The 68656-nt window shown below is 41.9% G+C and overlaps 3 protein-coding genes across 8 annotated transcripts; all 3 read left to right on the top strand.

The window, feature by feature from the left end:
* The first annotated feature begins 23619 nt into the window (after nucleotides 1-23619).
* Nucleotides 23620-32955, top strand: LOC118364603 (B-cell receptor CD22-like). 5 transcript variants are annotated; one of them, XM_035746285.2, is made up of 11 exons: nucleotides 23622-23807; nucleotides 24070-24140; nucleotides 26623-26895; nucleotides 26980-27210; nucleotides 28023-28292; nucleotides 28456-28716; nucleotides 29093-29374; nucleotides 29478-29562; nucleotides 29649-29694; nucleotides 29929-30293; nucleotides 30408-32954. In XM_035746285.2, the coding sequence occupies exons 2-11, from the start codon at nucleotides 24086-24088 to the stop codon at nucleotides 30472-30474; spliced, it is 1935 nt and encodes a 644-aa protein (XP_035602178.1). In that variant the 5' UTR covers nucleotides 23622-23807; nucleotides 24070-24085; the 3' UTR covers nucleotides 30475-32954. The 5 variants fall into 5 exon arrangements, with proteins under 5 accessions (XP_035602179.1, XP_035602178.1, XP_035602176.1 ...); XM_035746283.2 differs by having other exon boundaries at nucleotides 26563-26895; XM_035746284.2 differs by having other exon boundaries at nucleotides 24046-24140.
* A 6100-nt stretch (nucleotides 32956-39055) lies between these two features.
* On the top strand, nucleotides 39056-59229 carry LOC118364602 (serine protease hepsin-like). Of its 2 annotated transcripts, XM_052489927.1 has the most exons (13): nucleotides 39056-39458; nucleotides 39937-40062; nucleotides 45924-46022; nucleotides 49688-49729; nucleotides 49829-49967; nucleotides 51416-51535; nucleotides 51616-51656; nucleotides 52017-52182; nucleotides 52345-52541; nucleotides 56167-56262; nucleotides 58171-58313; nucleotides 58604-58768; nucleotides 58865-59229. In XM_052489927.1, exons 2-13 carry the CDS (start codon nucleotides 40044-40046, stop codon nucleotides 58916-58918), a joined length of 1281 nt encoding a protein of 426 aa, XP_052345887.1. In that variant the 5' UTR covers nucleotides 39056-39458; nucleotides 39937-40043; the 3' UTR covers nucleotides 58919-59229. The 2 variants fall into 2 exon arrangements, with proteins under 2 accessions (XP_052345887.1, XP_052345888.1); XM_052489928.1 differs by lacking the exons at nucleotides 39056-39458; nucleotides 39937-40062; nucleotides 45924-46022; nucleotides 49688-49729; nucleotides 49829-49967 and adding an exon at nucleotides 50848-50982.
* A 1960-nt stretch (nucleotides 59230-61189) lies between these two features.
* LOC127914322 (uncharacterized) lies at nucleotides 61190-68427 on the top strand. The gene is made up of 5 exons (XM_052489929.1): nucleotides 61190-61520; nucleotides 61935-62107; nucleotides 62382-62526; nucleotides 65275-65397; nucleotides 65488-68427. Exons 1-5 carry the CDS (start codon nucleotides 61442-61444, stop codon nucleotides 65535-65537), a joined length of 570 nt encoding a protein of 189 aa, XP_052345889.1. The 5' UTR covers nucleotides 61190-61441; the 3' UTR covers nucleotides 65538-68427.
* The last annotated feature ends 229 nt before the right edge of the window (nucleotides 68428-68656 follow it).

Below are 68656 nucleotides of genomic sequence, written 5' to 3'. Positions count from 1 at the left end.
AATAATAAATACAAGTTTAAAGCCAGATTTCGATACAAAAAGATTTCCCAAGCTTTAAACATCCCAAGGAGCACTGTGCAAGCGATAATATTGAAATGGAAGGAGTATCAGACCACTGCAAATCTACCAAGACCTGGCCTTCCCTCTAAACTTTCAGCTCATACAAGGAGAAGACTGATCAGAGATGCAGCCAAGAGGCCCATGATCACTCTGGATGAACTGCAGAGATCTACAGCTGAGGTGGGAGACTCTGTCCATAGGACAACAATCAGTCGTATATTGCACAAATCTGGCCTTTATGGAAGAGTGGCAAGAAGAAAGCCATGTCTTAAAGATATCCATAAAAAGTGTTGTTTAAAGTTTGCCACAAGCCACCTGGGAGACACACCAAACATGTGGAAGAAGGTGCTCTGGTCAGATGAAACCAAAATTGAACTTTTCGGCAACAATGCAAAGCGTTATGTTTGGCGTAAAAGCAACACAGCTCATCACCCTGAACACACCATCCCCACTGTCAAACATGGTGGTGGCAGCATCATTTACTGAAAGTAAAGGGGCTGAATCATTTTGCACGCCCAATTTTTCAGTTTTTGATTTGTTAAAAAGGTATGAAATATCCAATAAATGTCGTTCCACTTCATGATTGTGTCCCACTTGTTGTTGATTCTTCACAAAAAAATACAGTTTTACATCTTTATGTTTGAAGCCTGAAATGTGGCAAAAGGTCGCAAAGTTCAAGGGGGCCGAATACTTTCGCAAGGCACTATATAAAGGAAACAGGGGAGGAGTGGGAGGAGCAGAGAAACCTGTTATTATTCAAAAGGGAAAACTCCTAGAAAGCCCTAGTGAAAGGCAGTAACTGATCATCGTAGAAGGTCCTGTAGATAAGTTTACATGGAGGTAAGATCAATGTATTATTTTGTTTATTCTGGTTAACTTTTTTAAAACTGCAATGTTTCCATTGCAATGTTTCCATTGCACTCCACTAAAAGACATAAGTTGAAATGTTTGTCTCAATTGAGATAATGTGATTGATATGTGTTAGATTTAACTCGGTAAATTCAGATTTTTTAATTGAATGTTTATTTTTGTTGTTCAACTACATTATAAAACATAATTTGGCATGTGTAGCATATCCAACTCTTTTTTTAAATATATATATATAACTTTTTATTAGCCAATCCTATCTTCACAATTGCAAATTCACCCACAACCATGTGACTCATTCTTATGTAGGTGAACTTTTCAAAGTACATTTTCTGTGGAAAAAGTTTGGAGTCAAGCTGTTCTACTTCTGTTCCACTGAAATGGCATTCAGATGTGTACAGTGCATTCGGGAAAGTATTCAGACCCCTTGACTTTTTTCACATTTAGTTATGTTACAGACTTATTCAAAAATTGATTCACTAAAAAAAAATCCTCATCTATCTACACACAATACCCCATAACGACAAAGCGAAAACATGCTTTTACGTTTTTTTCAAAATGTATAAAAAACAAACAAAAATACCTTATTTACATAACTAGTCAGACCCTTTGCTATGGGACTCGAATTTGAGCTCAGGTGCATCCTGTTTCCATTGATCATCCTTGAGATGTTTCTACAACTTGATTGGAGTCCACCTGTGGGAAATTCAATTCATTGTACATGATTTGGAAAGGTACACACCTGCCTATATAAGCTCCCACAGTTGACAGTGCATGTCAGAGCAAAAACCAAGCCATGAGGTCATATGAATTGTCCATAGAGCTCCGAGACAGGATTGGGTCGAGGCACAGATTTGGAGAAGGGTACCAAAAAGTGTCTGCAGCATTGAAGGTCCCTAAGAACACAGAAGCTTCCATCATTCTTAAATGGAATAAGTTTGGAGCCACCAAGACTCTTCCTAGAGCTGGCCACCCGGCTAAACTGAGGAATCGGGGGAGAAGGGCCTTGCTCAGGGAGGTGACCAAGACCCCGATGGTCACTCTGTCAGAGCTCCAGAGCTCCTCTGTGAAGAAGAGAGAACCTTACAGAAGGACAACCATCTCTGCAGCACTCCACCAATCAGGCCTTTATGGTAGAGTGGCCAGACGGAAGCCACTCCTCAGTAAAAGGCACATGCCAGCCCGCTTGGAGTTTTCCAAAAGGCACCCAAAGACTCTCAGACCATGAGAAACAAGATTCTCTGGTCGGATAAAACCAAGATTAAAGTCTTTGGCCTGAATGCCAAGTGTCATGTCTTGAGGAAACCTGGCACCATCCCTACAATGAAGCATGGTGGTGGGCAGCATCATGCTGTGGGGATGTTTTCAGTGGCAGGGTCTGGCAGACTAGTCAGGATCGAGGGAAAGATGAACGGAGCAAAGTCCAGAGAGATCCTTGATGAAAACCTACTCCAGAGCTCTCAGGACCTCAGACTGGGGCGTAGGTTCACCTTCTAACAGGAAAACCCTAAGCACACAGCTAAGACAATGCAGGAGTAGCTTCGGGACAAGTGTCTGAATGTCCTTGAGTGGCCCAGCTAGAGTCCGGACTTGAACCTGATCAAACATCTCTGGAGAGACCTGAAAATAGCGACGTTCCCCATCCAACCTGACAGAGCATGAGAGGATCTGCAGAGAAGAAAGGGAGAAACTCACAAAATAGAAACTCACAAATTTCCTATAGGATAGAGGTCAGGACATTGTGAAGGCCAAACAGTTTCGCACCAAAGTACGTTCATCTCTAGGAGACAGAACGCTTCTCCTTCCTGAGCAGTATGATGGCTGCGTGGTCCCGTGGTGTTTATACTTGCGTATTATTGTTTGTACAGATGAACGTGGTACCTTCAGGTGTTTGGAAAATGCTCCCAAGGCTGAACCAATCTTGTGGAGGTCTACAATTTTTTTTCTGAGATCTTGGCTGATTTCTTTTGATTTTCCCATGATGTCAAGCAAAGAGGCATTGAGTTTGAAGGTAGGCCTTGAAATTCATCTGCAGGTACACCTCCAATTGACTCAAATTATGTCAATTAACCCATCAGAATCTTCTAAAGCCATGACATCATTTTCTGGAATTTTCCAAGCTGTTCAAAGGCACAGTCAACTTAGTGAATGTAAACTTCTGACCCTCTAAAAAAATTACTTGTGTCATGCACAAAGTAGATGTCCTAACCGACTTGCCAAAACGATAGTTTGTTAACAAGAAATTTGTGGAGTGGTTGAAAAACGAGTTTTAATGACTCCAACCTAAGTGTATGTAAACTTCCGACTTCAACTGTAGGTAACATTGTTTTTACTGAAGCTATATCTGTACAGCATACACTGAGTGACTCAAACATTAGGATCACCTTCCTAATATTGAGTTACAATGCCCCCTTTTTCCCTCAGAACAGTCTCAAGTGCTTTGGGGCATGGACTCTACAAGTTGTCGAAAGCATTCCACAGGGATGCTGGCCCATGTTGACTCCAATGCTTCCTTCCCTCAGTTGTGGCTGGATGTCCTTTGGGTGGTTGACCATTCTTGACACACCTTGGAAACTGTTGAGTGTGAAAAACCCATTCGCGTTGCAGTTCTTGACACAAACCGGTTTGCCTGACATCTATTATCATACCCATTCAAAGAGACGTATCTCACCATCTGAATGCCACACATACACAATCCATGTCTCAGTTGTCTCAAACCTTAAAAATCCTTCTTTAACCTCTTGCTCCTACCTGACACGCAGGCGTCCCATCTAGACATCTGGAAATGCGCTATGCTAAATGCTAATAGCACTCGTTAAAACTCAAACGTTCATTAAAATACACATGCAGGGTATTGAATTAAAGCTACACTCGTTGTGAATCCAGGCAACACGTCAGAATTTTAAAATGCTTTTCGGCAAAAGCATGAGGAAGCTATTATCTGATAGCATGTAACACCCCAAAAGACCCGCAGGGGACGTAAACAAAATAATTAGCATAGTCAGCGCTACACAAAACGCACAAATAAAATATAAAACATTCATTACCTTTGACCATCTTCTTTGTTGGCACTCCTAGATGTCCCATAAACACTATTGGGTCTTTTTTTCGATTAAATCGGTCCATATATAGCCTAGATATCGATCTATGAAGACTGTGTGATCAACGAAAAAAATAGTGTTTTATAACGTAACGTAATTTTTTAAAATAAAAAAAGTTGACGATAAACTTTCACAAAACACTTCGAAATACTTTTGTAATGCAACTTTAGGTATTAGTAAACGTTAATAAGCGATCAAATTGATCACGAGGCGATGAATATTCTATAGCTGTACGTCTGGAAATAATGTCCGGGTAAATCTCAACCAAAATATCCGGTCGGAGACCAGAAGAACTGCGCTGCCTTGTTTCTGTTTGACCAAGAAACAAATAGTAGGCAAATGACAAGACTGTTGACATCGTGTGGAAGCTGTAGGTATTGCAACCTCGGCCCCATTTAATGTGGTTCACGTTTAACAATTGGTTGAAGTGGCGCATGGATATATTTTCCCATTTTCAGTGATCAGATTTTCCTGCACTTTTCGATGAAACGCACGTTCTGTTATAGTCACAGCCGTGATTTAACCAGTTTTATAAACGTCCGAGTGTTTTCTATCCACACATACTAATCATATGCATATACTATATTCCTGGCATGAGTAGCAGGGTGCTGAAATGTTGCGCGATTTTTAACAGAATGTTCGAAAAAGTAGGGGGAAGGAGTAACAGGTTAAACCATGAGTCTAAGTCCTGTCTATGCCGGTGAAGGTTGAGAGGGGACAAAAGATAGTCCCACCAAAAATCTAAAGGAAGTTTGGTCTGAAATGTCTGTCCTATATCTGAGATATACTTTTGACCATGTAATGTATGTGGACAGCCCTTCAAATGTGTGGATTTGGCTATCTCAGCCACATTTGCTGAAAGGTGTATAATATCTAGCCCACCGCCATGCAATCTCCATAGACAAACATTACTAGTAGAATGGCCAGTACTGAAGAGCTCAGTGACTTTCAACATGGCACCGTCATAGTATGCCACCTTTCTAGCAAGTCAGTTCATTAAATTTCTGCCCTGCTAGAGCTGCCCCAGTCAACTGCAAGTGCAGTTATTGTGAAGTGAAAACATCTAAGAGCAACAACATCTTAGCCGTGAAGTGGTAGGCCACACAAGCTCACAGAACGGGACTGCCGAGTGTTGAAGCGCTTAGTGATAACAAATTGTCTTTTGCAACACTAACTACCGAGTTCAAAACTACCTCTGGAAGCAATGTCAGAACTGTACGTTGGGAGCTTCATGAAATGGGTGTCCATGGCTGAGCAGCCACACACAAGCCTAATATCACCATGGCAATGCCAAGCATCAGCTGTAGTGTTGTAAAGTTTGCCGCCATTTGACTCTGGAGCAGTGGAAGCGCGTTCTCTGGAGTGATGAATCAAGCTTCCCCATCTGGCAGTCCGATGGATGAAACTGGGTTTGGCGAATGCCAGGAGTATGCTACCCGCCCGAATACATAGTGCCAACTGTAAAGATTGGTGGAGGAGGAATAATGGTCTGGGGCTGTTTTTCATGGTTCGGGCTAGGCCCCTTAGTTCCAGTGAAGGTAAATTAACGCTACAGCATGCAATGACATCCTAGACGATTCTGTGCTTCCAACTTTGTGGCAACAGTTTGGGAAGGCACTTTCCTGTTTCAGCATGACAATGCCCCCGTGCACAAAGCGAGGTTCATACAAAAATAGTTGAGATCGGTGTGGAAGAACTTGACTGGCCTGCACAGAGTCCTGTCCTCAACGCTGACCTCAAATCGCCAAACATCAGTGTCCGACCTCACTAATGCTCTTGTTGCTGAATGGAAGAAAGTCCCCTCAACAATGTTCCACATCTAGTGGAAAGCTTTCCCAGAAGAGTGGAGGCTGTTACAGCATCAAAGGGGGGACCAAATCCATATTAATGCCCATGCTTTTTGAATGAGATGTTCAACGAGCAGGTATCCACATACTTTTGGCCATGTAGTGTATAAGAAAGATCAGGATATACTGTATATATCCTTTTATATATATATTTATATGAATATATAAATATTATTATTATTAATACTTTTTTGTACACGTACTTTATAAATACTTACATTCATTTTTTCAACTGGTACATCCTACAAAAAAACTACTGACAAAACAACAAAACAAAAGTGGAGTCGCAATTCAACGGCTCAGACACGTGACTTATGTGGCAGGGTCTACAGGAAATCACAGACTACAAAAAGAAAACCAGCCATGTCACAGACACTGACATCACGCTTCCAGACAAACTAAACACCTTCTTTGCCCGCTTTGAGGATAATACAGTGCCACAATTGCGGCCCGCTAACAAGGACTGCGTCCACCCCTCTCCTTCTCCATTGCCGACGTGAGTAAAACATTTAAACGTGTTAATCCTCGCAAGGCTGCTGCCCCAGATGGCATCCCTAGCGCGTCCACATAGCATGCGCAGACCAGCCAGCTGGTGTGTTTACGGACATATTCAGTCGCTCCCTATCCCAATCTGCTGTCCCCACATGCTTCAAGATGGCCACCATTGTTACTGTACTTAAGAAGGCCAAGATAACTGAACTAAATGACTACCACCCCGTAGCACTCACTTCTGTCATCATGAAGTGCTTTGAGTGACTAGTCAAGGATCATATCACCTCCACCTTACCGGCCAGCCTAGACCCACTTCAGTTTACATACCGCTCCAACAGGTCCACAGACAATGCTATCGCCATCACACTGCCCTATCCCATCTGGACAAGAGGAATACCTATGGTTGAATGCTGTTCATTGACTACAGCTCAGCATTCAACACCATAGTACCCTCCAAGCTCATCATTAAGCTGAAGGCCCTGGGTCCAAACCCCGCCCTGTGCAATTGGGTCCTGGACTTTCTGAAAGGCCGCCCTCAGGTGCTGTAGGAAACAACATCTCCACTTCGCTGACCCTCAACACTGGGGCCCCACAAGGGTGCGTGCTCAGCCCCCTCCTGTACTCCCTGTTCACCCACGACTGCGTGGCCATGCACGCCTCCAACTCAATCATCAAGTTTGCAGACAACACAACAGCAGTGGGTTTGATTACCAACAATGACGAGACAGCCTACAGGGAGGAGGTGAGGGCCCTCGGAGTGTGGTGTCAGGAAAACAACCTCTCACTCAACATCAACAAAACAAAGGAGATGATCGTGGACTTCAGGAAACAGCAGAGGGAGCACCCCCCCTATCCACATCAAAGGGAAAGCAGCTGAGAAGGTGGAAAGTTTTAAGTTCCTCAGTGTACACATCACAGACAAACTGAAATGGTCCACCCACACAGATAGTGTGGTGAAGAAGGCGCAACGCCTCTTCAAACTCAGGAGGCTGAAAGAAATTGGCTTGTCACCCAAAACCATGCCAAATTTTTACAGATGCACAATCGAGAGCATCTTGTCAGGCTGTATCACAGCCTGGTATGGCAACTGCACTGCCCTCAACTGCAAGGCTCTCCAGAGGGTGGTGTGGTCTGCACAACGCATCACCGGGGGCAAACTATCTGCCCTCCATGGCACCTACTGATCCCGATGTCACAGGAAGGCCAAAAAGATCATCAAGGACAACAACCACCCGAGCCACTGCCTGTTCACACCACTACCATCCAGAAGGCGAGGTCAGTAGAGGTGCATGAAAGCAGGGACCGATAGAAGCTTTTTTTCAGTCTATCTCAAGGACATCAGACTGCTATACAGTAATCACTAACTCAGAGAGGCTGCTGCCTACACCAAGACCCAATCACTTGCCACTTTAATAAATGGATAATTATTCACTTTTAACAATGCTACTTTAAATAATGCCACTTTAATCATGTTTACACATTTTACATTACTCATCTCATATGTATATAGTGTATTTTATACCATCTTGGCTATGCCACTCTGCCATCGCTCCTCCACATATTCATATGTACATATTCTCATTTACCCCTTTAGATTTGTGTGTATTAGGTAGTTGTTGGGAAATTAGATTGCATGTTAGATATTACTGCACTGTCAGAACTAGTTGCACAAGCATTTCGCTACACTCGCATTAACATCTGCTAACCATGTTTACGTGACCAATAAAATTTGATTTGGAATTTGACTTGATTTGGACATGAACGTGTTAATGAGAGTCTCACCGTCATATTAATGTGTAGCCCAAACTGTTCGGATGCTACAGACAGAAGTTGGCAGATCAACTGTACCGACCTCAGACGAGTCCGCTTGTGGCGGTCCTCGAGGAAAACAGAGAACAGAGTCTCTTCTTTCAATAGAGGGGTCATAATAGTTTGATTTTGTGAGAAGAACAATGTTTGGATGTCTCAAGGTCTGACAAACACCGCTCCAGCTCTGTCACCTTTCACCGCAGATGCGGAAGTGTGACATAGGCATATGCGATGGATTGAGATGCATCCAATGCAAAACAAACTGATGTCTCCAGCTTAAACTGATGGAACATTATTGATTTTTTTGTATTACCCTAATAGATTTTCTGTGGGGTGCGGATATTGAACTTAGGGTTTCACGTGTCTCCTCCCCTTCATCTACACTGATTAAAATGTATTTAAGAAGAGATCATAGGTTTCCCTGGTCAGTCAGTCATGGGGCGGCAGGGTAGCCTAGTGATTAGAGCATTGGTCTAGTAACCGAAAGGTTGCAAGTTCAAATCCCCGAGCTGACAAGGTACAAATCTGTCGTTCTGCCCCTGAACAGGCAGTTAACCCACTGTTCCTAGGCCGTCATTGAAAATAAGACTTTGTTCTTAAATGACTTGCCTAGTTAAATAAAGGTTTAAAAAATGGAAAGAGCAGGTATTAATATTCTTAATGTTTTGTATACTCAGTGTATAATATAATTACATTGACAATTATCTCTTTTTCATTTTTCTCCTCAAGAAAAGGTTGTGGCTGACCCAGGTACAAGTATGTATCATGATAAACACATATCATGTTAAGCATAACATCAGGACTGAGAGACACAAATTCCATATTTTTCACACACTGGGGATCAGAATAATCATATTTCCTGTCATTTTTCTCCCATCCCACTCTTGTCCTCCGTCCCCTCTATTAGATAACCCATCCTGCTACAGGATCGAACCTGGATCCATGGCTGGCATCATCGCAGCAGATGTGATCCTGACCATTGCCATTGTCATTGTCACGTACCACTGTGCCAGCCGACGCAGACGTCGAAAAGAGAGGGGTAAAAGTGCCATGCAGGGTTTTTTCATGAACATAATATTTCCCTACTGCTTCCATTGGATCAAGGACCCCTGCCCTCCGCCCGCTATGAGCAATATTATATTTATGAAAGTTTAGCTTCCCCCTTTCATTGTCATGGTTCCTGCAAAGATTCTATAGCTTCCCTTTTATCCTCATTCTAGAATTAGAAGGAACTATGAACAGCTCTATACTATTCAAGTTAAACACATAGACTCTGTAACACATGTACTGTTTATTGAGTGCTTGTAAACCATCACCTATTACCATCAGCCAACTGTAAATCACTAAATATCACTAATATTCTGTATGTAAGAAAATGTTTGAGAACTCTAATGGTCTCTCTCTCTCTCTCTCTCTCTCTCTCTCTCTCTCTCTCTCTCTCTCTCTCTCTCTCTCTCTCTCTCTCTCTCTCTCTCTCTCTCTCTCTCTCTCTCATAAAGTCTACATGAATGTCAGGGCAAATGGCAAAACCTGAGAATCCTCAGCAAGCACCATTATACTTATTAGATATATTTGTGTATGCTGTGCAATCTTGTTTTACATCATATTTGTCAATACATTCCAGTGATTTGATTTGAAGTGTCTCATTTAACTGCTATTAACTGCCACCTCCTGGTGAAAACTCAACCCTACACCTTCAGAAGTAAAAAAGAAAAATCACACTGAAAGTTGTAATTATTTAAAGATTTACTCAAATAAAAAGGTGACACACATACACATATATATTGTGTTGACCCAGTTAGTATAGAGATGTACAGATGCCACCATAAGCCTGACTAGAGTATTACAGTGCCGTGCGAAAGTATTCGGCCCCCTTGAACTTTGCGACCTTTTGCCACATTTCAGGTTTCAAACATAAAGATATAAAACTGTATTTTTTTGTGAAGAATCAACAACAAGTGGGCCACAATCATGAAGTGGAACGACATTTATTGGATATTTCAAACTGTTTTAACAAATCAAAAACTGAAAAATTGGGCGTGCAAAATTATTCAGGCCCCTTAAGTTATTACTTTGTAGCGCCACCTTTTGCTGCGATTACAGCTGTAAGTCGCTTGGGGTATGTCTCTATCAGTTTTGCACATCGAGAGACTGAAATGTTTTCCCATTCCTCCTTGCAAAACAGCTCGAGCTCAGTGAGGTTGGATGGAGAGCATTTGTGAACAGCAGTTTTCAGTTCTTTCCACAGATTCGCGATTGGATTCAGGTCTGGACTTTGACTTGGCCATTCTAACACCTGGATATGTTTATTTTTGAACCATTCCATTGTAGATTTTGCTTTATGTTTTGGATCATTGTCTTGTTGGAAGACGAATCTCCGTCCCAGTCTCAGGTCTTTTGCTGACTCCATCAGGTTTTCTTCCAGAATGGTCCTGTATTTGGCTCCATCCATCTTCCCATCAATTTTAACCATCTTCCCTGTCCCTGCTGAAGAAAAGCAGGCCCAAACCATGATGCTGCCACCACCATGTTTGACAGTGGGGATGGTGTGTTCAGGGTGATGCGCTGTGTTGCTTTTACGCCAAACATAACGTTTTGCATTGTTGCCAAAAAGTTCAATTTTGGTTTCATCTGACCAGAGCACCTTCTTCCACATGTTTGGTGTGTCTCCCAGGTGGCTTGTAGCAAACTTTAAACAACACTTTTTATGGATATCTTTAAGAAATGGCTTTCTTCTTGCCACTCTTCCATAAAGGCCAGATTTGTGCAATATACGACTGATTGTTGTCCCATGGACAGAGTCTCCCACCTCAGCTGTAGATCTCTGCAGTTCATCCAGAGTGATCATGGGCCTCTTGGCTGCATCTCTGATCAGTCTTCTCCTTGTATGAGCTGAAAGTTTAGAGGGACGGCCAGGTCTTGGTAGATTTGCAGTGGTCTGATACTCCTTCCATTTCAATATTATCGCTTGCACAGTGCTCCTTGGGATGTTTAAAGCTTGGGAAATCTTTTTGTATCCAAATCCGGCTTTAAACTTCTTCACAACAGTATCTCGGACCTGCCTGGTGTGTTCCTTGTTCTTCATGATGCTCTCTGCGCTTTTAACGGACCTCTGAGACTATCACAGTGCAGGTGCATTTATACGGAGACTTGATTACACACTGGTGGATTGTATGTATTTATCATCATTAGTCATTTAGGTCAACATTGGATCATTCAGAGATCCTCACTGAACTTCTGGAGAGAGTTTGCTGCACTGAAAGTAAAGTGGCTGAATACTTTTGCACGCCCAATTTTTCAGTTTTTGATTTGTTAAAAAAGTTTGAAATATCCTATAAATGTCGTTCCACTTCATGATTGTGTCCCACTTGTTGTTGATTCTTCACAAAAAATACAGTTTTATATCTTTATGTTTGAAGCCTGAAATGTGGCAAAAGGTCGCAAAGTTCAAGGGGGCCGAATACCTTCGCAAGGCACTGTATGTATGTGTGGTTTAGATGGCTATCTGTCCTGTCCATGTCGCCTATGAGGTCAAATGCTGACTAAGTCAAAGAGGCCCAGAAACGACGCTTGGTTCTCAGATACTTTGTATCTCTGAACCATCTGTCTGCTCAGTGTCCTGTCTATTGATGTTTCTCTTTCTCTCTCATGTTTTTTCTCTTTCTCACACACTGCCCTTGTTGTTTCGTCATGGGTTGAAAGAAGCAGAGTAAAGATGATAACCCATCTGAGAAGCACAATGGAAATAAGTCACAGACTTCTTTGCGTTTATCCTGTAGGATTCTTAATCAAGTGTATAATTTTATAAATGTGGCTTGTTTTTAAAATATAAAATAAACAAAGACAAAATGTAATGTCCAGTTCCATGACAATATAGACAAAAACCTTAAGCATGTAGAAAACAGCCAAAGGAACCTGAGATTTTTTATTTTAATCATAAGTGTAGATTTGAGAGGAAGCAGCATGCTATACAGAGCATTCGGGAAGTATTCATACCCCTTGACTTTCTCCACATGTTGTTACATTACAGGCATATTCTAAAATTGATTACATAGTTTTTTCCCCTCATCAATCTATACACAATACCCAGTAATGACAAAGCAAAACCAGGTTTTTAGACATGTTTGCAAATGTATTAAAAATAAAAAACTATTCAGACCCTTTTCTCAGTACTTTGTTGAAGCACGTTTGGCAGCGATTACAGCCTCGAGTCTTATTGGGAATAACGCTACAAGCTTGACACATCTCTATTTGGGGAGTTTCTCCCATTCCTCTCTGCAGATCCTCTCAAGCTCTGTCAGGTTAAATGGGGAAAGTTGTTGCACAGTTATTTTCAGGTCTCTCCAGAGATGTTCGATTGGGTTCAAGTCTGGGCTCTGGCTGGGCCACTCAAGGACATTCAGAGACTTGTGCTTGGGGTCATTGTCCTGTTGGAAGGTGAACATTCGTCCAAATCTGAGGTCCTGAGCGCTCTGGTTTTCATCAAGGATCTCTCTGTACTTTGCTCCGTTCATCTTTGCCTCAATCCTGACAAGTCTCCCAGTTCCTTCCGCTGAAAAACATCCTCACAGCATGATGCTGCCACCACCATGCTTCACCGTAGGGATGGTGCCAGCTTTCCTCCAGATGTGATGTTTGGCATTCAGGCCAAAGAGTTCAATCTTGTTTCTCATGGTCTGAGAGTCTTTAGGTGCCTTTTGGCAAACTCCAAGCGGGCTGTCATGTTCCTTTTACTGAGGAGTGGCTTCCGTCTGGCCACTCTACCATAAAGGCCTGATTGGTGGAGTGCTGCAGAGATGGTTGTTCTTCTGGAAGGTTCTCTCATCTCCACATAGAAACTCTGGAGCTCTGTCAGAGTGACCGTTGGGTTCTTGGTCACCTTACTGACTAAGGCCCTTCTCCCCGATTGCTCAGTTTGGCCGGACGGACAGCTCTAGGAAGAGTCTTGGGGATTCTAAACTTTGTCCATTTAAGAATGAAGGAGACCACTGTGTTATTAGGGATCTTCAATGCTGCAGACATTTTTGGTACCCTTCCCCAGATCTGTGCCTTGACAAAAACAACAACACAGAGTTACACATGGGGTTAACAAATGTACAGTCAATAACACAATAGAAAGTCTATGTACAGTGTGTGCAAATATAGATTAGGTAGGTAGGTAAGGCAATAAATAGGCCATAGAGGCGAAATAATTACAATTTAGCATTAACACCGGAGTGATAGATGTGCAGATGATGATGTGCAAGTAGAGATACTGGGGTGCAAAAGAACAAAAAAGATAAAGAACAATATTGGGATGAGGTAAATGGGTGTGCTATTTACAGATGGGCTCTCTCTGTACAGGTACAATGATCGTGAAGCTGTTCTGACAGCTGATGCTTAAAGTTAGAGAGGGAGATATAAGTCTCCAGCTTCAGTGATTTTAGCCACCCTTAAGCAGTGAGGTAATGGGAGCCGCTACCTGACCAAAGCCCTGGATAAACCTCCAGTAGTAGTTGGCAAACCCTAAGAACCGCTGCACCTCCTTTACCGTGGTTGGAGTCGGCCAATTACGCACGCCTGAAATGCGGTCACTCTCCATCTCCACCCCTGACGTGGAAAGGCTGTACACTAGGAAGGAGACAGACTGTTGAAAGAACAGACATTTCTCAACCTTCACGTACAGGTCATGCTCCAACAGTCGACCAAGCACCCTGCGCACCAGGGACACATGCTCGGCGCGTGTAGCGGAGTATAGAAGAATGTCGTTGATATAATGGCATATATTATTATTATTATTATTATTATTATATACACCACTACACCCTGCCCGTTCAGGTCCCGGAAAATCTTGTACCTGTTCAGGACTCTTATGGCTTGGGGGTAAAAACTGTTGAGAAGCCTTTTTGTCCTAGACTTGGCACTCCGGTACCGCTTGCCATGCGGTAGTAGAGAGAACAGTCTATGACTGGGGTGGCTGGGGTCTTTGACAATTTAGGGCTTTCTTCTGACACTGCCTGGTGTAGAGGTCCTGGGTGGCAGGAAGCTTTGCCCCAGTGATGTACGGGGCTGTACGCACTACTCTCTGAAGTGCCTAGCGGGCGGAGGCCGAGCAATTGCAGTACCAGGCAGTGATGCAACCGGTCAGGATGCTCTCAATGTTGCAGCTGTAGAACCTTTTGAGGATCTCAGGACTCATGTCAAATCTTTTTAATTTCCTGAGAGGGAATAGGCTTTGTAATGCCCTCTTCACGACTGTCTTGGTGTGTCTGGACCAATCTAGTTTGTTGTTGGTGTGGACACCAAGGAATTTGAAGCTCTCAACCTGCTCCACTACAGCCCCGTCGATGAGAATGGGGATGTGCTCAGTGCTCCTTTTTCTGTATTCCACAATCATCTCCTTAGTCTTGGTTACGTTGAGGGATAGGTTGTTATTCTGGCACCACCCGGCCAGGTCTCTGACCTCCTCCCTATAGGCTGTCTCGTCGTTGTCGGTGATCAGGCCTACCACTGTTGTGTCGTCAGTAAACTTAATGATGGTGTTGGAGTCGTGCCTGGCCATGCAGTCGTGGGTGAACAGGGAGTACAGGAGGGGACTGAGCACGCACCCCTGGGGAGCTCCAGTGTTGAGGATCAGCGTGACAGATGTGTTGCTACCTACCCTCACCACCTGGGGGCGGCCTGTCAGGAAGTCCAGGATCCAGTTGCAGTGGGAGGTGTTTAGTCCCAGGATCCTTTGCTTGGTGATGAGCTTTGAGGGTACTATGGTGTTAAACGCTGAGCTGTAGTCAATGCACAGCATTCTCACATAGGTGTTCCTATTGTCCAGGTGGGAAAGGGCAGTGTGGAGTGCAATAGAGATTGCATCATCCGTGGATCTGTTTGGACGGTATGCAAATTGGAATGGGTCTAGGGTTTCTGGGATAATTGTGTTGATGTGAGCCATGACCAGCCTTTCAAAGCACTTCATGGCTACGGACATGAGTGCTACGGATCTGTAGTCATTTAGGCAGGTTGCCTTTGTGTTCTTGGGCACAGGGACTATGGTGGTCTGCTTGAAGCATGTTGGTATTACAGACAGTCAGTGAAGACACCTGCCATTTGGTCAGCACATGTGTATATTGACCTGTTTAAAGGTCTTACTCACGTCGGCTACGGAGAGCGTGATCACACAGTCGTCCAGAACAGCTGATGCTCTCATGCATGCCTCAGTGTTGCTTGCCTCGAAGCGAGCATAGAAGTGATTGAGCTCATCTGGGAGGCTCGTGTCACTGGGCAGCTCGCGGCTGTGCTTCCCTTTGTAGTCTGTAATAGTTTGCAAGCCTTGCCACATCCGACGAGCGTCGGAGCCGGTGTAGTATGATTCAATCTTAGCCCTGTAATGACGCTTTGCTTGTTTGATGGTTTGTCGTAGGGCATAGCTGGATTTCTTGTAAGCTTCCGGGCTAGAGTCCCGCACATTGAAAGCGGCAGCTCTACCCTTTAGATCAGTGCGAATGTTGCCTGTAATCCATGGCTTCTGGTTGGGGTATGTACGTACAGTCACTGTGGGGAGGACGTCCTCAATGCACTTATTGATAAAGCCAGTGACTGATGTGGTGTATTCCTGAATGTCATCAAAAGAATCCCGGGAAACATGTTCCAGTCTTTGATAGCAAAGCAGTCCTGGAGTTTAGCATCTGCTTCCTCTTACCATTTTTTTATAGACCGAGTCACTGGTGCATCCTGCTTTAATTTTTGCTTGTAAGCAGGAATCAGGAGGATAGAGTTGTGGTTGGATTTACCAAATGCAGGGCGAGGGAGGACTTTGTACGCGTCTCTGTGTGTGGAGTACAGGTGACCTAGAATTTTTTTCCCTCTGGTTGCACATTTAACATGTTGATAGATATTTGGTAGAACTGATTTAAGTTTCCCTGCATTAAAGTCTCTGGGCCACTGGGATCGCCGCCTCTGGATGAGTGGTTTCCTGTTTGCTTATTTCCTTATACAGCTGACTGAGTGCGGTCTTAGTGCCAGCATTTGTCTGTGGTGGTAAATAAACAGCCACAAAAAGTATAGCTGAGAACTCTCTTGGCAAGTCGTGCGGCCTGCAGTTTATCACAATATACTCAACTTCAGGCGAGCAAAATCTAGAAACTTCCTTAGATTTTGTGCACCGGCTGTTGAATTTTACAAATATGTGCTGTTCTATCCTACCGGTGCAGCCTGTATCCCGCTAGCTGAATATCCATGTCGTCATTCAACCACAATTCCGTGAAGCATAAGATATTACAGTTTTTGATGTCCCGTTGGTAGGATATTCGTGATCTTACCTCGTCTAGTTTATTGTCCAATGATTGCACGTTGGTGAGTAATATTGACGGTAACGGCAGCTTTCCTAGTTGTCTTCTGCGGGTCCAGACGAGGCATCCGGCTCTTCATCCTCTGTGTTGCTTCCTTTTGCGAATAATTGGGATGTCTGCCCTGTGGGGTGTTTGGAGAATATCGTGTGAGTCCTGCTTGCTGCTGTTGTTGTTGTTGAAGAAATCTTTGTGTAATCCGAGGTAGTGACCACTGTCCTGATATCCAGAAGCTCTTTTCTTCCGTAAGATACGGTTGCAGAAACATTATGTACAAAATAACTGACAAATATCTTTAAAAAAACACATAATTGCACAATTGGTTAGAAGACAGTAAAACGGCGGTCATCTCCTCCTGCGCCATTTAGCTCTATCTCTCTCCCTCACTCTCTCCCCCTCCTCGCATTCTCCTCTCTCCCTCTCCCCTCTCTCTATCTCCCTCTCTTGCCCTCTCTGTTTTGTCATTTCTCAAAAATCTTTCTGTCTCTCTAAATATTTGTTTAAAACTTTCATTGTTTCTCTCCCTCTCTCTCCTCCATCACCTTCACCATGGCTCCCTGTTGCTCTGCTCCCCTCTTCCCCCCCTTCCCTCCTTCTCCCCTCTCTCTCTCTCTCTCTCTCTCTCTCTCTCTCTCTCTCTCTCTCTCTCTCTCTCTCTCTCTCTCTCTCTCTCTCTCTCTCTCTCTCTCTCTCTCTCTCCTCTCTCTGCCCTTGGCTGTCTGTCTGTCTGTCTATCCTATTATCAATTTCTCTCTTTCACTCCCTGTCTGTGTCCCCTCCATGCCACCATATTTTTATCCTCTCCCCTATCCCTCTCTCTCCGCTTGTCCCCCCCCCCACACCTCTCCTCTTCTCTCCTCTCTCCCAGATGCCCCTAAGAACACGTCTGTGTTTGCGCAGCCCTCCAGTGTGATCGACGCGGGCCGTCCTCTGACTCTGACCTGCAGCAGCCAGGCCAACCCGGCGGTGGACAGCTACACGTGGTTCAGGATCAATGTGGCTGATGCCTGGTAACACGATCGGGCCCAAGCTACACCTTCGCTGAGGTCAGCCCTGGGGAGAGCGGCCAGTACTACTGCAAGGCACGCATCTGCGTCCACAGCTCGCCTGTCCTCACTGTCAGGGTCAGAGGTCAGTGGACTGGGCAGGATGGAGGGAGGGTAGAGTAGGAGGTGGGGAGTCTAAACTCAGTGACCCAGATGGCTTCTGTCTGTGTGTTTCTTAATTTATCACTACTGTAAATGTAATGTCTGTCTCACAGACATGTTTGGCAAGATACCCTATCTAAATGTGTCACTGTATGCCCCTCAGTCTGCCCACTCACGATCCCAAAGTTTTTCTGCTTTCGATTGTCTGATCTGTGAGTCATATATGGATAACTTTCAATAACTGTAAAAGGGGAAGAAGAGCTGAACTTTGATATCAGATAACAGAAGTCTAGAGATTTGATAATTGATTCATGGAGCTGACAAAAGCTGGATATTTTACTCTGTCTGTCTTCCTGTCTATGTCTGTCAATCTTTCTGTCCCTCTTTCCTTCGCATCCTTCTTGGCCTTCTCTTTCCTCTCCTTCACCCTCACTGTCATTACCCCAAACATCCTCATTCTCCCCTCTATAATGGTGACTACTGTCAGATTTACTCAGACTGAACCAGTTGTTGCTCTCTGATTGGCAAGCAGGCTAAAAGTTATCGCCCTGGCCTCAGCTGTGGGCGTGTCTGCTGGTCTCATCACTCTCACTGTGGCCATCATGATCAGGTGACGCACTACAACAATTATGTGATAAAATAATATATAGAAAAATAATTAACAAAGAATTGTCGTTGGTTGTATTTATATGGAATAACAGAGGCCATCGGTGACAGCTGACACCCTGTTCTACGAGTCAGTCCAGCAGACCCTTCAGTTGAGGACTGGCAAGATGGCCGACATCCTGGTAGGTTGAACAACAACTCCCACTCTGCACCACTAGAGGGAAACACCATGGTCCACTTGTAATAATCAGGTCATGCAATTAGAATTACTCATGATTAGATTCCCATCTTCTTTTGAAAGATCAAAGGTAACAATATGTACTTACACTTTAATGACACTGCACCTACCATGTAAATACATCAGCACCTACCATCATTCGGCCCCATTTTAAACCCAGGTTTGGGTTCTCTCTATTGAAGTGACATCAACACTTCTTCAGTCCTCTCATAGGAATCCCCCTATTTTCTCTGTGTTTGATAGGAGGAGCCAGAGGAGGTGTGTGAGAGGGCCCATCCCTCCATCGTACCCCTGAAGGATGCTCCACCCTGCACAGAGGCAGACAGCATCCTCAACTACAACACCGTGCATTACTCCAGGATCCCCAGGTAACCAGCCATCCTCCATCTCTCACTTCCTCATCATTCTCTTTCTCCTCCTACCCTCTCCCCTTGATCTTCCTCTCTTCTCTTCTTCTTTCCCCCTCTCTCTCCTTTCTACTCACCTTTCTCCTTCTCTCCTCTCCCTTGTATACTTTCTCCTCCCTCTTCTTCTTTCTCCTCCTACCCTCTCCCTTCCTCCTCATGCTTATCCTCTCTCAGTCCTATCCTTCTCTCTTCCTCTTTCTGACATACAGACCAGTGGCATTACCTGTCCCTCCGTCTTTTCTTTCCCAGTCTGGACCAGATTCAAGTTAAAAATGTACCACTGGATGGTGATAAAGAGCCAAAAGATGCTGCCAATGTTGTTTATACTGTCCTGGCCAGACCACACCAGTAGTGGTGCAGGTAAATTAGGGCATATTTTGATGTCACTAATTTATCTCGGCTAATATATGAACAGAGAATTATATACACCTCACAATCAAATTAAATCATTTGCAATAAGTTTAAGTTTGTCCATAGAGACAATCATATTCTAAATGTGAATTCAGTGACCAACCTCCTATTTTTTTGCGCATACTTCCCAGATGAGAACTGTAGTGTTCTTTGCTCAGTTTATCAGTTGAGTGACATCGCCAGAAAGATCTCTACCATCGACCCCTGAACTGCTTCTGAGCAGGACTGCTCGCTCTAAGCCAATTTACTGTTTTTCTAATTTACTACAAAGTTAATTTACTAGGAATAGTTCAATTAGGTACTTGTAATTCATTTGGCATTATAAGTGGCATTATAACTAATTTATTAGCATTTAACTATCTCCTCCATAAGATATCAGTAAAATGTAACATACTTTACAAATGAAGTTTGGTATGCATCATCAGTCATGCTAGTCTTCTGGAGGATGTGTGTAAATGTGTTGCTGATGATATCTTATGTTTAGGGTATGGTTGGTATGTCCCAAATTGCTTGTTGAAATAGCTTGCTGTCAAATAAAAAAATGAAATGAAGAAAAAATGACTAGATGTATTAAAGAAAAATCTATCAGGTTGACACTTGCCCTGCTTATTCTGCCCTATCATGTTGTGGATGTCAGTACTGAGTTATTGATCAATTATTAACATACGAACTACATTACATTACATTTAAGTCATTTAGCAGACGCTCTTATCCAGAGCGACTTACAAATTGGTGCATACACCTTATGACATCCAGTGGAACAGCCACTTTACAATAGTGCATCTAAATCTTTTTAGGGGGGGTGAGAAGGATTACTTACCCTATCCTAGGTATTCCTTGAAGAGGTGGGGTTTCAGGTGTCTCCGGAAGGTGGTGATTGACTCCGCTGTCCTGGCGTCGTGAGGGAGTTTGTTCCACCATTGGGGGCCAGAGCAGCGAACAGTTTTGACTGGGCTGAGCGGGAACTGTACTTCCTCAGTGGTAGGGAGGCGAGCAGGCCAGAGGTGGATGAACGCAGTGCCCTTGTTTGGGTGTAGGGCCTGATCAGAGCCTGGAGGTACTGAGGTGCCGTTCCCCTCACAGCTCCGTAGGCAAGCACCATGGTCTTGTAGCGGATGCGAGCTTCAACTGGAAGCCAGTGGAGAGAGCGGAGGAGCGGGGTGACGTGAGAGAACTTGGGAAGGTTGAACACCATACGGGCTGCGGCGTTCTGGATGAGTTGTAGGGGTTCCGAACTATGTTCGGAAATAATGCAGCGGTTAGAGGGGATATTTTATATTGTTCTAATGTCATTGCTGTGTTACCTTGATGGTAAAATGATTTCTGAAATGATTAACCTCAAAGGGTAGGACTGTATCTCATCTGAGATTATAGAGTAACTCACTTATCTATTGAATAATATAGAAGAGGTCAACTGTGTCTGCACCAGAACGTGTACAGTATTACCCATGGTACCTCAGAGGGAGATGGGATATGCAAAAAACACATTTTTAATTCACACGTGTATAATACACACTTGTATGTGTGTGAAATAGGACAAAGACAAGCACCCAACGAATGATTATTATTATCTCTTCAACATACTGAATGTCTCTAAATCACTAAATCTATTCCCTGCTTACATAGAAAAGTTACATGACCTTCCCTGTCAACCTTCAGTCTCAACTCCTGCATTCTGCTTGTGAAATGATTATTATCACATCAGTCCACGGTATTTGCATGGTCATTTTCTGACCAGTCTCCTTCTGTGGACATGCTCTGTCGATGAGTGAGTGTTTGTTCAGTGATCCTGTTTCTTTCTATAAACTTTCGTGAGTTTCCTTTCATGCAGTTGATTTGTATGTTTACCAATGTTAATGTAGAATAGGATTTCTATTAAGAAATTGAAGCATAGTTCAGTTTATTTCATGTTTGGTGATGATAAAAAAACAGAATGGCTAGATGATATAAAGGTGTGTCCCAGTTGTGCTGTCTTATTGACAGCAGGGTTGGGCTCAATTCCATTTGAATTCCACTATATTCCAAATGATCCTAATTGAAAAGCCTTGAAGATAATTGGAATTGGAATTTCAGTGTACTTCTTGAATTTAAATGGAATTGACCCCAACCCTGATTGACAGAGACAGTTACATCATATTTAAATTAAAACAATGTTGATGCTGCCACCATCATGCTTCACCGTAGGGATGGTGCAAGGTTTTCTACAGTATGTTTGATGACTGGCTTTGTTACTGTCTAATGCTGTATAATTCCCTCAACCTGTGGTGTTGCAGTTGTTGGTGTTGCAGTTTGATGCGTTGTGGCCCTTTGAAACAACCAGTGTGATTACTCTCAAGTTGCCAGGTGAATAGAATAAATATTTTTTGTTTGATACTCTATCTTTCTGTGGATGCCAGTATTCCGTTATGAATTATATAAAATGTATATTGTATGTGGCTCATTAGAGATGAACAAGGAACTGATCAGAGGGGATATTTGATATTGGTCTAATGTTATTGTGTTACCTTGATGGTGGAATTTATCAAATGATTTACCTCAAAGGAAAGTCATATATTATCTGAGATTACAGAGTAACTCACTCTTTACATCAACAAAAATACAGAAGTGACTGATAGCCTGTTTGTGCACCAGCATGTGTAGAGCATTATCTTTCAAATTAACATATCTGAAGGGAGGGCACACATAGGAATGCTATATTATATTTTCTTACCTTAAAATGGCAAATGGGTACTGTACATATGAGTGTTGTAGATAAGTGTGATAACTGGTTTTTGTTTTGTTGTTTGTGGGTGTAATTGGGTGTAATTGGAAGATGACATTCAACGATACAACACCATAGCTCCATGTGCCTTAAGAGGGTCATCAGTGGTGTTTGAGGGCACTTACGCCTAACCTCAGACCAGACTATTACAAATACCTTCTTGAAGTTCTGGAGTCAAGAGTGGGACAACTATCTTTGTCTGGCCCAGGAATACAGAGGGTCTGTAGAGTAACTTGGAAATAGAAAGTGTTACGGTTTTCTTCCATCGAAAGAGAGGCGGACCAAAACGCAGCGTGGTTATCTTTATACATCTTTAATAAAGATAAAAAATGAACAATGTACAAAAACCGGGGAAAAACCGAAACAGCCCTATCTGATGTAAACAAACACAGAGACAGCAACAATCACCCACGAAACACTCAAAGAATATGGCTGCCTAAATATGGTTCCCAATCAGAGACAACGATAAACACCTGTCTCTGATTGAGAACCACTCTAGGCAACCATAGACTTACCTAGACTACTTCACTAAACCACAATCCCATAACCTACAAAAAAACCTAGACAAAACACACCACATAAATACCCATGTCACACCCTGGCCTGACCAAAATAATAAAGAAAACACAAAATACTAAGGCCAGGGCGTGACAGAAAGCACAACTGCACCTTGAGAATGAATAACCTAATTAGTAGTGATGCAACACAATGCTACTTCTGACTTGAGATGGTTAATGAAAAAAAAGACAACTGCATGGAACAGTACAACATCAGCTTTACTCTGACAGGTCATTTTCATACCAGAAGTAAAGCCCACTCTCATAACACTACTTTATTTTATTTTTTATTTTTATAAAATTCTTTCTCCTCTCTACAAGGGCTGACAGCTGAAGTTAACCCTGCCACTGTGAGAGAGGGAGAGAAGGTGACACTAACATGTGACACAACCTGTACACTGAGTGGCCATCCCACTATTGTCTGGTTCAGGGATGGACACTCAGTACACAACACAGAGTTTCTGGCCAACATTGAGGATTCTGGTAGATACCGACCGATGTGCTGTTCAAGGTCAAGATCTTCCCTCCTCTGCTCCAGTGTCTCTTGAGATAATACCTGATCTAATTAACATGAGCGCATCATATTATTTGACTCATATTGGAGCAGCTATCTAGGTTCAAAACTCAGCACAAAGGATGTGCTGCTTCTGAAATGTGTTAAGTTAATTGCATTATATTCCAAAGAAAGGTCAATAAAAGGTATGTTATTATTTTCTGTAAAGATAGTAGGATTTTGAAAGAAGTATGTTGATAACATAGTGTTCTCACATATAACAGACCTTGTCTGTTTGTTGTGAATGTCAATGTGCCTGAAAGCAAATTTGAATTTGCCATGACACACTGCAGTGTCTATTTGCTGAGGGTGACTGTGTGTTTGCATTGTGGTTACCTTTAGGGGAAGTTAAGCAGTTTGGGTTAGAATGTTGTTAACTGACTTGCCTAGTTACAGAAAGGTTCAATGAAATAAATGAAACATGTTACTGTAACCCCCTTAATTAATTGCAATATATTATATCAATTGTATGGTAACAGGAATGGAACTAGCACCAAAAGGCTCAACAGACAAGACATTCTCAGCCCAACTTCTGCATTTTGGTTGTGACATGGTTATTATCACACCTCTCCATTGTATTTATTTGCATGGTCATTTGCTGATCAGTCTCTCTGGACGCATTCTGCAGGAGGGTGAGTAGTGTTGTTTGTCTCTGTAGAGTTTCATGTTTTCTTTCCTTTAATTGGTGCACAGTGATGTTCAATCTATCTGTTTAGTGAGAATTTAAAGACAGAATGACTACATGATCTAGAGTTGTGAGAAAACTCTTCCGAGACAGATAAATATTACACCTGTTTTAAGTGAAAACGCTGTTGGAGCTTGTTTCATGATTGACTTTGCTATTGAGTTAAGCAATTCCCTCCCCAATAGAACCCTGTGGTGTTTTTATTGAAGTGTTGCAGTTGCTGCAATGTGGCTCTTTGAAACAACCAGTGTGATAATGGTGATTACTCTCACGTCGCCAGGTAACCATATTTTTGCTTTGATGCTCTATCATAATGTGGATGTCAACACTGACTTATGATTAATAATTGAGATATGAAAGATGTACTACTACTATGTATTGCTCATAGGAGATAAACAGGGAAATACTGCAGAGGGAAGAGGGGATTTGTTATATTGTCATTATTGTGTTACCTTGATAGTGAAATGTACAGTACCAGTCAAATGTTAGGACACACCTACTCATTCAAGGGTTTTTCTTTATTTTTACTATAACACATATGGATTCATGTAGTAACCAAAAAGTGTTAAACAAATCAAAATATATTTTATATTTGAGATTCTTCAAAGTAGCCACCCTTTCTTTGCCTTGATGACAGCTTTGCAAACTCTTGGCATTCTCTCAACCAGCTTCATGAAGTAGTCACCTGGAATGCATTTTAAGGAACTGGTGTGCCTTGTTAATTTGTAGAATTTCTTTCCTTCATGCGTTTGATTCAATCAGTTGTGTTGTGACAATGTAGGGTGTATCCAGACAATATCCCTATTTGGTAAAATATCAAGTCCATATTATGGCGAGAACAAATCAAATAAGCAAAGAGAAACGACAGTCCATCATTATGGACAAAAATGAAATAGTCAATATGGACAATTTCAAGAACTTTGAAAGTTTCTTCAAGTGCAGTTGCAAAAATCATCAAGCACTATGACGAAACTGGCTCTCATGAGGACTGCCACAGGAAAGGAAGACCCAGAGTTACCTCTGCTGCATAAGCTAAGTTCATTAGAGTTAACTGCACCTCAGATTGAAGTCCGAATAAATGCTTCACAGAGGTCAAGTAACAGACATCTCAACATCAACTGTTCAGAGGAGACTACGTGAATCAGTCCTTCATGGTCAAATTGCTGAAAAGAAACCACTACTTAAGGACACCAATAAGAAAATGAGACTTGCTTGGGCCAAGAAACACAAGCAATGGACATCAGACTGGTGGAAATCTGTCCTTTAGTCTGATGAGTCCAAATTTGAAAATGTTGGTTCCAACCGCCATGTCTTTGTGAGACGCAGAGTAGGTGAACGGATAATCTCTGCATGTGTGGTTCCCATTGTAAAGCATGGATGAGGAGGTGTGGGGGTGCTTTGCTGGTGACACTGTCAGTGATTTATTTAGAATTCAAGGCACACTTAACTAGCAAGTCTAACACAGCATTCTGCAGCGATACGCCATCCCATCTGGTTCGCGCATAGTTGGTCTATCATTTGTTTTTCACCTGGACAATGACCAAAACAAGCTGTGTAAGGGCTATTTGACGAAGGAGAGTGACAGAGTGCTGCATCAGATGACCTGGCTGCCACAATCACCCGACCTCAAACCAATTGAGATGGTTTGGGATGAGTTGGACCGCAGAGTGAAGGAAAAGCAGCCAACAAGTGCTCAGCATGTGGGAACTCCTTCAGGACTGCATTCCTCATAAAGCTTGTTGATGGAATGCCAAGAGTGTGCAAAGCAGTCATCAAGGCAAAGGGTGGCTACTTTGAAGAATATAAAATATATTTGTTTAAAAAAAATTTGGGTTACTACAGGATTCCATATGTGTTTTTTAATCGTTTTGATGTCTTCACTATTATTCTACATTGTAGAAAATAGTACAAATAAAGAGAAACCTTTGAATGAGTAGGTGTGTCCAAACTTTTGACTGGGTTAGGGTTAGGGTTAGGGTTAGGGTTAACCCTAACCCTACTGTATATTTCTCAAATGACAGGGTTGGGGGGTAACTGATTACATTAACAGAACAATGATCACATTTAATCAGTTACATGTAATCTGACACATGTTTTTATGTTATCAGTTACGTTACCAGCTAAAATATTGTAATAATATTACAGATAGTTTAAAAAAAATTATGGATTACTTTTAAATTCAGAAAGGATTTTTGCGGAAAAAACAACATTGTGACATCTTTCTGTTTTCTAATGACATTCAATTCAGCATTGAAATAATGCAGAACTTTAAGTTTGTTCCACCTGAACGAGTCTGACCACAAGTCAGGGACCACTATGGTGACAAGGGGAAAACAAGGGGAAAGTAATTCAAAAGTAGTCAGATTATGTTACTGAGTTTTGGTAATCCAAAGGTTATGTAACTGATAACATTTTGGCACAGGTAACAAATAACTGTACCAGATTCTATTTAGAAAGTAACCTACCCAACCGTGTCAAATTATAAGACTCAAAGGGAAGGAAAATCTGATCTGAGATTACAGAGCAACTCACTCTTCTAATGAACAAAATACAGAAGTGACTGATTAACATATCTGAAGGAAGGCCACACATAGGAATGCTATATTTTCCTATACCTTTAAATGGCAAATTGTCAGTGTATCTATCAGTGTTGTAGATACATGTGATAACATCTTCTTTTGTTTTGTTGTTGTTTTGTAAAGGTGATTGTGAGAGAAATTGGATGGTGACTTTCAATAATGCAGATCCATGTGCCTTAAAAGGGTCATCAGTGGTGTTTGGATGCAGTTATGACTACCCCGCAGACCAGACTGTAACAAATACCTTCTGGAAGTTCAGGACTCCAAAGGATGACACAAATGTCTTTGAGGCCCAGGAATACAGAGACCGTGTAGAATACCTTGGAAATGAAAACCACAACTGCACCTTGAGAATGAATAACCTAATTAGTAGTGATGCAAATTCCTATTTCTTCAGATTTAAGACAACTAATAATGCATGGAGCAGTAAGACATCAGTTTCACTAACTCTGACAGGTAATTTTGATACCAGAAGTAAAGCCCACTCTCATGACTCTACAAAACATTTTCAGTATTTATTGTTTTTCTCCTCTCTACAAGGGCTGACAGCTGAAGTAAACCCTGCCACTGTGAGAGAGGGAGAGAAGGTGACACTAAAATGTAGCACAACCTGTACACTGAGTGACCCTCCCACTATTGTCTGGTTCAGGGATGGACAATCAGTATCAAAAACAGAGTTTCAGACAAATAGTGAGGATTCTGGTAGATACCGATGTGCTGTTCATGGTCAATATAATCTTTCCTCTGCTCCAGTGTCTCTTGATGTCCAATGTGAGTTAATACCTGATCTATTTAACATGCGCACATTATATCATTATGCATTATGCATTTTAGCTTAAGGCTGTAACATAACAACGTGGAAAAAGTCAAGGGGTCTGAGTACTTTCCGAATGCACTGTACATTCAAAGCTCTGCATCAAGGATGTGCTGCCTCTGAATGGTGTTCATTTCATTTCATTATATTCATAGGAAAGCTAAAAGATAAGGTTTATTTCCGATAAAATAATAGGATGAATTTTGAAAGACGGATGTACAGTTGAAGTAGGAGGTTTACATACACCTTAACAAGAAATTTGTTGAGTGGTTGAAAACGAGTTTTAATAATGACTCCAACCTAAGTGCATGTCAACTTCTGGCTTCAACTGTAGATAGCATAGTGTTTTCACATACAACATCCCTTGATCGTTTGATGTGAATGTCAATGTGCTTGATAACAAATTTGCCGTGACACAAGGCAATGTCTATTTCCTGACCGTGGCTGTGTGTTTGCATTGTGATTACTTGAAGAGGAAGTTGAGCAGTTTGAGGATGATGTTCATGCTGGTAGGGTATGGTGAGAGCAAATAACACAATGATGGCTACTAACAAAATGCAAAACTGTTCTGAGAACGTTAAAAAATATATTCTGACCCATTATATTTACTGGAACCACCAATTGGGATGAAAGTTCAGTCTTTTGGTTTTGTGAAGTGCACATACCTCCAAATGTGTGGTGAGAGGTACTGTAGTAGTGTTGTGGTTCTATACAGAGAAATATGTTCCGCATCATATAAACACTTGTGACCTTAATCCCTCTCCTTCAGATGCTCCAAAGAATGTCACATTGTCGGTCCGTCCATCTGGAGATGTTACTAAGGGTAACTCAGTCACTCTCAACTGCAGCTGCAGTGCAAACCCCCCCGTGTTGGACTACCTCCTGTATAAGGAGGGTGGACAGGGCTTCACCACGGTGGCTGGGAGGCAGACTCACACCTTTTCTAACATCCAGCCAGGGGACAGTGGATGGTACTACTGTAATGCCAGCAACAGTATCAACACAGTCAGATCTAATCTAACTACCCTCAATGTTCAATGTGAGTATTGGCAGTTTAATTCGGTGCTAACAAACAGAAGGCCAACGAGTCACTTTGTGATGCCAGCACCTTTTGGATGCAATGTATGCCTTGCTGAGGCTGTGTGAAAGAAAAAAGTATGTTTTCCACTGATGTACTCGCAGCTATTTGTTTCCACTTGCAGACCCTCCTGAGGACACCTCTGTGTCAGTCAGTCCCTCTGGTCCAGTGGTAGAGGGAAGCTTTGTGAATCTGACCTGTAGCAGCCATGCTAACCCAGCAGTGAGCTACACCTGGTACAGAGTCAATGGGAAAAGCCCTATCCAGTCAGGGACTCAGTTGATACTTGAGAAGGTCTCTCCTGATAACTCAGGGAGGTATTACTGTAAGGCACAGAACAAACATGGAGCCCTCAACTCATCACTCCTGTTTCTTGATGTTCTGTGTAAGTTAACTGTACATGCTATGTGAGGATGTCAGTTTTATGTGCAAAGTTGTGTTTGCTTTCTTTATAGGGAAGCAGGTTGTTAAAACTGTGTGGTTGCAGTATCTTGGAGTGTAATATCCAATATATTGCAACAGTTTCTCACTACAATGTAAGCATACAAGATCTGCAGAGTTGGGGTAAATCACAATTAAATTCCTTTCAGTTGAATTGGACATGGAATGTACCGTAGGAAAGCAATGCAATCTGTCTCACCTGGCATGAATGTAGATGAACAACCCTGTTGGCCAGGACTGTTTGTGTTTTGATTAATCGTTACTAAATATGGAGCAGATATCAAAAGCTACATTTTTCAATTTTTTTCTGCTTACTTTAGATCCCCCACGGAACACCTTGGTATCAATCAGTCTCTCTGTCCCACTGTTAGAGGGAAGTTCTGTGAACCTGACCTGCAGCAGCCACGCCAACCCAGCAGTGGAGAACTACACCTGGTTTAAGAAGGATGGAACAGACGCCTCACAGACAGGGTCAGGAGATGTGTTGGCATTGACCTCTCTAACCTCCTCTGACAGTGGACAGTACTTCTGTGAGGCCAGGAACAGAGAAGGGGCTCACAAGTCTACCGTGGTGTCTCTGACCATACAGAGTACCAATCATGGTGAGTGTAGAGGGAAATGTCCTGTTCTCCTGAATCAATATGTTCTAAATGGGAATTCCCTTGAATGTATTTTTTCATGTACTGTACCCTGCGTCATTTTCAGCTACAAATACTTTAATAGCAGTTTACATTGGTTCCGCGGCCACAGTTTTCACGGTGATCGTACTTCTTGTGTTCTTATGGATGTGGTAAGTCTAGAAACATCATAATGGATAAGTATGATGGCCTTGTGGTACCTATTTGTCCCACCAAAGAAATGTGGTTTCTTTGACAGGAAGATCCCGTTCAAATTATGTCAAAGGACCGCTGTGGACATAGAGGTGAGTGGAACACAGCATATACACTCTAATTCACAATACCAATAGCATTTCAGTGCAATAGTGTTATATGAAGGTTTGAACACAGTAAGAGTTCATGTTATTTGAACAACATTCAAGCACCAGCTTCCATTCTTCCCCAGTAACATAATACTTAGTTTAACCAAAAGATGAAGGTATGTTGAGGAGTCAATATTTCAAACGTTTGGTATTTTTTTGACTGATTGCATCTTTCAGGACGATCAAAACTCAGTCTTATCCAGAAAAAGGACCAGTAATGACCCAGCCACACAGGAAACTAGAACAGAGGAACAGGAAAATGCCCTCTATGCCAACGTTCAACTGCCTCCCTCTCACACCCACCACCAAGACAGTTCTCTGTACTCTGTGGTCGAGCCACCAGCTCTGCAGAGCCCTCCTGAACCTCATTACGCTACCTTTGACTTCCAGCAGTTCCGCAGCTCCATCAACGAGGCCCAATTCTCCCGATGCCATAAAGAGGATGATGTTGTATACTCCACAGTGAAAGCCATAAAGGCCAACATGACAGACAACCTCCAGTACGCCAGCATCCATTTCCCCCTCCCCAGTCCTACTGCCAGGTAAGTGTGAACTCACTATCAGTTCAGTCCTTTTCCATATAACCTATTTCTGGATGTCTGTTTATTTGAAATGTTTGAATATACTCATACAAAAACTCTATTTGCTTTTTGCAGGCTGGAAGAAAGTTTAGAGGTGGACCATTCTGTTATCTACTCCACTGTTGCCAAACCAGAAGCCTGAACATATCCTTTCATAATGTTGAATAAACTAAGCTGCATTGGAACGCAAGTTAAGATATGTAAAGTGTGCAATTAATAAGTTGTTATGGTAATAGAGTTACAGTGCCTTCGGAAAGAATTCAGACCCTAAAATGGACTAAATACATACAAATTCTCATCAATCTACACACAATACCCCATAATGACAAAGCAAAAACAGGTTTATAGAAATGTCTGCAAATGTATTAAAAAAACAAAAAGAGAAATACCTTATTTACATAAGTATTCAAACCCTTTGCTATGAGACTCGAATTTGAGCTCAGGTGCATCCTGTTTCCATTGATCATCCTTGATAGGTTTCTACAAATTGATTTCTACAACTTCACCTATGGTAAATTCAATTGATTGGACATGATTTGGAAAAGCACACGCCTGTCTATATGAAATCCCACAGTTGACAGTGCATGTCAGAGCAAAAACCAAGCCATGAGATCGAATGAATTGTTTGTAGGGCTCCAAGACAGGATTGTGTCGAGGCACAGATCTGGGGAATGGTACCAAAACCTTTCTACAGCATTGAAGGTCGCCAAGAGCACAGCGGCCTCCATTATTTTTAAATGGAAGAAGTTTGGAACCACCAAGACTCTTCCAAGAGCTGGCCTCCCAGGCCAAACTAAGAAATCGGGGGAGAAGGGCCTTGGTCAGGGAGGTGACCAACAACCCGATGGTCACTCTGACAGAGCTCCAGAGTTCCTCTGTGGCGTATGGAGAACCTTCCAGAAGGACAACCATCTCTGTAGCACTCCACCAATCAGGTCTTTATGGTAGAGGCCAGACGGAAGCCACTCCTCAGTAAAAGGTGCATGACAACCCTCCTGGAGCTTGCCAAAAGCCACCTAAAGTGCTCTCAGACCATGAGAAACAAGATTCTCCGGTCTGATGAAACCAAGATTGAACTCTTTGGCCTGAATGCCAAGAGTAAAATCTGGAGGGAACCTTGCACCATCCATACGGTGAAGCATGGTAGTGGCAGCATCATGCTATTGTAACGAGATTCGCCTTCCTCTGACGCGGAGTATGACAGATCGGACCAATGTGGTAAGTGTTCGTCATTTTTTATGAAAAGTCACTGAACACGAAAATACCAAATAACAAAGTGAAAGACAGAAACGAAAAACAAAACAGTTCTGTATGGTGAAAACACAGACAGAAAACAATCCCCCACAACTCAAGTGGGAAAAACAGGCTGCCTAAGTATCGTTCTCAATCAGAGACAACGATTGACAGCTGCCTCTGATTGAGAATCATACCAGGCCAAACACATAGAAAACCAAAACTAGAACAACACATAGAATAGAACACACAGCCAAGACAATGCAGGAGTGGCTTTGGGACAAGTCTCTGAATGTCCTTGAGTGGCCCAGCCAGAGCCCGGACTTGAACCCAATCGAACATCTCTGGAGAGACCTCAAAATAGCTGTGCAGTGATGCTCCCCATCCAGAGAGAAGAGCAGAGCAGAGAAGAATGGGATAAACTCCCCAAATACATGTGTGTCTAGCTTGTAGCATCATACCCAAGAAGACTCAAGGCTGTAATCACTGCCAATGGTGCTTCAACAAAGTACTGAGTAAAGGGTCTGAATACTTATGTAAATGTAATATTCCAGTTCTTTATTTTTTATACATTTGCTAAAAAATATTTAATAAACAGTTTATGCTTTGTCATTATGGTATATTGTTTGGAGATTGGAGAGGGAAAAATGATTTAATCAATTTTAGAATAAGGCTGTAACGTAACAAAATGTGGAAAATATTTTCCGAAGGCATTGTATATGTCTTGTACTGTACTTGTAATATACAGTATGTGTCTCAGGTGTGTCCATGAGCGTCCATTGCTTGTGCATGCTTCTATCTTGTTAAGACCTCTTAATTAAGGATCGGACCCTTTTTTTAAATTTTCATCTGAAATGACATACACAAATCTAACTGCCTGTAGCTTAGGACCTGAAGCAAGGATATGCATAGTCTTGATACCATTTGAAAGGAAACACTTTGCAGTTTGTGGAAATGTGAAATTAATGTAGGAGAATATAACACTTTAGAAAGACCATTATCGGACTTAGGACTCTAGGTGCAATTAAGATTTTGGCCACTAGATGGCAGAAGTGTATGTGCAAAGTTTTAGACTGATCCAATGAATCATTGCATTCCTGTTCAAAATGTTAAAATGTCTGCCCAAATATGCCTAATTGGTCAATAAATACATGTTAAGGTAGATAGCTGTGTACTCTTTAAACAATAGCATGGCATGTTTTCACTGTAATAGCTACTGTAAATTGGACAGTGCAATTAGATTAACGCCAATTTAAGCTTTCTGCCCATATAAAATATGTCTATGTCTGGGAAATGTTCTTGTTTCGTACAAAGTCATGCTAATCACATTAGCGCACATCAGCTCAACCATCCCGAGGGTGGGACACCGACCTGTAGAGTACTTTATTAACCCACTTAAGACACTCCTCCTTCTTTCAAATCCTTACATTTTATGGCTCTACAAGAAGCTAATAAAGAGGGCAACAGGATACCAAACATGTATTACTCTCTTAAGAGAATCTGTCCTCACCTCCTGGCCTCAACCCCTCTTTCATCTAATACACAGATGTCCATCTGTCTTTCCTGTATCAACACGTCACTCTCCTCTCCTCCATCAAACACATTCCAATGCTTTCTTGCTTTCCACAGAGAACCCTTAACGTTCTCCTTTGATTCTATGCTTCTTCTCTATCATTTATTTAATATCTCAATGTTCAAATTGTCAAACCCAAGAACATCAATGCCCAGACAACCACCACTACAAACACAACAACAACATATGGATAGACATTCCAGTGTATTTCCATTTAAAACAGGAATAGAGAAATAATATGATGTGCCCCGTCCTGTTATCTGTCTGGTATGTCTTATTGGGCTTTCTTCTACAGCAGTATAACATCACTGAGCTGCCCTCAACAACATCACCAGTTGGACTGAGGGACACTGCAATTAGACAAGAGATGTGTACGCATTTTTTTTAACCAGGCAAGTCAGTTAAGAGCAAATAATTTTTTTAAATGATGGCCTACGCCAACTGTGCCCCACCCTGTGGGACTTAGACCGCTGCGCCACTCAGAAGCCTATCACTAATTATACACAGGTTCTTCAAGTTTGGGTTGAGTGGCAAAATAAAGAAGTCAACAACAGGTTGCAAGTTCAAAAAATGATATTCCCCTTCATTAGTGAATACAAACTGGATTACTGAGGCCCTCTCAGCCTGGTCAAAAAGGAGGTCATAACAGTACATAATTAATAAAACCCAACAAACCAAACAACCAAAAATACAGGTTCTGGTGCAGTCGAGGGGAGATCAAACAAAATATTAATTCAACTTCAATTCAAGATAAATAAACAAGATTCTCTCAAACTTAATCAGATAGTTACAAACTAAACCAGTCACATGGCCACGTCCCTTTTACAATGTGAATCAGAGGCGGTGGGTGGTCACCCAAAGGATGATTCCACACTGACAGTCAAGACCATGTGACTTCCTGCTACAATTCCGCAACTTTTGCATACAGTCGTTGTTGTCGTGGGACATGCCACCATACCATCAGGATTTAAAGTACAATAACTTCTTAATTACAAGAGAGCTCTCAATGTTGTTGCCAACAGCTGGTACTGTACATACAGATATCAATATCACTGTCACTATTACTCAGAGAGTCTTTCAGGAAGTTAATGAGAAAATTGGTAAATATTGACAAACTTTATGAGGAAGTGTAAGGAGAGTCTCTCTGAATCATGTGATAATACTGAAACGAGGAAGCAATGGCTCCTCTCAGAGTGACTCAGAAATGATGATGACATTAACATTCACAGAGATCAGGCTTGTGGTCAGACCTGATCTCTGTTAAGACAAGCTGGAAGCTGACCACAACTTCAACAGCTCTCCTATTCTCATAGGTCAAATAGTTACACACTAAATGTACAGTACCAGTCAAAAGTTTGGGCACACCTATTCATTCAAGGGTTTTTCTTTATGTTTACTATTTTCTACATTGTAGAATAATAGTGAAAACATCAACACTATGAAATAACACATATGGAATCATGTTAAACATAAACATATATTTTATATTTGAGATTCTTCAATTTAGCCAGCCTTGATGACAGCTTTGCACACTTGGCATTTTCTCAACCAGCTTCATGAGGTAGTCACCCGGAATGCATTTCAATTAACAGGTGTGCATTGTTAATTTGGGAATTTATTTCCTTCTTAATGCGTTTGAGCCAATCAGTTGTGTTGTGACAAGGTAGGGGTGGTACAGAAGATAGCCCCATTTGGTAAAAGACCAAGTCCATATTATGGCAAGAACAGCTGAAATAAGCAAAGAGAAATGACAGTCCATCATTACTTTAAGACATGAAGGTCAGTCAATCTGGAAAATTTCAAGAACTTTGAAAGTTTCTTCAAGTGCAGTCGCAAAAACCATCGAGCACTATGATGAAACTGGCTCTCATGAGGACCGCCGCAAGGAAGGAAGACCCAGAGTTACCTCTTCTGCAGAGGATAAGTTAATTAGAGTTACCAGCCTCCGAAATTGCAACCCAAATAAATGCTTCACAGAGTTCAAGTAACAGACACATCTCAACATCAACTGTTAATGAGCGAGCTCGGACGGACGACAGAATTCAGAACATTGGCAGTATACATATCTCCCTGGCATATTACATCATTTATGCAGCATCATACAATACATTTTTGGACATACCTTGTTGTGCTGTGCTCACTTGAACAGGAACATGGCACGGCGGTCCTTCGTGGGCAAATTTTGCCTTCAAACTTTGTCATCAAAGTCAGACATTCTCTGGATTTATGGTGCTTTCAAGACAACTGCGTATGTAGTTCTGTCCTTGAGCTGTTCTTGTCTATTAATGTTAATGTATTATGTCATGTTTCAGGTTTTTTGTGGACCCCAGGAAGAGTAGCTGCTGCTTTTGCAACAGGTAATGGAAATCCTAATAACAAAAACAAAATTCCAACTGGGAACTCAACAACAACAAAAAAGTTGAATCATGATGATGTCAGTGATCTTCGGGTCGTAGCTCTAAAAAGAGGCCTGAGTTCCGGATTTACAATTCCGAGTTCAAAACGTATTTTCCCAATTGTAGCTCGTTTTCCCCCGAGTTCCGAGTTGTCTTGAACTCACTAAAGTCAGATTTTGTAGTTCCGAGTTAACAGTTGTTTTGACCGTGGAAAAAAATCATGCTTCATTGACAGCATGGCCAATGTTGAAAGTTTATCTTTTAAACTAGGAAAAGAGACCCTTAATCTTAGACTTGGGACCACACAGCCACTTCACTCTATAGCAGACTAATGATTGATTTACAATGCTTGCAGTTAGCCACTGATTGCTTCCAAACCACTCATTGTTGAATTGGTCAATGAGCACTGATACGTTTTATCTATAATTGACCTTCATATGACAAGGATGGAAAAGGATTTGCCAGTAGATTGTCGACTTGATTCATGATGATGACTGCTTATCTAGCTTGCTAGCTACGATTTTGAAAGTATAATGTTGACATGATCAGTCCAATCAAAGCTACGGTAGATATAATGTGATTTAAAGTAATTTCGTCTGTGGCCAATGTGTTTTTTAACTTAAATTTTACCGTTATTTTACCAGGTAAGTTGACTGAGAACACATTCTCATTTACAGCAACGACCTGGGAGGAAGATTGAGCCAATTGTTAGCTGGGGATGATTCAGTGACCGTGATGGAATGAGGGACAGCTTGGGAATTTAGCCAGGACACCGGGGTTAACACCTCTACTCTTACAATAAGTGCCATGGGATCTTTAGTGACCACAGAGTCAGGACACCCGTTTAACATCCCATCCGAAAGACGACACACTGCACAATGACCTTGAGCCTTCTTGGATGGGCACTTCAAATGTAAATCTATGGCAGCACCCAAGGGGAATGAATTTTAGAGCTCTCCCCTGTAGATTTTGTGGTGACATAGTGTCCCCATGAGTGACAGAACACTTAGCCAATCACGGCGCAACTAGAGAACAGTACCAACCCCTATGCTCTGTATTTTCTGCTGCCTGTCCCACCACCACAGAAAGCACAGAGCGAGGCCGAAAAACACCTGCATTTTGGAGCTGCCTTACTTAGAAAGCAAAAAGAGACTATGTTTGTATGAGGCTTTATTAACTCAATACGGCTTTATTAACTCGCCACTGGTCAGTTGCTATCTACATATAATCATTGACCAAAATGATCATTGACCATATTTACACAAAATACTTGTAAAAAAACCAAACATATAATAAGCGCTGTGGTCTTACCTGCCACTAGCAGGGTTACTCCAGGCTATCCAGGAGACTCCTCCACTGGGTGGTTGGTGATAAAATAGAAGACATATGTCCCACTATCAGACCTCCTCAGATCAGAGATCCTCAAGGAGCAGTTCCTGGTACTCCACTCTGCCCTGGGAGGCTGGCTCAGGGAAGATGCCTTGGCTATGGTACACGTATCTGGGGGTGATGCAGCGGCTCTGGTCCCGGCACCACATCTCAGACAGCACCCTGTAGGGCTGAGGGTAGCCGTAGGAGCAGAGGAGAACCACAGACAAGACAGCCACGGCACACAATTAGAGCGGAGGGAACACACACAGCAGGCTGGGATACAATACTTTGTATGTCTATTCACATACCATACTAAAAGTGTGCTCCGTATAATAATGATGAATATGATGTCAGTCTTACCTTGCAGGATAAGTGAGAGCAGCCTCCTCCAGCCAGTCTAGAAGACTCCCAAAGCCATCTCTGACGCTCCCCCACAACATTATAAGCCTGCAACAAAAAGCCAAGGCACTGTTGCTGGCTTATAATGTCACTGTCACTAAACAAGCCAGAGCCTGTTTTTGGTTCTGTCTATTGAGACCTTGTTTACAATGAGCATCCATTATATGCAGATCTATGCCTTTACCTCTGACCGTTCTGCCTACAGACCTGTCTAGTTCTAATCATATCCCAACCCCCTGTTTGTGTAACAGTTGTTAAAGTACTATGTGAATTTCACCAGGTTAATTTATCAATATGTTGTGTTGATTTGTTATGCATGCCTGCATCCTGGGAGAAGGGGAGTGTGTACTTACGTTTTGCCCGGTGTGCTCGTGCTCAAATAATTTTGATGCACCGAGAGAGGTAGGCACTTTTCTGTCTTCAGAAAAGTTTGATTATTTTAAGTACAAAGTCATACACAGTGTTTTGTTCATGAATAATGATGTATATTTATAGGTTACTCATAAGTGGATGGTATTGTTAAGATGCACTTGTAATTGTACTTTTTAGGATGATGTCAATATTCTGAATTCAACATGTGGTTAATGGGTATTAGCAGGCTATTGTATGTGTGAACGATGGCTTGCTCCTCGAATGATCCATTACATTTACATTTACATTTAAGTCATTTAGCAGACGCTCTTATCCAGAGCGACTTACAAATTGGTGCATTCACCTTATGACATCCAGTGGAACAGCCACTTTACAATAGTGCATCTAAATATTTTAAGGGGGGTGAGAAGGATTACTTTATCCTATCCTAGGTATTCCTTAAAGAGGTGGGGTTTCAGGTGTCTCCGGAAGGTGGTGATTGACTCCGCTGTCCTGGCGTCGTGAGGGAGTTTGTTCCACCATTGGGGGGCCAGAGCAGCGAACAGTTTTGACTGGGCTGAGCGGGAACTGTACTTCCTCAGTGGTAGGGAGGCGAGCAGGCTAGAGGTGGATGAACGCAGTGCCCTTGTTTGGGTGTAGGGCCTGATCAGAGCCTGGAGGTACTGAGGTGCCGTTCCCCTCACAGCTCCGTAGGCAAGCACCATGGTCTTGTAGCGGATGCGAGCTTCAACTGGAAGCCAGTGGAGAGAGCGGAGGAGCGGGGTGACGTGAGAGAACTTGGGAAGGTTGAACACCAGTCCCTCCTATTGTGCATCTGTTGTAGAAAGAGGCGACGATTCTCAGAACATATGTGCTCTACAAATGTTTTATTTCCTTTTGGATGCAGGTATGTGGTTTTATCTATGTAAAATATGTTATGTATAATAAGGAGAGAGTGTATTAATTGTTGTATTCGAAAATCATTATGATGCACTGAGAGAGAAAGAGGCGACGATTCTCAGAACATATGTGCTCTACAAATGTTTTATTTTCTTTTGGATGCAGATGCAGGATGCAGAGAGTCAGTTCTGCTTGATTAAAACGACCTGATCTCCAAAGTCCACGTTTATAGTCTCAATCAACCACACACAACGCAGAGTTACAGCACCGGCTACATTTTCACCCTATTGTTTAGACGATAATGTTGCAAGGTCCATTTAAGCTCCTGTGGCACGGTTTAAGCCTGGGACTGGCCTACTCATGCCTCTACTTCAATGCACTTTGGTCTATTGCACCTGGAACATTACCTGAACTTAACACATAAATGTAAAACTAGGAAACGGTATATCAATTGAAGGGGTCTGCAGGTGCCATTTGACCGATATCTCATGACGTCACCTGTACACTACCTTGACTGTTTCTAAAGGGCTATGAGCGCAGATCCGGGAGTTGAACAAGTTGAACTGCTGAGCAGTCATGTTTTTACAGAAAAAACAACCGTGTAAATACGTTGATAGCTACACGTTTTATCTATAGGAAATTCTATTTTATTTTCAGTTTTGAACGGAAAACTGTTTTCTTTCGCAGAAGGGGAGAAAGTGAGGAACGTTTTCTTTTCGTACTCTTTTGTAGGCATACAACCACTTGTCGAACTATTGGGAATATCTATGGTGGAGTTTACAGCCTATTCATTCTGCTACCCCGGAGGGAACAGCGAGCCTCGAGAGTAATCACCGAGATTGCAACTTTATTTTTTCTCACGCTTGACTTGACAAGCAGTCGTACACCTGTTGCAAAAGAGAGGTGAGTGCTCTGAGAATGGTGTGGATTTTGAGTAATCTACTACTCTGTAATTTTAAAGCACATTGAGTTGTTTTTGATCATGAACATAGCTATGGAAAAGTAACAGTTACATTATGTCCAGTGTTCACGTCTAATGGTGATTGTTATGAGTTTCTCCGATATGAAAGGTATGTATAGGCCTATTCATTCTATGCTGGATGGTCGCCCTGTTGGTAGCTAGCTAGTATGCATACTCGGGAGAAACAGAATATCCTAATTCTGTGGTAAATTACAATATAGCTACCACTCATCAGTAGAGACATGTTTATTACACATTTATTCCATAGAAAAAGAACAAGTTCCCCTTCAGCCTGGACTATTAGTCAAATCTGCTAAAAACAACTCACTTTGCCCTTTGGTTTATTTAACTTGTTTAACCCACCTCTCTCCAGTCAAAAAGTTTATTAACGTTTATGTTCTGTGCTATCTATTTATACAGGCTGGGGATAAGCCTGGGTGGCAAGTTGACCATCACAGGAGCTGTGAAGCAGGGCCACTCTGAACTTCAGCTACCTCTTTTCATTTTCTACTTTTGAGCGAGAAAACATGACTGAGAAAAAGAATGGTGAGTGTTCAGCACACATCCAGACATTCTGCTTGCCACATTTTTTCCCTCTATATTTGACATCAGAAGAACTCAGTGTTAAAGATTAATAGAACTGGCCACTGCTTGATGTTTGATGGGGTAAACTACCTTTTGTGGTGTCGAGTTTGATCTAGATTAGGAACCTTTTAAAAATGTTTTTTTTTCTTTGTACAGTCTGTTTTTGACGAAGATCTTGCAAATAATTTAGCTTTTATTAAAGTACACACACTCTTAGAAAAAAAGGTGCTGTCCCCATAGGAGAACCCTTTGAAGAACACTTTTTGTTTCCAGGCAGAACCCTATGGGTTTTATGTAGAAACCTTTACCAGAGGATTCTACATGGAACCCAAAAGTGTTCTACCTGGAACCAAAAAGAGTTCTACATGGAACCTACATTAATCCTATGGGGACAGCTAAACAACCCTTAAGAGTTCAGTGATACTTTATCCATGCGTCTTTAATTCTGTTTAGGAATGTTTTGAGTATTGACAGTTGAAGTCGGAAGTTTACATACACTTAGGTTGGAGTCATTAAAAAATAGTACCGTTTGTAACTGCACATGGGGACAAAGATGGTACTTTTTGGAGAAATGTCCTCTGGTTATTCTGACATTTCACATTCTTCAAATAAAGTGGTGATCTTAACTGACTTAAGACAGGGAATTTTTACTAGGATTAATTGTCAGGAATTGTGAATAACTGAGTTTAAATGTATTTAGCTAAGGTGTCTGTAAACTTCCGACTTCAACTGTATTATTATCTATTACACAAGGAACCTCTTTTATTATCTAATTGGGGCGTCTAGAGTTCTTTCTGAACGGAGAAAATTATCTTTCACCATTATCACTCATTTAACAATGTTTACTAAATCCATTGGGTTCTTGCATTCACTTCTCAGCTGTCTCTTCAGTTGTAGTGGCAGACCATAGACCTTATTTAACTACTCTCATTCTAACTACTTTATGACTTTAACTACTTTATGACACGGTAATGTCTTGTGTGATTATGTTTATGGAATGACAGATAAGATAAAGGCCCAAGTGTACCTGGCTTGGAACCATATCAGTATTTCTTTGTTATCTAGTTATCACTAGTAGTAGGTGATCCTAATCATGATCTTTACTCAGTATTTCTTTGTTATCTAGTTATCACTAGTAGTAGGTGATCCTAATCATGATCTTTACTCAGTATTTCTTTGTCATCTAGTTATCACTAGTAGTAGGTGATCCTAATCATGATCTTTACTCAGTATTTCTTTGTTATCTAGTTATCACTAGTAGTAGGTGATCCTAATCATGATCTTTACTCAGTATTTCTTTGTTATCTAGTTATCACTAGTAGTAGGTGATCCTAATCATGATCTTTACTCAGTATTTCTTTGTTATCTAGTTATCACTAGTAGTAGGTGATCCTAATCATGATCTTTACTCAGTATTTCTTGTTATCTAGTTATCACTAGTAGTAGGTGATCCTAATCATGATCTTTACTCTGTATTTCTTTGTTATCTAGTTATCACTAGTAGTAGGTGATCCTAATCATGATCTTTACTCAGTATTTCTTTGTTATCTAGTTATCACTAGTAGTAGGTGATCCTAATCATGATCTTTACTCAGTATTTCTTTGTTATCTAGTTATCACTAGTAGTAGGTGATCCTAATCATGATCTTTACTCGGTATTTCTTTGTTATCTAGTTATCACTAGTAGTAGGTGATCCTAATCATGATCTTTACTCAGTATTTCTTTGTTATCTAGTTATCACTAGTAGTAGGTGATCCTAATCATGATCTTTACTCAGTATTTCTTTGTTATCTAGTTATCACTAGTAGTAGGTGATCCTAATCATGATCTTTACTCAGTATTTCTTGTTATCTAGTTATCACTAGTAGTAGGTGATCCTAATCATGATCTTTACTCAGTATTTCTTTGTTATCTAGTTATCACTAGTAGTAGGTGATCCTAAAAATGATCTTTACTCAGTATTTCTTTGTTATCTAGTTATCACTAGTAGTAGGTGATCCTAATCATGATCTTTACTCAGTATTTCGAAAGCTATACCTGTATGTACTGGCAAATAATCAAAACAGTGGTAATAACAACGGTAATCTTGAGTTTAAAATATTTTTTAGACCACAGTTATACTGTTTGCTTTTTACCAGACATAGACATCAGACACAGACATAATTTATTGTGTGACGTTTCATTTGGAGAATTAAAAATGCTCCTAAGTTCTCAAGCATGGACACTTCCGTGTGTCTTGAGATGGAGATGCTCACCAGGACTCTCTGACAGATTCTATGTTTCAATGTAAAGCCATTGGCAAACCTGAGTCACAATCCAATGAACAACATCTCAGTCTCCTTCTGAGTTGATCCTGTACAGTATAGCTGAAACAGTTATAGCATGACTGGTGATTGTTGTGTTGTCTGGTTTCGTTTTGATCTGGGTTGAGGTGTGGGCTGAGGTGTACAACACTGTGGTCTATCTGTGGTTTAGTTGCTGGAACTGCTGATCTGTGGCATTCCACGACTCATTGATTGTTGTGTGAGACATTTTTGTCACAGTTCTGAAACAGATGTAGCTTTATGAAACGATATTTCTATTGTGAAATTAGGCAGAATACAATCTTCCTGAGAGAGACACAAGGTAACTAGGCCTTTCACCTTATAGAAGTATGTATCTCTCTTCAGCAAAGGAGATGTGTATTTCCCACACACCGGTTGTACTCAGGTAGAGGCTAAAACAATAGCAGGGCTTGTTCTCCAGCTCCAGGCCTATGACTCCAGGATCCACTGGAGTGGGTTTAGGAAATGTGGGGCTTTCTTGGAACTAGCAGCTGGAATACTGGAAGGGAGACTGGCCTGAGATAAAGTCAGCCCTTAGACAAGATCTGGTTATGTCAATAGGATCTGTGGTCCCTTCCTCACCCCTGTCATTACACAGAGTCCTGGGCAGGAACAATAACACATTAATCTACTGATACGGCCTCACAGGACATAGGTGGATGGGTTAGGGATGGGTTTTGTGGTTGTAGAACGTTTTTGTTCGAAGTAGAACGTCTCCTGAAAGTCAACAGGGTTGAGAATCGCTTTTGTACAGAGAAGGACTGTTCTAATTTAAATATGTAGTGCAGGGTTCTGCAATGTGACTGGGTATGAAGGGTTCTGCTCTCTAGACCATACCTGTTTCAAACAATCAACTAATCATGGTCTTCATGCGTGTTAGTGCTGGGTTGGAACAAAAGCCAGCACACCCACGAGCCAGTGTATCAGGGCTCCAGACTGATATCTGGAAAAGCCCTTGAATCAGCAGCCTATAACATGTGCTCAGTCAGGGTTCTCTGCGGTTGCCATAGGTGACTGCACCAAAACATCTGTTATTGTTTGGAAAAAGTCAATTTTATTATATAATGTACAGTCATCACACTACAGAGCTTCACTGTATATTATGCAGGTCAATTGTGTGTTTTAAAAACCGTACAGTATATAAAAGCCTTCAAATACATTTGTACATCTTAATTTTCACTGTGTTAAAGAGCAACAGTACTTGATGTTATTTTGTTAATGCCCTCTCAGTAGAAACCAATGTATCTTATTGTTGATGCATGGTCCACACTGATTGACAGCGGTGAGTAAGGGGGAAAAAAGTGGAGGATTTCCCCATCACTCTCTGAAAAGCCATCAGCTGCCTGTAAACTGTGCCCATATCCTGAGGTAGGGAGTACAGACGGCAAACCCTATGGCCTTACAGGACCCCCAGTGTTTTCTCACTGAATTCCAGTCTCCCTCCTTTGTGTGCAATGTTGATTTTCCTCTCTTTTGATTGGCAGAGTATCAGGTTGATGCTTGTTTCCCTGCATAAGGCACAATGGGAAACAGTGTTATGTTGTTGATAAGAGACATGCTCATCCGGCAGACTCTGCTTGTACAGGCAGCTAGGGTGATCCAGGTAGTGGGTGGCAGGTAGCCCAGCGGTTAAGAGCGTTGGTAACCAAAAGGTCGCCAGCTCGAATCCCCGAGCCAACGAAGTAAAACATCTGTCTGTGCCTTTGAGCAAGGCATTTAACCCTAATTGCTCCTGTAAGTCGCTCTGGATAAGAGCGTCTGCTAAATGACTCAAATGTGAAATATAGTGCAATATAGTGTTTGTGTTGTTGGTTTCGAATGGTTGAATGATGTCCTCACTATTGGGCATGTATTGATGCCCAATAGGAGATTAAGAGATTGTTCCTAAGTGTCTGTCAGACTGGTGTATTGCCCACATAGCAAAGGCCACATGACCAGATCAGTAAAATGTGTGTGTGTGTGTGTGTGTGTGTGTGTGTGTGTGTGTGTGTGTGTGTGTGTGTGTGTGTGTGTGTGTGTGTGTGTGTGTGTGTGTGTGTGTGTGTGTGTGTGTGTGTGGTTTGGTTTTACTATCCTTGTGGGGACCAGAAGTCCTCACAAGGACAGTAAAACAAGTGTGTTTGTGTGTGTGTGCGGCGCATAAGTGTCACTTAAGTTGGAAACAGTGCTTGAATAATCAAGTTTGGCTTTGTTTTGGTTCAACCAAACTTTAACAGTTAGTGACTGGTCAGTTCATGGACCTTTTATCATCATCAGCAATTTAATGCAATGAAATGACCTCTCATTCTGCCCAACCTTATGTTCTAGCTGGGGACACAGTGACAATTTGTTGGGGCTTGAGATGGCACTGAAATCAAGCTTGCAGTTTGTTTTAGCTCTATGGAAATGGAGCAGACTTTGGACTATTGATCCCATTCATTTGTACTTTTTCAATGTGCCAATTTGCCAGTGTGTTATTATGACACTCTCTCTTCCTTTTTACCTATCTGATTAAAACACTTTCACTTCTTCAAGATGTTCAAATGTTCATAGATGACCAGCAGGGTCAAATAATAATCACAGTGGTTATAGAGGGTGCAACAGGTCAGCACATCAGGAGTAAATGTCAATCAATCAATCACATTTATTTATAAAGCCCTTTTTACATCAGCAGTCACAAATTGCTTATACAGAAACCGAGTCTAAAACCCCAGAGAGCAAGCAATGCAGATGTAAAAGCATGGTGGCTAGGAAAAACTCCCTTCGAAAGGAAGGAACCTAGGAAGAAACCTAGAAAGGAACTAGGCTGTGAGGGGTGGCCTGTCCTCTTCTTGCTGTGCCTAGTGGAGATTATAAGAGTACATGGCCATTAAGGCCAGATCGTTCTTCAAGATGTTCAAACGTTCAGAGATGACCAGCATGGTCAGTTGTCTTTTCATAGCCGAGCATTGTCGAGACAGCAGGTGTGGTAGAGAGGGGAGAGAGAGCAAGAAGGGGGGAGAGAGAGAGAGAGAGAGGGAGAGTGAGGGTCGAAACAGCAGGTCTGGGACAAGGTAGCATAACCGCAGGCAGAACAGCAGAAACTGGATCAGCAGCACAACCAGGTGGACTGGGGACAGGGAATGCCAGGAGTCATCAGGCCCGGTAGTCCTGAGGCATGGGGCTCAGGTCCTCCGGATGGGGAGAGAGAGAGATTGAAGAATTAGAGGAAGCCTACTTAAGATCACACAGGGCACTAGATAAGACAGGATAATTACACCAGATAGGACAGACAGACCACCGAAAAAAGCCTGGCACAACGTGATGCACCCCTCCTAGAGACAGAATGGGAGAGCGCGTGTAAGCCATTGACCTAATAGAGTCAGAGGTAGAGAATCCCAGTGAAGAGAGGGGAGCCCGCAAGGGTGGTTTGTCATTCCAGTGCCTTGCCGTTCACCTTCACACTCCTGGGCCAGACTACTTTCAGTGTGACATTGAACGTAATGGTATGTTTTTGTTGTGTGTATTGTCTTTTACAGGAGGCGCGGGGGTGACCTTCCTGACCCCATGTCGTGTGGCGGGCGTGTGTCTGACCGTGGTGCTACTTGGGGGGATTGGAGCTGCTGTCTGGGCTGTAGGTGAGAGACCTCTGCATCTGCTCTCACATAGTAGTGATGTGTACCTTTTGGCAATGAGCAGTGCTTTTGTGGGCAATGTAGTTTTAGTTTTTTCATAGTACAGACAGAGACGAAAGAGGAAGCGAGACATCCCACTCCCTCATTGTTTTCTGTTTGAATGGAAGTCAATTAACTAAGTACACCAGAACCGGTTTCTATCACATTGGTGTCTATGGGAGAGCCACCCCCTTAAGTAGACAGGAACGGACCAATTATTTCAATGGTAAACGACCTGACTGAACTATCTTAATTCATCCTCCCATCTTTGGTACAGATTAGAGGTCGACCGATTAATCGGAATGTCCGATTAATTAGGGCCGATTTCACGTTTTCATAGCAATCGGAAATCAGTATTTTTGGGCGGCGATTTCCGGATTATATAAAAATAAATATATATTTTAATATTTTTATTTTTTTATACCTTTTATTTAACTGGGCAAGTCAGTTAAGAACACATTCTTATGTTCAATGACTGCCTAGGAACTGTGGGTTAACTGCCTTGTTCATACGCAGAACGACAGATTTTCACCTTGTCAGCACAGGGGTTCCAATTTTGCAACCGCACAGTTAACTAGTCCAACGCTCTAACCATTGCACTCAACGAGTAGCCTGCCTGTTACGCGAACGCAGTAGAAGCCAAGGTAAATTGCTAGCTAGCATTAAACGTATCTTATAAAAAACAATCAATCATAATCACTAGTTATAACTACTAATCCAGTTTAGCAGGCAATATTAACCAGGTGAAATTGTGTCATTTCTCTTGCGTTCATTGCACGCAGAGTCAGGGTATATGCAACTGTTTGGGCTGCCTGGCTCATTGCGAACTAATTTGCCAGAATTTTACGTAATTATGACATACATTGAAGGTTGTGCAATGTAACAAGAATATTTAGATTTAGGGATGCCACCCGTTATATAAAAAAAATACCGAACGGTTCCGTATTTCACTGAAATAATAAATGTTTTGTTTTCAAATTGATAGTTTCCGGATTCGGTCATATTAATGACCAAAGGCTCGTATTTCTGTGTGTTATTATGTTATAATTGTAACGGTTTTCTAGGTGTGGTGAAGGAGAGTCGGACCAAAACGCAACGTGTAGATTACGATTCATGTTTAATGAAAAAAACACACTAAACACAAACACTACAAAACAATAAACGTAACGAAAACCGAAACAGCCTAAACTGGTGCAAACTAACACTAGACAGTTACAAGGACACTAAGGACAATCACCCACGACAAACTCAAAGAATATGGCTGCCTAAATATGGTTCCCAATCAGAGACATTTACATTACATTTACATTTACATTTAAGTCATTTAGCAGACGCTCTTATCCAGAGCGACTTACAAATTGGTGCATTCACCATTGGGTCAGGCCAGGGTGTGGGACAACGATAAACACCTGCCTCTGATTGAGAACCACTCCAGACAGCCATAGACTTTGCTAGATCACCCCACTAGCTATAATCCCAATATATACACACCAAAACCCCAAGACAAAACACACCACAATACAAAAACCCCATGCCACACCCTGGCCTGACCCAATACATAAAGATAAACACAAAATACTTCGACCAGGGCGTGACAATAATTAAGTCTGATTTGATAGAGCAGTCTGACTGAGCAGCAGCAGGCCCGTAATCATTCATTCAAACAGCACTTTCGTGTGTTTTGCCAGCAGCTCTTCGCAAGCACAACGCTGTTTTTGACTTCAAGCCTATCAGCCGAATGGCTGGTGTAACCAATGTGAAATGGCTAGCTAGTTAGCTGGGTGTGCGCTAATACTGTTTCAAACGTCACTCGCTTTTAGATTTGGAGTAGTTATTCCCCTTGCGCCGCGGCTTTTGTGGAGCTATGGGTAACGATGCTTCGAGTGTGGCTGTTGTCGATGTGTTCCTGGTTTGAGCCCAGGTAGGGGCGAGGAGGGGGACGGAAGCTATACTGTTACACTGGCAATACTATAGTGCCTATAAGAACATCCAATAGTCAAAGGTATATGAAATACAAATGGTATAGAGAGAAATAGTCCTATAAATACTATATTAATTCTTGGAACTCCCTCTCCCGGATCCGGGAGAATTGACACTAATTAGCATAACGCAACGGACAAAAAATATTACTCGAAAATATTCATATTCATGAAATCACAAGTGAAATATATTGAAACATAGCTTAGCCTTTTGTTAATCACCCTGTAATCTCAGATTTTGAAATTATGCTTTACAGCCAAAGCAAGACAAGCATTTGTGTAAGTTTATCGATAGCCTAGCATAGCATTATGCCTAGCTAGCAGCAGGCAGCTTGGTCACGAAAAATCAGAAAAGCAATCAAATTAAATCGTTTACCTTTGATGAGCTTTGGATGTTTTCACTCACGAGACTCCCAGTTAGACAGCAAATGTTAATTTTGTTCCATAAAGATTATTTTTATAGCCGAAATACCTCCGTTTGTACTTCACGTTTGGTTGAGAAATCCACCGGAAACTGCGTTCTCGACAGCGCTGGAAAATATTCCAATATAGATCCATAATATCAACAGAAACATGGCAAACATTTTTTATAATCAATCCTCAAGGTGTTTTTCAAATATCTATTCGATAATATATCAACCGGGACAGGTGGCTTCTTAGTAGGAAAGAGAGAAACAATGGTCGCATTTGTCTATTACGCACAAATCACTCTGAGAGCCTCCAGCTGACCACTGACGCAATGTTGTCGTTCAGGCTCATTTTTCAAAATAAAAGCCTGAAACTATGTATTGTGACACTAGACACATTAGGGAAGTCATAGAAAAAGGAATCTGGTTGATATCCCATTCACCGCTCAATAGGGACGCATAGGAACGCAGAGCTTTCTAAATAAGAGTCCCTTCCTGATTGGATTTTTCTCAGGCTTTCGCCTGCAATATCAGTTCTGTTATACTCACAGACAATATTTTTACAGTTTTGGAAACTTTAGAGTGTTTTCTATCCTATGCTGTCAATTATATGCATATGCTAGCATCTTGTCCTGACAAAATAGCCTGTTTACTTTGGGAACGTTATTTTTCAAAAAATGAAAATAGTGCCCCCTAGTTTCAAGAGGTATTAACTACAACCTAAAACCTCTTACCTTGGAATATTGAAGTCTCATGTTAAAAAGAACCACCAACTGTCATATGTTCTCATGTTCTGAGCAAGGAACTTAAACGTTAGCTTTTTTACATGGCACATAGTACTTTCTTCTCCAACACTTTGTTTTTTGCATTATTTAAACCAAATTGAACATGTTTCATTATTTATTTGAGGCTAGATGGATTTTATTGATGTTTTATATTAAGTTGAAATAAGTGTCAATTCAGTATTGTTGTAATTGTCATTATTACAAAAAAAAAAAAAACATCGGCTGATTAATCGGTATCGGATTTTTGGTCCTCCAATAATCGGTATCGGTATCGGCGTTGAAAAATCATCATCGGTCGAACTCTAGTACAGATATTACCAACATTGTTTGATTGCAGTCAGTGGATTTGTTTGCAGGCTCTGAGGTTTGCTGTTTCATCAACAGAGTGTGTATGCACTTTACAGTTTTATATTACAAGTTCTTGACTTTTGTTTGTTTGTTTGTTTTTCAAATCCTAGTAACATTTTGTATCAGAGAAGAAGACACAGGATTATATGATGGTAAGTGAGAGGGAAACCACTCCACCAAAGCCAACCTCATATCATATCTGAATCGATAGAATGGTTTGTTTGATCCAGTATTTCATTTCTCCAACCCAGTCCAGGTGAACTCCAATCCAAGCTCGGACCTACGTCTCCGGGTGTTTGACTCGGCCGAGCGACGGTGGAGACACCTCTGTTCCTCAGAGGCCAACCAGCTCCTGGCCAACATCAGCTGTGAGGAGATGGGCTTTGTAAGGTGAGGAGATTGATGGATTGTGATATGAAAGACTTTAGATTAAATCCCAAAGTGGGAGTCACTATCTACAGCATGATAAAAGGAAAAGGGGGATACCTAGTCAGTTGTACAACTGAATGCACTCAACTGAAATGTGTCTTCCGCATTTAACCCAACCCATCTGAATCAGAGAGGTGTGGGGGGCTGATACCCCTATGCCATGCAAGAAGGCTGCACAGAAATTGCTCCACCCTTGCCTGGTTGCTAAAATTCTAATGGTTTGCCTAATTTCAATTTATGGCCACAAAGCAAGCAATGTATAGTTTAGAGAATCTAAACAGCTGTGAAATATATTTTCAAAAACAAAAAAGACTGTATTTTCAGCTGATGTACAAAGCTGAAAATAAAAGGAGGCGAAAACTAAACTTAAGGACAGGAAGTATAAAAAATAGTGCATATAGAATGGATCTACCGCTTCTCAGACTTCCTTTCAAATGAGATATCTTTATTTATTTATTTATTTATTTCACCTTTATTTAACCAGGTAGGCAAGTTGAGAACAAGTTCTCATTTCAACTGCGACCTGGCCAAGATAAAGCAAAGCAGTTCGACACATATAACAACACAGAGTTACACATGGAGTAAAACAAAGTAAAGGCAATAAATAGGCCATGGTGGCGAAGTAAATACAATATAGCAATTAAAACACTGGAATGGTAGATTTGACCAGAGATGAGTGTGCAAAGTAGAAATACTGGGGTGCAAAGGAGCAAAATAAATAAATAAATGCAGAAGGGGAAGCGGTAGTTGTTTGGGCTATTTATAGATGGGCTATGTATAGGTCCAGTGATCTGTGAGCTGCTCTGACAGCTGGTGCTTAAAGCTAGTGAGGGAGATAAGTGTTTCCAGTTTGAGATGTTTGTAGTTCGTTCCAGTCAATGGCAGCAGAGAACTGGAAGGAGAGACGGCCAAAGGAGGAATTGGCTTTGGGGGTGACAAGTGAGATATACAGTACCTGCTGGAACGCATGCTACGGGTGGGTGCTGCTATGGTGACCAGCGAGCAGAGATAAGGGGGGACTTTACCTAGCAGGGTCTTGTAGATGACCTGGAGCCAGTTGGTTTGGCGACGAGTATGAAGCGAGGGCCAGCCAACGAGAGCGTACAGGTCGCAGTGGTGGGTAGTATATGGGGCTTTGATGACAAAACAGATGGCACTGTGATAGACTGCATCCAATTTGTTGAGTAGGGTGTTGGAGGCTATTTTGTAAATGACATCGCCAAAGTCGAGGATCGGTAAGATGGTCAGTTTTACGAGGGTATGTTTTACCTTACATTGCTATGTGGATTTGGTAGGGTCGCCCAAAAAGTTATACAACTTCATCTGGTTTAGGCCAGGGATCTTTCAACTGATCTGTCAGTGATAGAAGTCTCTGTAATAAAGAGATGCATGCCTTGTGTCCCCTCCAGCGTGGTGAATTACTCTGTGTCCAGTATCCCTGAAGGCAGTAACGACCGTGAGGAGTTCTTCTGTGTCAAAGAGAAGGAGCTGACTTATGGAAAGAAGATCAAAGAGTCTCTATATCCCTGGTCAGACATTCCTATAACACTCATATCTCATAGATGGGTTCCAGGCTGCTGTGTCTGACTGTTGTTGTTTTGTTTTTCAGTGACTGTGAAACTGGCCAGGTCCTAAGTCTGCTTTGTCAAGGTAGGTTCTGATGAGAGCTTTGGTTTGGTCCTGACACCGTGATACAGTTTTTACACAAAGTGATGAAAAACAACCTGAGAGTTGTACAAGATGGCTTAACTCTCTCTCTCCTGCATCCCCCCATTACCTCTCTCTTTACTCCTCCCGATCTCTCTTTCTCTCCTCCCTCCCTACCTCCTGTACCTCTCCCTCCTCCCTCCCTTCTGTCCTCCCTCCCTCCCTTTATTCCTCCCTCCCTCCCTCTCCCTCCCTGTCTCCCTCCCTCCCTCCCTCCCTCCCTCCCTCCCTCCCTCCCTCCCTCCCCATCCATATCTCTTTCTCCTCCCTATCCCTCCCTCCCCTCTCTTTCTGTCTGTCTAGACTGTGGCAGGCGTAGTCTGACAGAGGACCGTATAGTAGGTGGTGTAGATGCTAGGCAGGGTAGCTGGCCGTGGCAGGTCAGTCTGCAGTATGACGGGGTGCACCAGTGTGGAGGCTCCATCATCTCAGACCGCTGGATCGTCAGCGCAGCCCACTGCTTCCCAGAGTAAGCCCTGAATATTTCTCTCCATCTGTCTCTCTCTCTCTTTCTCTCTCTCTCTCTCTCTCTCTCTCACACACACACACACACTGTCTCACTTGCTCTCTCTCTCTCTATCTCTTCTCTCGCATACACACACTTCTTCTCATGGATTCTGTTTGTCCTCAGGAGGAACCGTCAAGTGTCTCGATGGAGGGTGCTACTGGGCTCCATCTACAACAAGCTCACACATAAGAATGTTAGAGTTCTTGAGGTAAAGACTGTGGTGTACCACAGCAGCTACCTGCCCTTTGTAGACCCCAACATAGACGACAACAGCAGAGACATCGCTGTCCTTGCTCTGGCCCAGCCTCTGCACTTCACAGGTAAACACATCCGGGCCCATATTGTTATATTCTTATTATACTGTGATGATTCGTTGTTCTTTTTCAAGGCACATCAGACGAAGCCACAGTGTGCTTAGAGGTAGAATAGGGAGAGAGAGGGGAGAGAGAGAGAGAGAGAGAGAGAGAGAGAGAGAGAGAGAGAGAAGTGATAAAGCCAGATAGAGATGAGGGACGAGTCACTATGATAATTCCCTTCTTCAGTGTTCAGGTTTCCAGTCAGACTACCAAACAAAGGCCCTCTTTACTGCCTGCCTGCTGTCCCCTGGACAAAAGACAATGATATCAGAACCGGACAGAATAGTTTGCCCTCTGTTTTACTGTCATTTTTCCTGGAATCGCTGGACGTACATAGAAAAACATTACATTGTTATAATGTGAGAGAGAAAACTCTCTAGGACAGCGTTTCCCAAACCCCAAGGGGTGCACGTTTTGTCTTTTGTCTTAACACTATACAGCTGTTTCAAATTATGAAAGCTTTATGATTAGTTGATTATTTGAATCAGCTGTGTAGTGCTAGGGCATTAAACAAAACGTGCATCCCCGATTTTTGGAAACTGATCGAGGATGTAGTTGTTATGCAGCGAACTTCCTGTTGTTTATCAAGGACATATATATTGGGCCTTGTCTGACATCTAGTGGTTGGACTGAGAATTGCAGCTATTCTCATGATAAAATAACTCACTGGTGGGTAAATTGAGAACATGCAACATCAGCTGCCAAGATGAACATTATCCACAGTGAATACAACACACATGCCCGCAAGTAAACTATCTCAATTTTTGTACTAAGTATATATTTAACCTCTCTGGTACAAGCGTCCCACCTCGACAACAGCCAGTGAATTTGCAGGGTGCCAAATTCAAAACAACAGAAATCCCATAATTAAAATTCCTCAAACATACAAGTATTTTACACCATTTTAAAGATAAACTTCTTGTAAACTCTTGTAAATCCAATTTCGGTGAAAGCACACCAAACGATTATGTTAGGTCAGCAGCTAGTCACAGAAAACCATTCAGCCATTTTACAGCCAAGGAGAGGGCTCACAAAAGTTAGAAATAGCGATTAAATGAATCACTAACCTTTGATGATCTTCATCAGATGGCACTCACAGGACTTCATGTTACACAATTAATGTGTGTTTTGTTCGATAAAGTTAATCTTTATGTCCAAAAACCTCAGTTGAAATTGGCGCGTTATGTACAGTAATCATTGTCTCAAACATACATCCGGTGAAAATGCAGAGAGCCACATCAAATTACAGAAATACTCATCATAAGCATTGATTAAAGATACAAGTGTTTAGCATACATTTAAAGATAAAATTCTACTTAATGCAACCGCTGTGTCAGATTTCAAAAAGGCTTTACGGCAAAAGCACACGACGCGATTATGTTAGGTCAGCGCCTAGCCACAAAAACCATACAGCCATTATCCAACCAAGGTCAGAAATAGCATTAAAATTAATTACTTACCTTTGATAATCTTCATCTGGTGGCACTCCCAGGTCTCCATGTTAGATAATAAATGTTTGTTTTGTTCGATAATGTACCTCTTTATGTCCAAAAATCTTGCCATAAATAATCAATAATATTTCAACCGGACAAAAGCTACGTCAATAGAAAAGCAGAAACATGAAATGCGCGCTCATGGCTGGAAATTTCCACTGGCATCTCATTGAAAGTGCTGTATCTCCCTCATTTTTCAGAGTAAACGCCTGACTGGCCACATGTAGGGGAAGCCATAGAGATCGTGGAAAAACAGCCTTTCAAAATAATAGTACTTCCTGGTTGGATTTTCCTCAAGTTTTAGCCTTCCATATCAGTTCTGTTATACTCACAGACATTATTGTAACATTTTTGGAAACTGTAGAGTGTTTTCTATCCAAATCAACTAATTATATGCATACCCTAGCTTCTGGGCCTAAGTAGCAGGCAGTTTAATTTGGGCACGCTTTTCATCCAAAATACCGAATGCTGCCCCCTACCCTAGTGAAGTTAAGTATAATTCAATCTCATCTCTCGCTCCCTTCTCTTCACCTTATCATAACCGCCATCGATAACAGACAATAATGTGCAGCTGTATTCATCGACCTGGCCAATGCTTTTGACTCTGTCAATCACCACATTATTATCGGCAGACTCAACAGCCTTGGTTTCTCAAATGACTGCCTCGTCTGGTTCACCAACTACTTCTCAGACAGAGTTCAGTGTGTCAAATCGGAGGGCCTGTTGTCCGGACCTTTGGCAGTCTCTATGGGGGTGCCACAGGGTTCAATCCTCAGGCCGACTCTCTTCTCTGTATACATCAATGATGTCGCGCTTGCTGCTGGTGACTCTCTGATCCACCTCTACGCAGACGACACCATTCTGTATACTTTTGGCCCTTCTTTGGACACTGTGTTAACTAACCTCCAGACGAGCTTCAATGTCATACAACTCTGCCTGCCCGCCCAGCACCACTACTCTGGACAAACTAGAATGGTCCAAACACACCAAGATAGTCGTGAAGAGGGAACGACAAAGCCTATTCCCCCTCAGGAAACTAAAACGATTTGGCATGGGTCCTGAGATCCTCAAAAGGTTCTACAGCTGCAACATCGAGAGCATCCTGACTGGTTGCATCACTGTCTGGTACGGTATTGCTCGGCCTCTGACCGCAAGGCACTACAAAGGGTAGTGTGTATGGCCCAGTACATCACTGGGGCTAAGCTGCCTACCATCCAGGAAGGCCCTACAAATTGTCAAAGACCCCAGCCACCCCAGCCATAGATTGTTCTCTCTACTACCGCATGGCAAGCGGTACCGGAGTGCCAAGTCTAGGACAAAACAGTTTTTACCCCCAAGCAATAAGACTCCTGAACAGGTAATCAAATGGCTACCCGGACTATTTGCATTGTGTGCCCCCCCCAACCCTCCCCAAATCCCCTTTTTACGCTGCTGCTACTCTCTGTTTATCATATATGCATAGTCACTTTAACTATACATTCATGTACATACTACCTTAATTGGGCCGACCAACCAGTGCTCCCGCCCGTTGGCTAACCGGACTATCTGCATTGTGTCCCGCCACCCACCACCCCCTCTTTTACGCTACTGCTACTCTCTGTTCATCATATATGCATAGTCATTTTAACCATATCTACATGTACATACTACCTCAATCAGCCTGACTAACCGGTGTCTGTATGTAGCCTCACTACTTTTATAGCCTCGCTACTGTATATAGCCTGTCTTTTTACTGTTGTTTTAGTTCTTTACTTGCCTATTGTTCACCTAACACCTTTTTGCACTATTGGTTAGAGCCTGTAAGTAAGCATTTCAATGTAAGGTCTACCTACACCTGTTGTATTCGGCGTACGTGACAAATAAACTTTGATTTCATTTGCGTGTTTAATTACTATATTGTAATTATTTCGCCACTATGGCTATTTATTACCTATTGACCGTATGTTTGTTTATTCCATGTATTGTTGTTTGTGCTGCACTGCTTTGCTTTATCTTGGCCAGGTCGCAGTTGTCAATGAGAACTTGTTCTCAACTAGCCTACCTGGTTAAATAAAGGTGAAATTAAAAAAATATAACAAACCTTCTGTTTTCTGCAGACTACATCCAGCCGGTGTGTTTACCCCACTACGGCCAGCGCCTGATTGACGGCCAGATAGGGACAGTGACAGGCTGGGGAAATGTAGGTTACTATGGTGAGTGACTGTGTTGGCTTCTACATCCTTAAACTTACATCTGGTCCCATAGACAGATACTGTAGGAGCTGGGTTTAAAACATAAGATGGTCCCATAGTCAGCTACTGTAGGAGCTGGATTTAAAACGTAATCTGGTCCCAGAGACAGATACTGTAGGAGCTGGGTTTAAAACATAATCTGGTCCCAGAGGCAGATACTGTAGGAGCTGGATTTAAAACATAATCTGGACCCCGAGACTAATACTGTAGGAGCTGGGTTTAAAACATAATCTGGTCCCAGAGACAGATACTGTAGGAGCTGGGTTTAAAACATAATCTGGGCTCATAGACAGATACTGTAGGAGCTGGCCTTAAAACATAATCTTTTCCCAGAGACAGATACTGTAGGAGCTGGGTTTAAAACATAATCTGGTCCCAGAGACAGATGGGTTTAAAACTAATCTGGTCCCAGAGACAGCTGGGTTTTAAAACATAATCTGGTCCCAGAGACAGATACTGTAGGAGCTGGGTTTAAAGATACTGTAGGAGCTGGCCTAAAAAAAAAAAAAACATAATCTGGTCCCAGAGACCGATACTGTAGGAGCTGGGTTTAAAACCTTTTCCCAGAGACAGATACTGTAGGAGCTGGCCTTAAAACATAATCTTGTTTAAAAGGAGCATAATCTGGTCCCAGAGACAGATACTGTAGGAGCTGGGTTTAAAACATAATCTGAGACAGATCCCATAATCTTTTCCCAGAGACAGATACTGTAGGAGCTGGGTTTAAAACATAATCTGGTCCCAGAGACAGATACTGTAGGAGCTGGGTTTAAAACATAATCTGGTCCCAGAGACAGATACTGTAGGAGCTGGGTTTAAAACATAATCTGGTCCCAGAGACAGATACTGTAGGAGCTGGGTTTAAAACATAATCTGGTCCCAGAGACAGATACTGTAGGAGCTGGGTTTAAAACATAATCTGGTCCCAGAGACAGATACTGTAGGAGCTGGGTTTAAAACATAATCTGGTCCCAGAGACAGATACTGTAGGAGCTGGGTTTAAAACATAATCTGGTCCCAGAGACAGATACTGTAGGAGCTGGGCTTAAAACATCATCTGGGCTCATAGACAGATACTGTAGGAGCTGGCCTTAAAACATAATCTGGTCCCAGAGACCGATACTGTAGGAGCTGGGTTTAAAACATAATCTTTTCCCAGAGACAGATACTGTAGGAGCTGGGTTTAAAACATAATCTGGTCCCAGAGACAGATACTGTAGGAGCTGGGTTTAAAACATAATCTGGTCCCAGAGACAGATACTGTAGGAGCTGGATTTAAAACATAATCTGGTCCCAGAGACAGATACTGTAGGAGCTGGGCTTAAAACATCATCTGGGCTCATAGACAGATACTGTAGGAGCTGGCCTTAAAACATAATCTGGTCCCAGAGACCGATACTGTAGGAGCTGGGTTTAAAACATAATCTTTTCCCAGAGACAGATACTGTAGGAGCTGGCCTTAAAACATAATCTTGTCCCAGAGACAGATACTGTAGGAGCTGGCCTTAAAACATAATCTGGTCCCAGAGACAGATACTGTAGGAGCTGGGTTTAAAACATAATCTTTTCCCAGAGACAGATACTGTAGGAGCTGGGTTTAAAACATAATCTTTTCCCAGAGACAGATACTGTAGGAGCTGGCCTTAAAACATAATCTTTTCCCAGAGACAGATACTGTAGGAGTTGGGTTTAAACCATTATCTGGAACCATGGAAAGACAAAGTAGGTGTATCATTGTTATCATTGGACAAGACAGCCTCTCCCTATCTCTTTTCTTTCTCTTCCTCCTCTCTCTCACTGTATGACCTCACTTTCTCTCTTTCTATCCCTCTCTCTCGTTCTCTCTATATCACTCTCTTTCTCTCTTAGGTACTCTTGCTGACGTTCTTCAGGAGGCTAACGTGCCGATCATCAACGACGCTGTCTGTAACGCCCCTGATTACTATGACAACCAGATTACCACCAGCATGTTCTGTGCTGGCTTTGAGAAGGGTGGTACCGATGCCTGTCAGGTAACCAGCTATAGTAACATCTAATTTCCCTGCCCTGACAGTCAATTAATAAACTTGAACAAAAAATGTCACCTTCCATCCGTATTCTGTCTTCCACTTACAAACATGTCAATTATTGACGTCATCTATTGACATCTGAATGTGTCGGATATGAGCAAGTCTGTACCGTTTCTCTCTATCCAGATTCTAGCTTTTACATGAGAAATTGTTCATATTTATATAATCCATTCACCCAAGGGAGACCTATATTACAATGTACTGTATGTGAGTGGTTGACTTTCTTATCTCAGGGGGACAGCGGGGGCCCATTTGTGGCTGAGGACTCCCTGTCCAAGGCCAGCCGCTACCGCCTGCTGGGGGTGGTGAGCTGGGGAACAGGCTGTGCCATGGCCAAGAAGCCTGGCGTCTACACCAGAGTGTCCCGCTTCCTACCCTGGATCTCCTCAGCCATGAGGGTGAGTACAGTACACAGACATACCCGCATGTACGCATGCACACACACACACACACAGATGCAAGTATAATCTTCTTTTCCTGTCTTATCTTCACAGACGTATCACAATTCACCAGGAGTGCACAAAATGGCGCGTACATGGGAGCACTGACCTTTAAGTATTATCCATTCAGACTTACTGCACTTCACCTGTCCAAAAACCCATCCTATTAGGGGAACCTTGTGCAGAAATTGGATGTATAGGTAAATTCAGCTAGATTACCTGAGGAAACCCTTGAAATGATAGCTTGACCAAAGAATAATCAATAGGTGTATGGTCTTGTGAAATGAGAAAGCATCAAATGAAAAGGCTTATGGGACTTGCAATGACAAAGTCATAGAAAATCACCACTCTGCCAGCCAATGTACAGGTTGTACTGTCATGGGGATCAGTTGTATGTCATTAAAGGGTTCATTTTTGTATTCAGAGTTTTCTTACAGTTTGACTCTTTTCAGGTGCAACAACGTATGATACACATCAAGCCTGTGTATCAAAATGTATTGCTCAAACAGATGTTAAATAACATTCTGGCTGGTTTTGCCTTGAAGTTTCTCCTTTATATGATTCCCTTGAACAAATATTGCCAAAGTTACTGAAGAGATTTTAACATAGACAACATGTAGCTGAAATTCCCTAAGACCTCAAATGTTCGTAACAAATAAAAACATTAGTGTCAGATATTCAGCTCTTGAGTTGTCTCTCTATCCTTTGTTTGTATCACAGATTGCAGTTCAGAGTGACTGTTACCTTCTATAATGATACATGATGTTTCTTCGTTTTGTTTTTGGTGGGGACATGAATTTAGGGACAGGTAAACAGGTGAAATGTAAAGGATATTTCTATAACATGTGTAGATTAGAAATTGAGCTGTTGAACGTATGAGATATGCGTAGTTAAATCAGTGTTGTATTTGTTTGGCTTTATTGTAAATATTAGTAACAGATTTTTTGAAAATGAATGTTTATTTGTAAGCGATCCATGGATTTCAATCTCAAATGTGCAATAACAACCAGAATGAAGTTCTTATTTTCCATTTCAGCTTCACAAGTTACTAGGGATTAACGGTGAACAACAACACCAAGTCATATAACATATTCATCACAAGATGATGCACTACACTACAGAGACCATACTCAGCTGGGTGTTGTCAGTTAAGGGCCTATTACCTGCTGAGAACCACAACTACCTTATTGGTAGAGAATTAGCTACACAGCAACACGAGAAAAACTCTGTATTGTCTGTTGATCATCATGGCTCAATTTGCTGTAGTTTATTGTGATGTAGTTTATCAAGCTTATTTGACGGTCTTTATGCTCGTTTTATATTGTTTGAAGTCTAGTCTCTATGCAGATGACTTCAACAGATGTGAATGTATATATATTTTCTGTGAAGAAATTATGAAATTCTTAGTAAGAATGTTATTGTTACTGATTTAAACTCTGCTCCTTCTGTAAATGTAAATTGTCTATTGAATATTGTATTGAAATAAAGATTTAATTTAACAAACTGGATGATATATGTCAAATGTCATCTACAGATATGTGATCTTAATTCGAGCCAGTTTGCTACAGAAGGAAACTAATCCTGAAGCAACAGGAAATATGAATTATGTGGATTATAATTCATGGATATTTTTGTAGTAGTAGATACATTTTCTGTAAGGGAAAATCAAGTCTGAAATTTCAACGTGGAAATGACAAACTCCAGAAGCCTTTTTCAAGTTGTACATTTCCTTCGAAAGGGTGATCAAATTAAGATCCTACATCTGTACCAGTATTATATTTTGCGGCTAAAGCCTCAGTAAAAAGCCTGTCATTTCCGCAACACATAACACTTTGTATCTGGACACAGTTGTGGAACTGGTTTTATGGAATCTAAACATTCCTCGTTTACAGGAACTGAAAGATTCAGACATCCTGAAAGGTGATGCTATAAATGGCTCACTATATGATCCGTTCTACAGTCAATGTAATCGTATCATTACATCATTGGGTAACTCTGCATGACTGCCCTGCATGACCCCTGCCAGGCAACCCCATTAGCCTGTGTATTTTCCCAGACCCAAATGTGCTAGACTTATGTCCACTGGCCATGCAAATACATCTATTGTTAGTAAACCTAAAGGGTTTTTAAAGTACATAACAACCTTTCACCTTAAAGTCTTTAGCATTACTTGTGAACTGTATACTGTGTGGTATAGTGAGACACTGTCTCTTTTTCCCTTGGTAAAAAGAGGACAATTTTGGGTGTCTGCTTTGGAAGTGAAATGTCTTTACTCAAATCACAGGTGTGCTCTGAGAAGCAATGAGAGAGAGAGAGAAAGGAAAGGAAATAACCTCGTCACTTTCTATGCTAAATGCGGCCCAGCCCTGCTCAACCTGTTCTCATTATCTTAATTCCCAGGAATCTTTCTTGCAAATCAGTCCAGGGAGTTCATTTGTTTTTCACCATAGATAAAGTTGTTTGTTAATTTGTTTAGGTCGTAGCTCAAGGAGAGTTGTATGTCCTCTCTCTCTCTGTGTTTTCAGGCTGGAATCATTGGCAGCAGCTAGAGTCTCAGGACATGAATGTCCACTGAAGCGAATGTCTTGGAGGGGTTGGTAGAACGTTGTTTTGTTGATAAAGAGAAGAATAATGTCTGTATGTGGGATGACGGGACCAGGGCTTGGTCTGTCTGTGTTCCTGTTGGCTCTGCTTCATCTTCAATGCTCAGGTAGGACTGACTTGGTTGACCGTTGGGTCTGTCTTGCCAATCATACATGTAAAGGTAGCTACTGTAACGCTACCATATTGTGTTTATTTTAGCCAAGATTGGTTGGGCTCAAGAGCAGCCATCCAGACCTAGAATGTAGACAGAGAGCAATATTTGCAGTGGTGCCTTAGTTTCACTGATGTCCCTTGTATCAGGAAAATACAATCTCAGACCAATTCACATTGGAATAGTCAAACAAACAACCCTTTCCATGAGAACTAGTGCGCTTTGCCTCCTAGGCAAATGAGGACTAGGCTGTGTCACAAGCTATGACTGATTATGTTGCATTTCTCTCCTTGCTGTCTCTTCTCCCCTCCCATTTCTCTCATTCACTACCCATCTCTTCCTAATACCCCATCATCATCCATCCTCCAGCCCTGAACAACTACACTACGCTCCCAAATAACGTATCAGTGGCTGTTGGCAAGCCTGCTGCCTTCCAGTGTGGTGTGTCCCCTCCTAGACAACTCAACTTCACTCTCTATGGTAGCCATGGAAACAGAACCCTTATCTGCCCAGGAGACCACACTGAGTATCTGGCTGCCCAGGTGAGTGGCACAGCCTTAGCTTATATTATACCAACCATCTAGGTTGCATGTATTTGCTCTTTACAGGCCTGGATGACGCAGGTGACCTAATTAGCATGACCATTGGTACAGCTGAAATCACTGAGAAATCCATACAGTAGCTCAATTCAGCAGGCCTGTTGGAGTGCAAAACTATGACTTTCATTGCCTCTTTATTACTTGCTAATTGGAGTCTTTATGCATCACCAGATGAGATAAGATATAATCTCTCCCCCCTCCTCTCCCTCTCCCTCAGTCAATAAAAGGGTACTGTGATAACACAGGTAAGGAGCTCTTTGCAATATGGCTTATCAGTGGGACATCCCGCTCTGACAACCACACACGTGTGGTATGTGAGAGCTCAGGACGACCACTAGTGGATGGATACCTCTGGGTGTACGGTAAATACATCTCTCTAATACACCTTCCCTGAGCATATGGTATTTGACGTTGTCATCATTAGCTAACCATAATCTCTTTGTCTGTCTGTCTGTCTTTCCTGTCTATCCTGTCTGTCTATCCCTTCTGTCTCTCTATCCTGTTTGTCTGTCTGTCTTTCCTGTCTATCCTGTCTGTCTATCCCGTCTGTCTCTCTATCCTGTTTGTCTGTCTGTCTGTCTTTCATGTCTATCCTGTCTGTCTATCCCGTCTGTCTCTCTATCCTGTTTGTCTGTCTGTCCTGTCTGTCTATCCCGTCTGTCTCTCTATCCTGTTTGTCTGTCTGTCTGTCTGTCTTTCCTGTCTATCCTGTCTGTCTTTCCTGTCTATCCTGTCTGTCTGTCCCGTCTGTCTCTCTATCCTGTTTGTCTGTCTGTCTTTCCTGTCTATCCTGTCTGGCTATCCCGTCTGTCTCTCTATCCTGTTTGTCTGTCTGTCTATCCTGTCTGTCTATCCCGTCTGTCTCTCTATCCTGTTTGTCTGTCTTTCCTGTCTATCCTGTCTGTCTCTCTATCCTGTTTGTCTGTCCTGTCTATCCTGTCTGTCTCTCTATCCTGTCTGTCTGTCTGTCCTGTCTATCCCGTCTGTCTCTCTATCCTGTTTGTCTGTCTGTCCTGTCTATCCTGTCTGTCTCTCTATTCTGTCTGTCTGTCTGTCTTTCCTGTCTATCCTGTCTGTCTATCCCGTCTGTCTCTCTATCCTGTTTGTCTGTCTGTCTGTCTTTCCTGTCTATCCTGTCTGTCTTTCCTGTCTATCCTGTCTGTCTATCCCGTCTGTCTCTCTATCCTGTTTGTCTGTCTGTCTTTCCTGTCTATCCTGTCTGTCTATCCCGTCTGTCTCTCTATCCTGTTTGTCTGTCTGTCCTGTCTATCCTGTCTGTCTATCCCGTCTGTCTCTCTATCCTGTTTGTCTGTCTTTCCTGTCTATCCTGTCTGTCTCTCTATCCTGTTTGTCTGTCCTGTCTATCCTGTCTGTCTCTCTATACTGTCTGTCTGTCTGTCCTGTCTATCCCGTCTGTCTCTCTATCCTGTTTGTCTGTCTGTCCTGTCTATCCTGTCTGTCTCTCTATCCTGTCTGTCTGTCTGTCTGTCTTTCCTGTCTATCCTGTCTGTCTATCCCGTCTGTCTCTCTATCCTGTTTGTCTGTCTGTCTGTCTTTCCTGTCTATCCTGTCTGTCTATCCCGTCTGTCTCTCTATCCTGTTTGTCTGTCTGTCTGTCTTTCCTGTCTATCCTGTCTGTCTATCCCGTCTGTCTCTCTATCCTGTTTGTCTGTCTGTCTGTCTTTCCTGTCTATCCTGTCTGTCTCTCTATCCTGTCTGTCTGTCTGTCTTTCCTGTCTATCCTGTCTGTCTATCCCGTCTGTCTCTCTATTCTGTTTGTCTGTCTGTCTGTCTTTCCTGTCTATCCTGTCTGTCTATCCCGTCTGTCTCTCTATCCTGTTTGTCTGTCTCTCTGTCTTTCCTGTCTATCCTGTCTGTCTATCCTGTCTGTCTCTCTATCCTGTCTGTCTGTCTGTCTGTCTTTCCTGTCTATCCTGTCTGTCTATCCCGTCTGTCTCTCTATTCTGTTTGTCTGTCTGTCTGTCTTTCCTGTCTATCCTGTCTGTCTATCCCGTCTGTCTCTCTATCCTGTTTGTCTGTCTCTCTGTCTTTCCTGTCTATCCTGTCTGTCTATCCCGTCTGTCTCTATCCTGTTTGTCTGTCTGTCTGTCTTTCCTATCTATCCTGTCTGTCTATCCCGTCTGTCTCTCTATTCTGTTTGTCTGTCTGTCTGTCTTTCCTATCTATCCTGTCTGTCTGTCTGTCTGTCTGTCTTTCCTGTCTATCCTGTCTGTCTATCCCGTCTGTCTCTCTATCCTGTTTGTCTGTCTGTCTGTCTTTCCTGTCTATCCTGTCTGTCTCTCTATCCTGTCTGTCTGTCTGTCTTTCCTGTCTATCCTGTCTGTCTATCCCGTCTGTCTCTCTATTCTGTTTGTCTGTCTGTCTGTCTTTCCTGTCTATCCTGTCTGTCTATCCCGTCTGTCTCTCTATCCTGTTTGTCTGTCTCTCTGTCTTTCCTGTCTATCCTGTCTGTCTATCCTGTCTGTCTCTCTATCCTGTTTGTCTGTCTGTCTGTCTTTCCTGTCTATCCTGTCTGTCTATCCCGTCTGTCTCTCTATTCTGTTTGTCTGTCTGTCTGTCTTTCCTGTCTATCCTGTCTGTCTATCCCGTCTGTCTCTCTATCCTGTTTGTCTGTCTCTCTGTCTTTCCTGTCTATCCTGTCTGTCTATCCCGTCTGTCTCTATCCTGTTTGTCTGTCTGTCTGTCTTTCCTATCTATCCTGTCTGTCTATCCCGTCTGTCTCTCTATTCTGTTTGTCTGTCTGTCTGTCTTTCCTATCTATCCTGTCTGTCTGTCTGTCTGTCTGTCTTTCCTATCTATCCTGTCTGTCTATCCCGTCTGTCTCTCTATTCTGTTTGTCTGTCTGTCTGTCTTTCCTATCTATCCTGTCTGTCTATCCCGTCTGTCTCTCTATCCTGTTTGTCTGTCTGTCTGTCTTTCCTATCTATCCTGTCTGTCTGTCTGTCTTTCCTATCTATCCTGTCTGTCTATCCCGTCTGTCTCTCTATTCTGTTTGTCTGTCTGTCTGTCTTTCCTATCTATCCTGTCTGTCTATCCCGTCTGTCTCTCTATCCTGTTTGTCTGTCTGTCCTCTTCGGATACATTTTCAGAGGACGGCAGTTACTTTGCCACCCTCATTGGCTGCGTCATTGGTGGTTTCTTTGGTATCCTCATCGTCTTTGGTCTGTCATACACTGTGCTCAGGAGATCTGAGAGGTTCCAGCTCTGTTTCAGTAAGTACCTCTCTCCTTCAGCCCTAACAGAGAATGATGCAGCGTGACGTTCATATGGTTCTCTTCTCTTTTCTGTGTTTGTGTGAACAGGGGGGAAAGATCGTGAGGATGACGTCACCACAATGGTGACAAAGGATTAAACACACACCTTTCAATACTGTTGTATTTACTTATTCAACTTCTTAAAGGTGGCACTTTGTTTTTTTTTTGCATAGGCAGAATTTTGATTGTAATTTCTATTTTGTTTTACTGTTCTATTATTTGCTTATCTAGCAGTATGCAGTATCTGATACTGGCATCAGTTTCCTGTGTTTTTTATCTTATTAAATGTAGCTAAACATAGCAAATTAAACAAAATGTTGCATTTTGAAAACTTCTTACAAAAGTCCCATATATCATATTCTCTCCCATAAGCTTTTAGATTTGTTTTGCCTTGGTTTGTTCAGTCGCAGTTCTACTATTTGTCCAACAGAGAGCAGCCATGACAGTACAGAAACTGAAGTTCAATGATGCTGGGATACTACTAAAGCGTTTGATCATGTACTATAATTGTGCGTCTCTGACTTTTCCAGAATACTGAATTGTATGTTCATTTTTTATACTGTGTTTTATAGCTCCATTAATTGTTTTACAGTTATGCTGGCAGCCAGCTAACACCTGTTTTCACTGCATAAACAATAGAGAGAAGGATGTCTGAGTAGCTGTCTAAAGTGTTCCAGTGGAGGATCAGTAGAGGTGGTGCGATGTTGACTCAGCTGGCCTGCTATGCTGTGGTATGACTCTGACACAGACACAACTCACATCCCTCCAGATCCCACAATATGCATTGCTTATTTGTTTAGAATTACATACATTCTTTGAGATGTATTTATATTTTTTATGCATGCTCCCCATCTTCAGAGTGGCTTGTCAGCGGATATGGTCAAATGCTCAAAGACCCTTAGATGGTTTGTAACAAGTAAGAGTAGTGTACGTTTTGAGTGTTCCAGCATGAGCGTGCTTGTGTCAGTGCATGCAGGCATACTTACATACCACACTTTTGTTTAAGTCTAAGCTATGCACCGGAGTTGTGTCAGTGATGATGCATTCATATTATAGTAATACAGTGTGTTCCATTTGTATAGGGGCAGTGGAATGTGTTGTTTTGGCTCTGTACACTTTGGATTTGAAATGATTCAATGACTATGGTTTTAAAGTGCTGACTGTCAGCTTTATTATTGTGGTCCTTCTGTAGCTCAGTTGGTAGAGCATGGCGCTTGTAACGCCAGGGCAGTGGGTTCAATCCCCGGGACCACCCATACGTAGAATGTATGCACACATGACTGTAAGTCGCTTTGGATAAAAGCGTCTGCTAAATGGCATATATTATTATTATTATTATTATTATTTTGAGGTTATTTTTCATCCATATCGGGTGAACCGTTTAGAAATGACAGCACTTTTTGTAAATAGTCCCCCCATTTGGACAAATGCACTTATATGTGTATTCATCGCACACAATGACTACATCAAGCTTGTGACTCTACAATGTTTTTTAATGCATTTGTTGTTTGTTTTGGTTGTGTTTCAGATTATTTTGTGCCCAATATAAATGAATGGTCAATAATGTATCGTGTCATTTTGGAGTCACTTTAATTGTAAAATAAGAATAAAATGTGTTTCTAAACATTTCTGCATTAATGTGGATGCTACCATGATTACGGATAATCCTGAATGAATCGTGAATAATGATGAATGAGAAAGTTACAGACACAATCCATGATTTACCATTCCTATGTATTGGGCGCAAAATCATCTGAAACACAACCAAAACAAACAGCAAATGCATCCAATAAATGTGTAGAGTCACAAGCTTGATGTTGTCATTGTGTGCTATGAATATGGGACCAAATACTTAACGTCTTACTACTTTAATACACATACAAGTACATTTGTCGTAATACTTTTGGTGCCTTATAATGGGGGAACTATGTTGAAAAAGTGCTGTAATTTCTAAATGGTTCACCCGATATGGATAAAAATATCCTCAAATTAAATATGACACTCTGCACGTCAACCTCACAGTCATGATATCATTTCAAATCCAAAGTGCTGGGGTACAGAGCCAAAACAAACCAAAAATGTGTCACTGTCTCAATACTATTTTAAAGAGATGTTGTGCAAAGAAGAGAGCAGGGTTTTTGTGGAGGGAATGTCTTATGTGTGTGTTGTACCTGTGTGTCAGCTTTACCCTTTGGATAGCCCACCCTGACTGTCTCTTGTGTGAGTCTACGACAACCCTTTCCCTGTGGCCACTGGTTCTGTAGACTATGTAGCTGAGATATGTGGAAGGTACCCAATTGTCATACTTGAGTAAAAGTAAAGATACCTTAATATGAAAGGACTCAAGTAAAAGTGAGTCACCCAGTAAAATCCTACTTGAGTAAAAGTCTTAAAGTATTTGGTTTTAAATATACTTAAGTATCAAAAGTCAATGTAATCTCAAAAATATACTTAAGTATCAAAAGTAAAAGTATAAATCATTTCAAATTCCTTTTATATAGCAAACCAGACGGCACTCATATTTTTATTACATATTTGTTTTACACATAGCCAGGAGTGCCCTCTTACACTCAGACGTAATTTACAAACAAAGTACTTTTGTTTAGTTGGTCTGCCAGATCAGAGGCAGTACATATGACCAGGAACGTTGTCTTGATAAATGCGTGACTTGGACCATTTTCCTGTACTGCTAAGCATTCCAAATGTAATGAGTACTTTTGAGTGTCGGGGAAAATGTATGGAGTAAAAAGTACATGATTTTCTTTAGGAATGTAGTGAAGTAAAAGTATACATTGTCAAAAATATACATAAATAGTAAAGTAAAGTACAGATACCAAAGAAAAAACTATGTAGGTAGTACTTTAAAGTATTTTACATCACTGGGTATGCAGGTATGCAGTCTTCCAATCAATTAGATTGCACTATATGGTCAGTTTTGAACATTGTGGAAAAGTTGTGTTATCATCAGTAATAAATGTGTTAAAACTATTCTGGTTGCATGGAATGCTATTGTGCTTGAACGTACAACAATGGAACACACATATGTTGGACACAATACACACATAGACATGGACAGCACAGAATGGACTTTATCTCACAGTTTTATCAGTCCTTCATGGTGGTAACCACCTCAGTCTCATGTCAGGTCTTCAATATGTCACTGATGGTCCCTCTAACTAGTATATAACCACTCACATTATTGTATTATGACTTGTGA

This window comes from Oncorhynchus keta, chromosome 31, assembly GCF_023373465.1.
Source record: "Oncorhynchus keta strain PuntledgeMale-10-30-2019 chromosome 31, Oket_V2, whole genome shotgun sequence".
Classification (NCBI taxonomy): Eukaryota; Metazoa; Chordata; class Actinopteri; order Salmoniformes; family Salmonidae; genus Oncorhynchus; species Oncorhynchus keta.
Note: the sequence above shows the minus strand (reverse complement) of the source record. Positions and strands in the feature narration are given on the sequence as shown.

What these genes read in the sequence shown, in the direction of transcription:
- LOC118364603 (XM_035746283.2), top strand. Translation starts at nt 24,086, where the DNA reads ATGTGGCTCTTTGAAACAACCAGTGTGATAATGGTGATTACTCTCACG. An exon ending in GATTACTCTCACGTCGCCAG is followed by an intron (nt 24,141 to 26,562) that starts GTAACCATATTT and finishes TGTTTTGTAAAG; the next exon opens with GTGATTGTGAGAGAAATTGG. An exon ending in AGTTTCACTAACTCTGACAG is followed by an intron (nt 26,896 to 26,979) that starts GTAATTTTGATA and finishes CCTCTCTACAAG; the next exon opens with GGCTGACAGCTGAAGTAAAC.
- LOC118364602 (XM_052489927.1), top strand. An exon ending in GAGGAGATGGGCTTTGTAAG is followed by an intron (nt 49,968 to 51,415) that starts GTGAGGAGATTG and finishes TGTCCCCTCCAG; the next exon opens with CGTGGTGAATTACTCTGTGT. An exon ending in GTGGTACCGATGCCTGTCAG is followed by an intron (nt 58,314 to 58,603) that starts GTAACCAGCTAT and finishes TTCTTATCTCAG; the next exon opens with GGGGACAGCGGGGGCCCATT.
- LOC127914322 (XM_052489929.1), top strand. Translation starts at nt 61,442, where the DNA reads ATGTCTGTATGTGGGATGACGGGACCAGGGCTTGGTCTGTCTGTGTTC. An exon ending in GCTTCATCTTCAATGCTCAG is followed by an intron (nt 61,521 to 61,934) that starts GTAGGACTGACT and finishes TCCATCCTCCAG; the next exon opens with CCCTGAACAACTACACTACG. An exon ending in GAGGTTCCAGCTCTGTTTCA is followed by an intron (nt 65,398 to 65,487) that starts GTAAGTACCTCT and finishes TTGTGTGAACAG; the next exon opens with GGGGGAAAGATCGTGAGGAT.